A 72,089-nucleotide genomic window follows, 5' to 3' on the forward strand; every position below is an offset into this window, starting at 1 on the left:
TTCTCTTAGATACGGGTTTGCATCCCAGCTCAAGCATTTTCTAGCTTTGTGAATTTGAGTAAATTGCATAATCTCACTAAACCACAGTATTTTTATTAGTAAAAATAGAAATGCATAGAAACTTTCTCAAAGGTTATGGGTTGTCATGAGGATGAAATTTTGTCTTAGAAGAGTTTCTGTCATAGGAAGCCTCAACATGCCATGGCAGCTATTATTTGTATCATTATTTGCTGTCATTAAAGAATACAGAACAATATTAAAAGGAAAAGCAATAATTTAAAATCAGGACTAGCAAGAACACAAATAGACTGGGGGACATAAAATCTGAAGGATATGTAGATATGCAATACTAGAGTGGCAGCTTATGGGACTTTCCCACTAAGTTCATCCAGTCCTTCTTCATAGTGAAATGACTGGAGAGAATTGATGATTCTGGCGAGAGCGCACATGGCTTTTGGACAGCCTAAGTTTACCCTGGCTGTGTGCCCAGGTCTTGGATTAGAAAAAGGCCATGCTGATATAGCTTTTGTTTATTTATAAAATTTAACAAACATCTTTTGAATGCCTACTATAGGCAAAATCTGAAATGATGCCATGAATAAGTGCGTTAACATCTCTCAGTCTACTTGATCACTGAATAGACATCCTATTGGGCTTTATTTTGACATATTCTTGGCCTGTGGAAAACAAATACCCTATCCTTGTGTCACTATTGCTTTTCTTTTCTAGCATCGACTTTATCTTAAGCACAGGCCAGAGTAGAACTTTACGGCTTATCATTTCTGTAGAGTAACCACATAATTTCTGCATGTTCCTAACATCCTAGTCTTTTCCCCTCCACCATATGCCAACAATCACACCCCAACTCCAACCATCTGCCCTTAAAGTGCCTTTGGTTTATCGTGGGTTTCACCAGATATAACCAATATTTCCTATCAGAATTGTCCACTGATACCATAACTCATCTACTCACTATGAATGCGATTTTGCATATTTTCTAAGCCAGATGATTATAAATTCAATTATACAGTCTTTCAAACCTATTAAAGCCCAATGGTTCCACAATCATTTTAGTGGAGAACAGCATAGCTCTCCAACTGGCTGTTTTGCTGACAGCAACACAAATGCACTAGCTACTTGAAGAGTTCCTTCATGCTTATTCTTCTTCAGGGCTGGCAAAATCCAGATTCATCAAATTTAGTTCAACTTTGAGATTCTGCTTGACTCACTGGACACTTTGCTCTTTTTAAGAGCCTTTGGTTTATTGCCCAGGCTTTCTGAAGGATGTCTAGTAAACAGAGAGAAAAAGATGTGTGCATTTTAAGTATTGATTAGAAAACTGAAGAGTGAAGGTTACCCCCTCTTTATCTGGGGCCATGCTACTGTACTGAGGAACAGCCATGTACATGCTAATTCAGGGCCTCATTTCCTCTACTGAACTGGAAGATAAAAGGATAGTCTCAAGCTCAGTAGAACAAGGAAGTTAGACAAGGATCATTTAAAACATTGAAGGGTTATTTTCAGAGTAAGGCGACTGAATTAAGATTAAAGCTCCAGTCAGTTAGAAACTTCTGTAACATAACCAAACCCAGTGAGAGAGATACCAGGCAAACTCAAATGTGGTTTCAGTTTTATCTACATCTCCAGTTCAGTTATGTGTTTATTAGTTCATTGAACATACTTTAATCTGCACTGTTTACCAAATTAATTTCTATTAATTAGTAATTACCTTTTACATTGAAGTTGCAAATACGTATATTTTTCAAAGTCAAATAGTTCTGTAAAGTTAAAATAAAAATTATGATAATCCCATGTTGCTCAATCCCATCTATATTTCTGCTTTCAGGAAGCAACCACTTTTACCTCTTTAAAAATTTTCTTATTGGTAGTTAACTCCATATTTCCAAGTAATATAGATATTTCTTTATTTTTTTAGATAGCTATTTTCATTAAAAAATACTTTCACTGGTGTATAAGAATGCTTGTGATTTTTGCACATTAATTGTGTATCCTGAGACTTTGCTGAAGTTGCTTATCAGCTTAAGGAGATTTTGGGCTGAGACAATGGGGTTTTCTAAATATACAATCATGTCATCTGCAAACAGGGACAATTTGACTTCTTCTTTTCCTAACTGAATACCCTTGATTTCTTTCTCTTGCCTGATTGCCCTAGCCAGAACTTCCAACACTACGTTGAATAGGAGTGGTGAGAGAGGGCATCCTTGTCTTGTGCCAGTTTTCAAAGGGAATTTTTCCAGTTTTTGCCCATTCAGTATGATATTAGCTGTGGGTTTGTCATAAATAGCTCTTATTGTTTTGAGGTACGTTCCATCAATACCGAATTTATTGAGCGTTTTTAGCATGAAGGGCTGTTGAATTTTGTCAAAAGCCTTTTCTGCATCTATTGAGATAATCATGTGGTTCTTGTCTTTGGTTCTGTTTATATGCTGGATTACGTTTATTGATTTGCGAATGTTGAACCAGCCTTGCATCTGGAATCAACCCAAATGTCCATCTGTGACAGACTGGATTAAGAAAATGTGGCACATATACACCATGGAATACCATGCAGCCATAAAAAAGGATGAGTTTGCGTCCTTTGTAGGGACATGGATGCAGCTGGAAACCATCATTCTTAGCAAACTATCACAAGAACGGAAAACCAAACACCGCATGTTCTCACTCATAGGTGGGAAATGAACAATGAGATCACTTGGACTCGGGAAGGGAAACATCACACACCAGGGCCTATCATGGGGAGAGGGGAGGGGGGAGGGATTGCATTGGGAGTTATACCTGACATAAATGATGAATTGATGGGTGCTGACGAGATGATGGGTGCAGCACACCAACATGGCACAAGTATACATATGTAACAAACCTGCACGTTATGCACATGTACCCTAGAACTTAAAGTATAATAAAAAAAATAAAAAATAAATACTTTCAAATTTTGTTTAGATTTGGGAGTACATGCTAGGGTTTTTTACATGGTTCTATTAAGTGATGTTGAGGTTTGGGGTATGGATGATCCCATCACCCAGGTAGTGAGCACGTACCCAATTGGTAATTTTTCAGCCCATGTCTCCCTTTCTTCTTCCGTAGACTCCAGTGTCTATTATTTCTGTCTTCACGTTCATATGAACTCCGTGTTTAGCTCCCACTTATAAGATAGAACACGTGGCATTTGGTGTTCTGTTACTGTGTTAATTGGCTTAGGAAAATGACCTGCAGCTGCATCCATGTTGCTGTAAAGGACATGATTTCATTCTTCTTATGCCTGGGTAGTATTTCATGGAGTATATGGACCACATTTTCTTTATCCAGTCCACCATTGTTGGGCATCTAGGTTGATTGCATATCTTTGCTATTGTAATAGTACTGCAATGAACATATGAGTGTATGTGTCTTTTCTGTATATTTTTGTTTTCCTTTGGGTATATATTCAGTAATGGGATTGCTGGGTTTAATCGTAGTTCTGTTTCAGCTATTTTCCAAAATTTCCCTGTTGTAGCCAGCCTTCAAGATGACCCTCAAGAGTTCTCAATTACTGGTTCATGGCTTTGTATAGTACTCTCTCACATTAAATAGGTTCGAGTGACCCATGTTAACAATAAGATGTTGTGAAAATGCTGGTGTGTGACTTCTACAGGCCATACAACACATTGTATCTTCTACCTTGCTCCCACTTCACCCTGGAGGAAGCCAGCTTCAATGTGGTGAGGATGATCAAACAGCTCAATGGAGAGGTCTATGCAGTTGGGTCCATGTATGCTGCTTTCCTGCCAGAAGCACTCAGTTGCCAGTTGTGTGGATGAGCCATCCTGGAAGTTAATTCTCCAGCCCCATTTATGCTGCATGCATAGTAATAGGTTGTAATATATATATATATATTTTATAAAATTTCTCAAATATTTTGGTAATACGTATTTTGGCATTTTATAATTATATATCTATTATATAAATATGTAATATATATAATATATAAATATGTAATGATATATATTTATACCCTAAAATATATAATATGAATTACACAGAGCACTCAAAATTTAAAAATATGCTTTTGTGTTAATGCTCAAGGCTCTTGTAAGGCAGGTCAAGGCAGTTGAACTTGGCCCTGTGGACAATGGAGAGCCAGTAGAGAGTTATATGTAGATCAGTTAAATGATTCAGCTTGTTTTATAGGAAGGTAGCTGAAAGCAGTGTGGATAATGGATAAGAGAGTCACTAGAGTGAGAAATATCAGCTAGAAGGTGATTATTCTAACTCTAGAAAAAGATAATGGCATTAACTTTAAGCAGTCACAATAATAATGATGATGATAAAAAGAGTAGATTGGCAAAACAGTTCAGAGATAAAAATACACATGTTTTCCAGAGTTATTGATTGTATGAAACAAGGTGAGAAAGTGAGGACAAAAGGATGATTTGGGCCTTTGTCTTAGGGAGACCGAATACAATAATAGTTTTTTATTTATATGCCACATCACAGTTTATGAGTCCTTTCACATATACTGAACTTTGTTGTTTCAGCAATCTTGTGATGAATTAATATGTATTAAATTAAAAATATGGCTTACATAGTAATCTTGCAAAGATTCTCACCACTGCTAAATAACTTCTTTGTAAGATGCTGTGTGTTCTTTTCCCGGTCTTTTTTTTTTTTTTTTTTTTTTTTTTTTGAGACTGAGTCTCCCTCTGTCACCCAGGCTGGAGTGCAGTGGCGCCATCTTGGCTTATTGCAACCTCTGCCTTCCAGGTTCAAGCAATTCTCCTTCCTTGGCCTCCCAAGTAGCTGGGACTACGGGCACTACCACCATACCTGGCTAAGTTTTGTATTTTTAGTGGAGACGAGGTTTCACCACGTTGGTCAGGCTGGTCTTGAACTCCTGACGTCAAGTGATCCTCCCACCTCAGCTTCCCAAAGTATTGGGATTACAGGAGTGAGCCACCGTGCCCAATCAATTTTTTTTCATATAAAATAAAGGTTGACTTGTGTTCTCCGCTTCAAAGACACTTGGGCATACTTCTATTGTCTTTAGTTCTCTCCATGTTACTAGATAGATCGACTTTTCCAATAGCTGATGCAATGGGCATGTGTGTAGTAGATTGTGTCTCTGTGTCTCTGAAAGCAAAGTGATTTAGATAGTACTTCTCAAACCTTAATGTGCATATGAATCATCTGAGGTTCCTGATAAAATGAAGATTCAGATTTAGTGGGTCTTGGCTGGACCTGAAATTCTGCATTTCTAGCAAGTTTCCAGGTGATCTCAAGGGTACTAGTCCACAGAACATATTTCAATTAGAAAAGAATTAGACTAAAGTCAAATGCATATGTGGCACACACACACACACACACACACACACACACACACACACACACACACACACAAGTAGCTTTGCTTAAGCAGGTGTACCGTTCTGGAATGCTTACATGTGATTTCCATTTTAAAATAACAACCACTCAACCACTTTCTCACAGGTTTCAAGATGCTGCCAAATGTATATGCATTTCTTCTCAGTAATATAACTAAATTCCATTTCTGTCTCTGTTGGCAAGCAGGACCTAAAGGTTTCAAAACATGTCAATGGTCTTTTTCAAGAAGAATCCTCATAAAAAATCACCTCATTGTTAGTTGTTCATTAATAGTCCTCTTACTGACAACTTGGATGTATGCCTCTTAATTTTGTGAGTATTTTAAAATTAAAATTACTTCCAAAGCATTTCAAATACTTCTTCTGGCAATAATGTCTGCTTGGAAGCAGAATTCTTAACTCTCCTCCCACAGGTCTTTTCTTTTATGATTCCATAGCCTTGTGGGTTTCCTTAATAGTCCGAAATTCCACAATATAATCCATGTGTGCTGAAAGACATCTGAAATCATTGACATGCCTCAGGGTCTCTGGATTAAGCAACTATCAGCTCTGCCCTTGTGTAATTGGACTCAGAGGTGATCTCCTCTTTAGATGTATCTCAGAAATTCCTTCTCCTCCTCCATCCCACCACTTCCTGCACTTACAGGAAATCCATTTTTGGTTTTGACAAGTTTCTCAAGCATCACATTTTTATCCCTATGGAAATCTTTCAAGTCAAACCCCAAGAGGTAGACAATACCTCTTTGTATGTATGACAAAGGGTGTAGTCTTAAATATAACTTTTGATTCTTATGAGGTTCTAAGCAAGAACTCAGTCACCCTGGAGAATGAAAGGCTCATGACTGCTGTTCAGGTATTAAAAGTCCTTTAGTTCCTCAGATAGCTGGGAAGCTGTATGAGATATGTAGAGAGTAAAGGCTAATGTGTGCTGCCACTAATTTCTCAAAAAGCCCACAGATCTTAGAGCTGGATGGCCTACAGAGAGTTTCTCATCCAACCTCTGATTTGATTCAGGAGTCCTTAATAAAGCATATTTGAGATTCATTTAAGGTGCCATGAATACTTTCTGAAGTGGTGTGACCCTAGTTGGACAGCTCCACTTGTTAAGATCTGCAGCTGTGAACAACCACGTGAATTTCCTCTAGTTGCTCCAGTTTCATAATATCCTTGTTCACTTCCTGAGTATATATTATCTGTTTATGCCTTTTCAATTTTAGTGTTAATTCCTTGTTTAAAGCTCTCAATATTTCACCTACGGCTGTCCTAAAATGATTTCACTTTAGTTAGGAGTTGAATAGTCATCAAAATGTGTCAAAACTTGAACTTTGGTACATATTATTGTAAAGTCTGTATCTCACTGTAGTTTGAATTTTAGTGACACTTCTGGTATACCTCACTACCCTCTTAAAGAACTTGATGATGTCTGTTTCACCACAGAACGTGAATCTTTTCTCTCCCATTTTTAGGTGCACCAATGAAGAGTTAAACAGTATGCATTTGGCCACACATACTACTCGTGATCCAACTGGGAATATATCCTAGGAAACTTGGCTCCCTGTCCAGTGTGCCACATGACCATCATTTCTGATGACTGTAAATTCACATAGTATTTCTTCTGCTGAAACATGTGGGAGACAATCACATTAGCAAGCTGGAAAAAATCAGTGTAAGTTAAATAAGTTTCTAAACTGAAGAGTGTGTATTTTCCAGGATTCCTATTGCTACTGACTGTAAATGGTCCACATTTTGTTAATGAGATCATGAAGAATTTGGGGGAAGGTCCTTTCATTACAGAGCACCAATGTTCACATTTTTCTTTTTGCTTTGTCGGACACAGATTTTGCCCCTATGACATCCTCCTAACAAGGCACTTCTAATTGTTGGCAGCTGCTGCTGCTGTTAAAATTCTTCATGGCCTCTGTGTTGTGCCCTCTAATATGTTTCCTGAGAGGCTGAGCTATTCTCTGCTTAAAATTTCAGCTATATGTTTCTAAACCTGAAACAGATGTTATCTTGGCTGCTGTCATTTGCCATGAGCTTCTCTATTCACATTTTATACAAGGCAGGTAAAAAATTATACATTTTATATAAGGCAAGTAATTTCTGACTTCATTCTGTAGAGAAAGAAAAAAAGGAAGAGAATTAAAATGAGAGAGAAGAAGAAGAAATATATAGAGTACAGGAATGCAGCCACATGGAAGCAGAGAACACAGCCACTTGAGCATCTAGTATCCTAATATCGTATGCTATAGTTTGGTTACTACTGATTTGCCTGGCATCCCTCTCAAATCATATTTGTGGCCACCCAGATTAACTATGTTAGCTGATCTCTTGATTTAATATCAGCTTGTTCTTTTTAGCTCCCATGTCATTTACTGTCTTAAAAAAAATGTACTGCTTGTTACTCAACCGTCTGTGTTTTCATGAACCCACAGTCTTTTTTTTTTTTTTCTTTGTTTCTTCTTTTTTGTATGGGAACCAGGAACTAGAAAGCATAAAATGAGAGAAATTACTCACAGAAAAGGTGGAAGCCCAGAGAAAAAGGGGTTTGTCTTTTATGGCTTGTACTTTGTAAGCTGTGGGTGTGACTCAATTTCCTCACCACCCACATAAAAAGGTTGCCACCCAATCACTGTTTTTTTTCTACCCGAAACCCCTCCCCTTTGATTTTGGCTAAGAGAGACCCTTAGAAAGACTGCCCTTTCTGGACGTTGCAAACTGTGACATATAAAAGCTGTTAGCTGCTCCTGTAGCCAGCAGCATTCAAACTTTGCAGAGCTTTGCTCTCAGAGAGTTTGTAATAAGACACACTCCTCTTACAAGAGTTCATGCTACAACATAGCAAAGAACCTTAAATTTTTGGAAGAACCATATATTCATTTTGGCATTGTGCAGAGGTAAGCTATTTAGCTCAACAAGTTTATATTGCATGCATTGATTTTAAAGTAGCTCACATTTTTTTTAAAGAAATGAGATTGGAGTACTATGACTTTTTGTATGTGTTCTATCACTTGGTGTGTCTGTATGTCTGGCAGACATTTTCAGCACATTCTCTGTTGTTACCTGTGATTCATTTATTCTTCATTCTCAAGGTGAATTTCATTTCTGAAAATTTCCCACTGAAAATAAATATGTAGTAATGCATTTTGTGGTTCAGACATTTGGGACAAATGGTTCACATTCATTTTAGGGTTAGTGGTCATGCTGTTTATTTTTCTCTGCTGTGCAAAGTTCCTCTTAGGGGTCTGCCTCATGACACTACACAAAATGAATAGAGATTCTACTGTAGGTTATCTCCTAAGCTTGAGTTCAACATTTGTTTGGATTTTTGGAGAAAGTCAAATCAAGCAATGCTCCCAAATGATGACTTTGTAAATTCATACCCTCTAGCCCTATTTTTTTTTCATAGACCCTAACTCTACCTTTCTGCTTTAAAGCAAAGTAAACTCGGTGGCCTCTTCTTCTCCACCCCTCAAAATGATAGCAATCTCTGCCGTCAGCAGTGCACTCCTATTCTCCCTTCTCTGTGAAGCAAGTACCGTCGTCCTACTCAATTCCACTGACTCATCCCCGCCAACCAATAATTTCACTGATATTGAAGCAGCTCTGAAAGCACAACTAGATTCGGCGGATATTCCCAAAGCCAGGCGGAAGCGCTACATTTCGCAGAATGACATGATCGCCATTCTTGATTATCATAATCAAGTTCGGGGCAAAGTGTTCCCACCGGCAGCAAATATGGAATATATGGTAAGAAGAATTCTTTTTTTTTTCTTTTTTAAGTTCTGAGGGAGAAAGTTTTGTATTGTACATTAGCAGAATCTCAAACGACCACGAGTGTTTCTATGTCCGGGTATATGGACTTTGTACATATTTTAACCTAAGGTTCTTATGTGCCTAATAATGTTGTGTATTGTTGCATCATAGAATCAGAGAGACAGAGAGGTCCAGAGAGAGAGAGAGAGAGAGAGAGAGAGAGAGTCTACATAGACTTTCTTCTGTGAGTTCCATAGCTACTGGTGAATTGTATCTTATGTAAGAATCACAGATAAAAAGTGGGGTATGTTGACTGATCAAATTTGGAAGGTCCACTTAAAAGAAAAGTCACATGAACTTTTTCTGTGCTTTCTTTATCTCATAGTCATATTATCAGCTATAACATTTCTTGAAAATACTTCTTTAAATTATAGGTTTCATATTCATGATGTATTCTCTGGGTAGGTGTCTTTTCCCTTTCTTGGACAAAGCTCTTACTGACGCTAATCTATTTGTATTCTAGAGAACATGCTGACTTTTCTCTCCTTGTGATTTAATGCTTTGCCGTCCAGATAACAGTGAAGCCAGTTCACTTCCACACTGTTCCAACTTGCCGTGAACACATTCTTTGCTCTCTCTTAAAAATAGACAATGTTTAAATCATTTTACTTAAAAAGGAAAAAAAAAGTTAGTATTGAAAGGAAAAAGTCTTGTTAAAGCTTGTATTTGGCTTTGAATTTATGCAAGGTTATGATTTAAAGTCCAGCGTCTTACAAGAGTACAACTTGGAGCCTGTTTAAGGCAATGAAGACCATCAATATGGTATTTCCAAATTGGGATGAGGGGAGGGGGTACCACTAACAGTTTTATATGTGCTGAATTAAAATTTGGGATTTTTATCATATTCTAGATTTACTTGTTTTATATAAATACGTTTCATATTAAAAAGTTTGGCTAGTTGCAGATGCCAATGTCACAGGAAAACTAAAGACTTGCTAAATGATGTAAGAGAGTCATAGTTCATAGAATTACAATTTAGACTCCATAAAAATGCATTTTCCTAGAATTAATAAAGAAAGAGAAGATGTAATCAGTCCTGGTGTGATAGTATAGTCTCATAATTGAGAATATGGGCTATGTAATCTAAATGCTTGGGTTTGAATCCTAGTCCTGAAGTATATGCTGAATGAACTCATTACCACACTGTTTCATTTTCATCATCTCTAATATGAAGATAAAGGTGGTATCTGCCACATAGCGTTGTTGTGATAAGTGTATGAGTTGGGGAGTAATCAGACCAGAGCCTGTCACTAACTCGATGTTCAACAAACACTAGTTTTGATGGTTTCTTTGAACTTCTTGTAAAAGGTGCCCAGTGAAAACTCATTCGAGATCTAAAGACAAAAAGTTACCCGTTCAGAAGAGATGTTTTTAGAAGGTGATGTAAATATGTAAAAAGTAGAGGAACAAATACGTTTTTAAAATCACTAAAATGATGAAATAAATATGCCTAAGATACCATGCAAGCTCAGAAAGGTGTAATATCCCAACTATGAGTTTAGAGAATTTGTAGCAATCACATGACTCTAAAGTGAGAACCAAGACTACCCAGCCAGCTTTGAAGGCAAGCTCATCTGGGTTCAAATCCTAACTCTGCTGCTTACTTTGTGGTCTTGCACAAGTTATTTAATGTGTCTAACACCCAATTTATTTATCTGTAAAATGAGAATAACAGTACATGTAATAACCAATCAAAGAATGCAATTCACTATTTTTATCATATTGAGGTCAGAGGGTTCACCATGAGGAAAGGCATAGTTAGGTAAACACAGTATAAGTAGGTTGAAAAAAGCCACATTTTTTTCTAGCTCAATTTTCCCTCACTTATCAAGAATTAATTCATTCCACATGCATTTATTTAATTGCTTCCGTATGCCAATGACTTGACTAATTGTTTCCATAGATGATCTCATCTGATAGTTCACATTCTCCATGTGAGGTTAACATTGTGATCTTCATTTTACAAATGAAATCACTAAGACCCAGAGATGCTAACGACTAGGCCAAGGTGGTAAGGATAATGAATGGCACTGCTGGAATTAGAATTTAGGTCTGTGTACTTTCAAAGCCCATGCTTCTATTGGGGAGCATCTTCTCATTTGCTGCATTGAGGAAATGCCCCATGGTGGGAACCCTGAAGATGTCAAGGTATCTTTCTTTCCTTCTTTAAAATGCCAGATGAAGTCCTATAATATTCATACTCTATTTATTATTCCATTCTTCTTATTATTTATTTTGTAAGAACTAGTTCCAATGCTGATTACATAGTAGATGCTTTGTAAATCCTCATTAATTCGGTAAGAGTGATGAGAACAGTAAGTGCTAGAAATTAAAATAGGGTTTGTTTCAAATACTCATGTAAATACTGTGCCTACATTTCATTCACACCTGTATTTGTTAATTTAATGTTTATTAAATATTTAATATTCGTTGAGCATTGACTATATGTTAGGCTACATAATTGGGGATACATTCATGAGTAAAATAGACATCTTTGGCTCCCTGGGGGGTGGGGGGAAATCAGACAATAAGCCAGGTAAATAAATAAGTTACATAGGATGTAAGATGATGAGGTTATGAAGAAAAATAAAGTGGTTTGTGGTGAGGGTTTGATTTTTAATAAGTGGTCAAGGAGGAGCTCACTGAAAGGGCCTGGAGGCAGGCGAGGGAGTGAGCCACTCTCAAAGATGAGGGAAGAGAGACAGAGTGAGGAGTCTTGGACAAAGGCCTGGAGGTGGGAGAACATCCATCAGTTCAGTTAGGAAAATGTGCTTAATTGAGTGAAATCATAAGTTAGAAGGACTCTTTGAGTAAATTGATCACTGGAAAGAGTTCATCTAAATCCCCCATGAAGACCCAAAGGAACTTGGAGGGAAGTACAGTATAGTAGGTAGCTTGGAGATTGAAGCAGGGACTGTAAGTGACTTGAATTCTCTAGGCTAGATAGAAAATGCAGATCTTAGTTTGACACTATTTCCTTTAGTTATACTTGTTCAACATTGATTTGGATTGTGAGCATGTGAAAGATAGTAGAGTTCCTAACCTGTTCTATGTACCTCAGAAACTTAGGACACCCCTCACTTGATATTTCACAAATATATGTGCTCTGATCACCAGCCATGTGTTGGCAAATTCTCCTCAGTGAGTGATATCACCCGAGGGAACTTAATAAAAGATGGTCTTTGGCTCAGGGCTTTGAATTGCACCAGCCTGGTTTGTAATTCCTTTCACCTACAACTCTTTGAACCTTTTGCCACTCCATTTTCTCTCCCTCTAAAGTCTCTTCCTTAGTTTATTCCTTTATTTATAATACTACCCTTCAAGCTTTTGATGTCAGAATGCTTCTAATATCCATGACCATAGATGATTTCTCCTAGTTTTGAGCTGGGGTAGCCCTTCCTGTCTACTTTCATCATGTCTTGCTCTCATGAAGTGACTTACCGTTACTTTGTGTATTTCTTGCAAACTTTAATTTTGAGCTTTCTGGGTGCTGTGTCTATATTTATTCATTTTTGTATCTGTGTTTTCTTGGGCAATTTATTGTGTATAGAAAGTGATCAACCATTATCTGTTGAATTTAGTTGAAATCCTTGTGAATTGTTATATGTTTATAATTAGCATCAATTTTGATATTATAAATGCTTTAATAGAGTTTTTCTCATCACTTATAATATATTTGATTCCACACCTGAATTAAAAACTTTTTCTTAAATTCTAAAAACAAAACATATAGATAGAACTTAAAATTTGCAAGTAAAACTTTTTAACTCTTGGCTTCTGTTCTACAATTAGTTTATTGACTAATTTCCAGAGCTCCTTGGACACCAGCTGTTTTTTATTCTTCCTGAGGGTAGCTTAAACCATGACTCTAAACCGCAAACCACACTAGTTTCTTAGAATAAGAATTATCTCCAAAAGAATAAAATTGCAAGACCCACACGTAGAGTAAAATTTGTAGGATGTTCTCTGAATTCAAGTCAATTGAATAAATTAATTTGAAAAACTTTGAGGTCCCTCCATGAGAGAAAGAGATCCAAAGAAAACCAAAATTTTTGTCTTTAGAGTCTAAACAATGCGATAAAAACAAAACAAATGGAAAAAAAAATCCACTAAGGATATAATTCAGTATAATATACTGCTGTATAAGACTGATGAAATAAAAGAGGTACAGACAAATACTATGGAGGAGTTGAAGAAGGGAGCGATAATCTCTAGTTGGCAGATCATGAAAGGCTCCTTGGAGGAGGGGCATGTGAAATAGATGCCCAGGAAGGGTCAGGGTTGGCTGATACAGCAGGCAAAGCAATGCATGAACAAAATCTCCAGCAGAGAAAAACCATGACACTTGAGCTGTATTTTTGAGAAGTTTGAGAAAAGGTTGAAGATTCCTTACTCCAAAGGCAATTAGGAAGACTGTGAAGGTTTTAGAGAAGGATTAGGGATGCATTTTAGAAAGATGATCCTGGCAGTTGATGGAGCTGATATTGGCAGTGAAAGTGACCAGAGAGGTGATGACTCCTGAGTAAGCAATGCCAATCCTTCAGCCAAAGGTAAGGAAGAACCACACAGCTGCACCAACATAAAGCGGCAGACATATGTGACTTACCATTACTTTGTGTATTTCTTGCAAACTTTAATTTTGAGCTTTCCGGGTGCTGTGTCTATATTTATTCATTTTTGAATAATATGAACATAAAGAGACAACTCCCTGAAGTGTCATGGGTGAGATGGCAGCCTTCACAGATGGTATGGAGTGGTGGAAAGGCAGATGAGGGGCAATGTGAATATAATGATGGAAATGAACTGATCACTTTAAAACTGAAAAAAAAAATACGTAATGTAATTTTAAGAAGCCAAAATAACTATATTGATAATACAGTATCTATTTTATTTATTTGGTGCCCACAAATATTATTTGCAGAGCTATAGATATAAGGTTTCCTACAGTGTTTTGGAAAAAAGAAAAATACTGGATACCAAATCAGAGCAGGTAGTAAAGTTACAGAAAGCATGACTTAAATGAATGAATGGAGAACATATTAATCCATGTTTGAAAAGAGTCCGTGAACTATTTGCCTAGGATGATAATTTATGACTCGGGAATAAAGAAAAATGCTGATTTTGTTTATTTGGGCTTCATGTGGAAGAGAATGTGGATAAGGTAAACTACTTTTTGTTTTTCTTTCTTCAGTAGTTGAACACTTGTAGTGTCTATCTTTATATATACATGTATATATCTATTTTTTAACAAAGCCATATACTGTCCCACATGGCACACTTCCTGTCATTTGGGAAGGATAACTCAATTTTCTTGCTGTAAACATGAGAATTTTAATGCGTATAATGTAAACTTCTCCAATGCATGCTTTCATGACCACTAGAAGGCCTCCTGAGAGCCTCTGCCAGCAGGCAATGTACTGAGAACAATTGCTGGCAGGAGGCATTTCTCCAGCACATTCAGAACTCTGCATTCCTGCTCTCCTGGATGCAAAACCTTTTCAATGTCTTGGCTTCAGAAAGAGACTGGGCACATTTTGTAGGAATTTTCTTCCAAGGTGCATGTTGCTTAGTATCACTTGGATATGCCTGAAGAAGGTAGTAGTAACCTTAAAGGTTCTTTCCTTTTGTTCTGCTCTCTCCATAGGGAGCCAGCTGCTGAAGGTAAGAACATTTTGTTTGTCACCATTTTCAATATAGACTCTAAAACATGCAAATGTAAAAGTAGTAACAGGATGTGATTTGAAACCTCAGCATCAGGAGGCAGGCAGAAAAGTTGTGAATCACATAGGTGGTGACTGTCCTTCCCAATATTGGACCCAGTTTTTTGGTGGAAAATGATATTTGACCAAATGCAACAGTGTAGAAAAATAATTTTACTGTGTTTCTCCTGAATGTTTATAGAGCCTAGCATCATGTCGGCTCCACAGAGAATATGCAGTAACTACTCAGTAACTATTTGTGGAACAATTAAATGAGGTCCTTTAAGTTTTTCTTGTTAGAGTGTAACTGTGGTGCTCTGGGGGGCAAGAGTTGTACAACATTCAATCACTCACTCCATAATTTTTACTCATGTGTCTGGCACTGTGTGCTGAAGGAGTCAGTGGGGAGCAAAGGGACTCTCTTTGGGAGGAAGTACTGTGAACAGACAAGTCAGGTGCAAGGCAGCATGCTAAATGCTGAACTAGGATAGATACAGGTTGCTTTGGAATCCCATGGGAAGACCTAGTTCAGATGTGGAGTGGGAGTAAGAAGGTAGGGAAGGCTTCCAGAAGGAATGATTTTAAATAGGAAATATACAAAATTAAATAAAGTTATACAGGCGTGAGTTAAGGAAAGAGGGATCTGTAGTGGGTATAGGAGGATGTTCTAAGAGGGTACGTAGTACACTGGAGACATGGATAAAAATTCAGTGAGGCTTGGATTAGTGTAGAGAAGAAAGACTGATGTTTGATGAGGTTGAGGAAGGCACACAGAAATTTGTTTGAATTTCATTTTAAGATCCAGGGTAATCATTGAAGGTTTTAAGCAGGGAAGTTATATAATCAAAGAAGTGAAGAAAAGATGCAGTCAAGAGGCTGTTAGGATAGTCTAGGTAGCCTCCGCTACATTTAAGGCAATAAGGATATTTAAAAAAAACATAAATTAGAGCCGCAAAATATGTAAGGTACAAGTCCATAGGAGTAAGTGGTTTACATGATGAAATAGAATGAGGATTTATATGATGAGGTAGCCAAGGAGGACGCCTCCATTTTTTGACAAAGACAATTAAGTTCCTCTGAGTTAGAGAACACAAAATAAAGAGCAGAATTCTGGAAGCCATTAGTGGCTGCAGGTTTATTACCCAGGATACACACCTTTGGAGGTTGAAAAAAGTAGCTAGTGTGGGGGAAGAAGCATTCTGCTACTAAAGAATTTTGGATGGGTATATCCTTTGGTAGTCAAAATGAATCACTTTGTATAATAGAGGTTGGGTAGTGTCATGGAGACAGCATAGATGCATTATTTTATACCTGGGAATCTACTCAACAAATATGCAAGAAAATACCCCTTCTGTTTTTTAAATGGTGTCATGAATTTAGTATTTATGAAAACCGTTTACCCTTAAATAGCTATGAACTTGAGGTATTTGCTTCTCTATAAGAATTTCTGAAAAATACTATGAAGTGGGCACAGAAGATATAAACTAACAGTTTAAAATGGTCAAGAAAGATGTTTGGCATAAAATGCAACCTAGACTGAGGCTTGGAGGGATGGGATTTGAATTCTTCCAGTCTATGTTATCCATAGCATCTGAAATCAGGTGCCAATCATTTTTCTTGACACACATATGGAAGAATGCCCAACAAGTTGTGTTTTTAGACTAAACTTTTCATAAAATCTCTTAAAATTTCACATCACATACTCCAAACTGAAGTAGTCCAAAAATGTTACTTAAGGACACAATATTGTTTTCTAGTAAAAAGTGCATCGAATTCACTTTTCATAATTTAGTTAACTATGAACATTCTATCAAATCTGTCTCTCTGCATTCCAGAGAGATCATGTTTTCAGCAGGCCGTAGGTAGGCGGAAAGGCATTTGAATCCTTCTGACCACTTAAGTGGGCAATGGCAAGATATGAGGTTTGCAAGATTATCACAGGAGAGCTCAACAATCTAGAAATTAGTTATTAAAATATAATATTGAGTTGGTGAAAACAAACACATGTATAAATCTCCTGTCTTATAATTTTAATATTAAATGATAGCTGGTGAGTATTATATTTCCCTGGAGAGTGGGATGATTGTTAGACTCTATCAACAGTGGTGTTAAAATTTAAAGATAAAACATATATTAAAGAAGGATCTAAGGAGGTGAATTAATGTGTTTTAAAACATCTAAAATGTTCTCTAATTTTCAGCTTCTTTTACCTGTAAGCAAGCTCCTTAGAATCTCCTTACAATTCTGTTTCTGATTATTTAGTTGCTTCAGGGTTTATCCATTTTCACTTTAGCTGATTGGCTGCTTAGTTGAGATTAATTCTTAATGTCTCTTAAACTTCAGACTGCCAGATAATGTGATCAAAAGTGCACCTCACTGCTTTTCATTTTAGGTGACCGACTCTACCACCATTCCCAAATCTCCAACAATAATAATAGCTACCATTAAATATACCTTTGCCCTGCTAGAGCTATGCTAAATACGCTTCAGTCACTGTCTCACCTAACCCTCTCAAGTCTTGCGAGACGAGAAAATTTTCCTCCTTTGGAGATAGAGAATCTTAAGTTTGGAGAGCATAAGTAACTTCCCCAAGGTCATAGAGCAAGTAAGTAAAAATGTTAAGAACACAATTCTATCTGACAAGCGCATGCTTTCAATCAGGGGTCTCCCCAATTCCCAGGCTGCAGACCAGTGCCCATCTGTGGCCTGTTAAGAACTGGGCTACACAGCAGCAGATGAGTGAGCATTGCTGCCTGAGCTCCACCTCCTGTCAGATCAGTAGCAGGATTAGATTTTCATAGGAGTGCCAACCCTATTGTGAACTGTGCATGAGAAGGATCCAGGTTGTGTACTTCTTATCAGAATCTAATGCTCTAAAGCCTGATGATCTGAGATGGAGCTGTTTCTTCCCAAGATCATCCTTCCCCGCATTCCTCTCTGGAAGAATTTTCTTCCACAAAATTGGTCCCTTGTGCCAAAAACATTGGGGAGCACTGCTTTAAATAGCAATATAAAGTACCTGTTCCTCTTCCCATGTTCATCTCTCCTGTTTCTGAGCCCTTTGGATAGAGAATTTCTCTATAGGCATTTCAGTCTGAGGGCATTGCTGAATATTAGGAAGAATTTCTTCTTGTGGAATCAAATATTTCTCTTTGTACTATATATACCCTTGGAAATCTCACAGGCCAGAAAATCTCACAGGCCAGAGCATACAGTCTCAGAATGGATATTAAGAACTGGGCTACACAGCAGTTCTCAGGGAAGAGAACCTCTATGTCATAGATTCTTGACTCAGTGGATCCTGTCACCAAACCCCTTCTTAGCCTCAAGACCCTTTGTATTAAACACCTACACACACAATCCTTTCCATTCAGATGTTGCCAATATAAGCTGTCAGGGGAGGCTACACAAAGACAATGGATTTCTGAAGATCCTGGAAAAGGTAAGAAGTTTATAATTAAGGAAATGGAAAGTCAAGGCACTCCCCACCTGCCTCTTACTCTACATATGCACAAATGAATAGTGACAGTGAGATCATCTTGGGACCTGGAAGCCATGCAGCCCTGAGCAAGGAATTCCCATCACGGGTTGCACTTTCTGGTTGGGTTACAACATGTATGTTCTTCTGACTGTGAGATGTCTAGAATTTATGTGACAAATTACTCTCCAATTGCTCTACTTTTGTGGAGGTATCCTAAAGCTAACTTGGTAGACTCAGTGGGCACGTTCTCCTGATGATTCACATTCTTATGAACTAAGTTGCTTGTAGGTCAAATAAATGTGTGTTTTAAATGCAGATGATGTTATTATAATGGAAAGGGATTCATTGTTTCTCATCTTTGTTTCATTTATATTCACTGCTGCTGTAAACTCATCCAGTCTTACTGAGTGAAATACCACTTACATGCTGATGATATTTCAAATTGTATTTAGAGACCTCTCAGTTGAATTTCAGACTAATTTATTCACCTATGTACTTTTCCAAAATTGAGCTCCAGATATTCAGTGATGGTGGTGATCAGTGGTTATAGTCCAGATATCCAGTATTTTGAAGGTAGGGTCAACAAGATTTGCTCACTGAGGCCGGGCGCGGTGGCTCAAGCCTGTAATCCCAGCACTTTGGGAGGCCCAGACGGGCGGATCACGAGGTCAGGAGATCGAGACCATCTTGGCTAACCTGGTGAAACCCGTCTCTACTAAAAAATACAAAAAAAAAAAAAAAAAAAAAAAAAAAACTAGCCGGGCAAAGTGGCGGGCGCCTGTAGTCCCAGCTATTCGGGAGGCTGAGGCAGAAGAATGGCGTAAACCCGGGAGGCAGAGCTTGCAGTGAGCTGACAGGCGGCCACTGCACTCCAGCCTGGGCGACAGAGCGAGACTTTGTCTCAAAAAAAAAAAAAAAAAGATTTGCTCGCTGAGCAGATATAGACTAAAAAAATAGAGTAGATGACTAGATTTTTGGCCTGAGCAATAAAGAACAGCAACTAGTAAACTTTTTCTGTAAAGGGCCTGATAGTAAATATGTTCAGCTTTGCAGGTCTTATGGTTTATGTTGCAACTACCCAACTCTGCCTCTGTAGCAGGAAAACATCATAGACAACATGTCACAGGCAGTGGAGGTGATGTGACCTGTCCATCATAATTAGCTGATTCCCGGACTAGAGAAAGGGCATTGTCATTCACGGATACCAGGAAGACAGCAGGAATAGTTGGTTTGGAGGGATGGGGGTAAGGTTATGAATACTTGGAGTTCAATTTTGGAAAAGTAGGTAGTTGAATAAATTAGTCTGAAATTCAACTGAGAGTCTAGAAATATAATTTGGAATAATACCAGCAGCATATAATTGGTGCTTCAATCCATGAGACTGGATGAGTTTATCTGGGCAGTGAATATAAATGAAACAAGATTGGAAAAGAAAAGAGAAGTGGATATGGGGACTTGGGCTGAGCCCTGGGAACTTTCCAGCACACAGAGGTTGTGGAGATAAGGAGGAATCAGCAAAGGGATAGAGAAGAAGCAGCCAGAGAAAAAAAGACAAGTGTAGAGTCATGAAACCAAGGGATGAAAGTGTGTCCAGAAAGAGAAAGTGGTCAGGCATGCCAAAAGCTGCTGATAGACCAAGGAAGGTGATGACCAGGAGATGACCTTTGATGACCTTGAAGACAGCTGCTTGGGTGGAGTGGGGATAGGGTGGAAAATCTACCTTGGGTGGGCTCAAGAGAGAATGGGGAAAGCAAAACTGGAAATTCCCAGTGAAGACAACTCTCTCAAGGAATTTTGTTGTAAAAGAAAGGAGAAGAATGGCATAGCAGTTGGAATAGGAAAAGGGTTCAAGAGAGGATTTTTACAATTATCTATGTGCTTTTAAGATATTTATGTTACTGGCAATGATTCAGTTCAGAGCCCCTAAAAATAGTGCAACTTGCATCATCTCTTTATAGATAAAGAAATTTACATGAAAGATAATACTCATCTTATTTAAGGAAAGAATTCATTATCTTTTTTCAAACATTACAAAAATCGTTTGGATCTCACCTTTATATTTTTTGATATACATAATATAGTGTCATGATTTGTAGTTATTTTTGAGGTTGAAGGGCATGCTTTTTTTTTTTTTTTTTTTTTTTTTTTTTTTTGAGACGGAGTCTCGCTCTGTCGCCCTGGCTGGAGTGCAGTGCAGTGGCCGGATCTCAGCTCACTGCAAGCTCCGCCTCCCGGGTTTACGCCATTCTCCTGCCTCAGCCTCCCGAGTAGCTGGGACTACAGGCTCCCACCACCTCGCCCGGCTAGTTTTTTTTGTATTTTTTTAGTAGAGACGGGGTTTCACCATGTTAGCCAGGATGGTCTCAGTCTCCTGACCTCGTGATCCGCCCGTCTGGGCCTCCCAAAGTGCTGGGATTACAGGCTTGAGCTACCGCGCCCGGCCGGGAATGCTTTTTAAATCAAATTTCTTTAATCCTCTTCTACTCTTACAAAGAACTATTTTAATATCATCTAATTAATCTAATCACCACTCTCAAATTCTCCTATGAAAGCCCTTTCTCATCCTCTGCGCCACCCTCCCCTTCCCTGGCCTAACAAGGCTCAGTACTGCCCTCCTGTCTGGTTTAACACAAGTTCTTGTGTATTCAGCTGTCAGCTTCCCTTATTGGCCATTTCACAAGCATTTCTATCTAATGAGGATAAATCCACTAATTTTAAAACAGAACCGTAATCATGCCAATGAAGTGTTTTTAAGCCTTTGGCTGCCCTAAAGGAGAATAATTATGGCATCACTTAATTTTTAATGGCTTTTTTTCCCCACTTCTATAGGTTAGCACTTTTTTCTCAATCTAAGAAAAAGATCAAATAGCCCTAGCTAAATTATTTTAAAAATAAAAACTTGTCTATGTAAGATGTTTTTGCTTTTTATATTATATATGCGAAATGACACATAAACATCCAAGAAAAAATAAATGTCTATAGGACATGCCATACTATCTCCAATGCCATTGATATAGCATCCAGAAAATAACTATATATCTGTTCCCCAAAATTCAAAGTCTGATATTTTTATTTTTAGCATTTTGTGTATTTGAAAATGGTTTCCATGTGTAGAATAGACTTCTCAAAGGTCACTTTAATTTTCAAAATTAATATTCTTGTTTTTTCCTTAACATTTTAACTTTATAATTTTTTGTTCTTTTCGTAAGTATAGCAAGTTTTGACAATCACATTTATTTAATGTTTGTTACCACTTGCAAATTAAATTTCTTAAACTGCATGTACAGGTTTAATAGATTTGATTTTCTTTTTTAGTATTTCAATATATTTACTGATAGTAATACTTTCCATATAGTTAAGTAAGTTATATAATTCTAAGAAATGTAGTGATTCAATTCATCTAAATTTTGCAAAACTGTAGAAAAAATTAACAGATTTTCTTACCATTTTCAATGTAAAATCATAAATTCAAGTATTTATATGCATATATATTTAAATTGAAAATGTAAGACTAACATGTTACTGTAATAGGGCATTTTTGTGACCATTACATGTATTAGTAATATCAAATAAGATCAGATTCCTTACCCTAAAAACCCATTCTTTTTAATGTTTTTTAAAACGTAATTTCAACTTTCATATTTTAGGGGGTATATGGGCAGATTTGTTACCTGGGTATATTTCATGATGCTGAGGTTTGGAGTAAATTGATCCCATCACACAGGTAGTGAGCATAAGACCCAACAGTTTTTCTACTGTTCCCACCTTCCTCCCACCCCTCTCAAGTAGTCCCCAGTGTCTATTTTTTGCATCTTTGTGTCTATGTGTACTCAATGTTTAGCTCCCACTTATAAGTGAGAATGGGCCTTATTTGGATTTTTACCTTAAATTTTATCATTTTAAACATCTCTACATTTAATTTTTATATTTGGAGTTAAAGGATCTTACCCAACTAAAAAGGAAAAGAAGTCATCTCCATCAGGTTTAGGAATAGAGTCCCAAGTAATTTTGGCGGTTGCCTTCCATTTCTTATTGCATTTATTAGCCAGAGATAGTGGCTGGGATTTAGGACAACATCTTCAGATGTCAGTGGGCTTCATGGTCCTGGCTGCCACTATGTTGAGGATCCCAAAACCTAGAAAAACAATTGATAAGACAGCCTCATATCTGGTTTGGATCAGTATCATCAAATTTTTCTGTCTACTAATGGAAGTCAGCAACCTTTGCCCATGCAGCAACATTTTTTACTCAATTTTGTATACAGCTCAAGTTATAAAGATCTCTGAACTTGATGAGAATCTTGCATTCCTTTCATATTCCTTCTATCTCTTGGCATCACTACTCTTTTAGATAAATGACTTCAGTGTGAATTCTGGATATGTGTCATGTCTTAGTTTGACTATGTGGTTTCAACTTCTTGTGCTTCTCAGACAAGGTACTGTGTCTACCTCAAGCTCTCTAATTTTATTTATAAGCACAATAGCTTATGGTGAATATTTTAGTCCAAAGCTAAATCAACCAATGTATGAGCTGACCAACTGAATGTCTCTTAATAAAAAAGAATGGAAGAAAACTGTTTGGAAGCAATAAAGCATCCTACAAGCATATGCATATTCTGACACCATTATGAACCATTTTAATTTTATGAATTAAAATTTATCTGATTTATCTAATTTAATCATAATATATAACTCCTAGCGGGTCTTGTAAATATTTTTGCATATTTACGCATAATATTCTTAATTTTGCCTCATTTTTAAGTTGAAATATTTGAAGTGTTTACAAGCAAATTATCTGTGAAAATACCTTATCTATTTAGAGGGATAAGAACTAAGACGTCAGAATGTTGAATCTTGTTTAATAAGAGCTCCGTATATATTAGGTGTTTAGTTTTTTCAAGAATAGATAACAATATGTTGCATATTTACTAGGCATTTCGTAGAAATAAGTACACACCTGTGCCCTTCTTTCTTCCACTGATACATCTGTAGAGTATATTAAAATCATTTTAAATAAATGCTGCAGACACTCAGAGAAATTTGTCAGATAGGTTGCCTATTAAGCATCTGGAAATTAATAAAATGAAATGTCTAAATAATTTACATCTTCATTTTCTGAACTTTCATAAGTTGTTAAATGTTTCCCATAATTACAATGGCAACATTCATTACAACTTGAAGCTTCCAGATAGGAAAGAATTAATGATAGGTTCTTACAGACCCCACTTTTTTGTTGAAAATTTATATATTTTTTGTTTCTTAATTTTTAAAATTTTTTATTGACACATAATTGATAGAAATATTTTAGGGTACATATGATAATTTAATACATTCATATAATGTGTAAAGATCAAATCAGTGTAATTGGGATAACCATCACCTTAAATTTGTGTCTTTTCTTTATGCTAGAAACATTTGAATAACTCTCTTCTATTTACTTTGAAATATACACTAGATTATTGTAAACTATAGTCTACTTATCTATCAAGCACTGGGTCTTATATTTTCTATCAAACTCTATATTTGTACCCATTAATCAACTTCTCTTCATGTGGTTTTGATAGTTATTAAATAAAGTTATCATTGCTTGTCAGTTTCAAACTTAATTATTAATATTAATAATAAAACTCATATTAATAAATTTAAATAACTGGAGACTAAGGGGATAAATCACTTACCGATCTTTCCCTGGGAATTGTAACCAGTGGAGAAAGACAGAGAAAGTAAATGTAGGTCTCAGTTTTACCAGAGGATACGATGTAATTCCCAAATTTTAGAGCTCACTGCTTAAGCCAGATCTTCCCTCTCTCTCGAGTAGATGTGAGTTCTGCCTGGAGACAGAGAGGCAACAAAGAGCATGGGGCCCTCTGACTTCCCCCGCAGTGAGCATCAGAGGGTAGGTCAGTCTTGTCTCCAAGTGGGAGTCTGACAGTACCTGCCAGACTTTCCAGAATCTTCCTTTAGGGACATGGAGACAGGTAGAAACCCTCCCAGTTTCCTAAAAGCAAACGCAGTGAGAGAAAGCAATTATCCCTTCTTCCCTGTAACTACCTTCTCCGATATATAATATTTGTACATAGAAATATCTAAAACCACGGACGTCAGTGAACACATTTTCTTCATATCAAAATTCCCTATAATAGTTAACAAAGGATGGTCTTGTAAGATATTTTTCAGGCATGAACTTTTTAGTTTATCTTTTTGACATACTCAATATTTAGCTTTTAAATATATGAATGAGTATAAAGATAGGATTACATATGGTAAATTACTTTTAAAATTGTTAAATGCCTTAATTTTTTATTACTTATTTTTTATTGTACATATTTAAGGTACACAATGTGATGGCTTAATATACATAGAGGGAGTGAGATAAGGAAAAAGAAATGTCTTGAATATTTTTAGTTATTTTGAAAGTAATCTAGATTTGCTTTCTCCATGATATGGAAAACACTAGAACTGAGGAAGTCCCAGGCCAATAGAACATAGATCTTCCTGGCTCTGACGCTAGGGCTACTCAAGTGTATCGAAATTACAAAAAGTTAAAGATGAAAGGGACCCTGGAGATGACCTCATTCAATCTCATTTTACAGATGAGTTAACTGGGAGATCATAATTGACATGGCCTTAGTCGCAGATGACCTTAGCAGTGGAATTAGGGTTAGAGCACAGGATCCTTGATTAGTCACTGATCCAGGTCAGCACTACGTGTGCATGGTGTGCTAGTATTTCAGCGTAGGATTATAAGGAAGTGATTTTAGCAGTTATAGATCTGAGTGTGCACTCTAGTCCGATATGTACAGAATGGATACATGTACTTTTTCCCAAGTAACTACAATTTGTTAATGACCTTTTAGGGGACATAATTTGTTGAAGCTACTCCATCTGAAATGCCTTTATAAATTAATTGTAGTGCTTTGTATTGTGGTGAACTGCAATCAATATTTTATGAATCCATATTTTGTTAATATTTGGTCAGAAGAAAAAATATTTGATAAATCAATTTTCAACCAAATGAAATGTTTTTTAAAGTTCATTTCAGCCCCAGAGTGCTATAACTTTTATATGAACTCTGTGAGTGAGTTTATTTTATGCCATCCTAGGTCAATATGTGTAAGATGACTTTGCTTTTCCTAATTTAAAACTATTTCTGAGTAACTAACAAATGTCTTTTGAAAGTAGGCCTCCTGAGGTAACAGGGTCTCTTGAGGAGTTCATCTTTTATTTTTCTTATTTTGTTTAAAATCACTAAATTGGTTTTTTTCAATTAAATATATTGTTATATTAAATAAATCTATGCAATCCATTATCCTTGAGGGAAATGAAGCCTTTTCAGTGATATGGTCAAGCATTCCCATGAGTTTGCTTGAAAGCTTGTAACTTACAGTGACTGCATAGCTACTAATCCTTGCTTAGCTGAACACAATCTGATGGAAGAAAAGTAGGACAAAAAGATCAATAGGACATTTACATACCTCCTCATATAAGCTCCATGTAAATATAAGTGATTATAAAACTGTTGCTTCCTTCTTCACACAAGGTCTCAATTTCTAAAATATCCTGCTAACCACTGTCTATTCACAATGTGAACACTATTTTTCCAGGTATAATAATATATAAATATTATAAATAGTTTAGGAAATAATGCCATGACATTGAACTATGAAACCAATTTTAAAATAATTATTCTCAACAGGTAAATACATCACTAAATTATGTTAAAAGAGAAAAATTTTAAACTTCTTTTTCTATAATATGTATAGAATTATAAATATTCTCTATTCTGTATTTTTGTACCTTATGACTTGCCGGAAAATAGATTACTATTTCAGAGCTGATTTATTACTGGCAGGTCCACAAATGCTCGACTTGGTTTCGTCTTGTGACTATGGAAATGAGTATGCCAATCCATATGGTAACTAATATGAATGTATGCTAAATCCATGGCTCATTCAAATTTTGTCCTACAATAGTTTTCAATTAAAGAAAATTTACCATACATCACTAACATCCTTATTAACTTAGCTTCCTCTATAAAGGAAAGCAACAGTTGCTATTTTTCTTAATTCATTTAATTGAACCATGAAGTACCATGTTTTTATAACACTATGTAGCAGTGTTACTTGTATTAGTTTGTTTCTAGTTTACGCCAACAAAAATGTAAATTCTCATAGTATTATTGTTATTACCACTAATGATTCAAATTATATTATGTATGTAGACTCTATGGGATTTATTATATCATAATAGAGTATGACCTTAAAAGTTGCAATATAAAATTAGACATTGTTAATTTTGGTAAAATCAGTTTGAATAAATTGGATCATCTTTGTTTCTTAAAATATATTAATATAATGGCTCCCGATGGCTGTGAAAATTATCTCTAGGAAAACCAATGGACTTTGTTGGATTCAAACTTCAGTAGTCAAGATGAGCTGTCCCCAAGTTACAACTAGTTACGGTATTTTTGTTAACCTTTTCTTTACTAAAACTGATGTATGAATGTTGGATCTAGATGACACTGAAAAGGTAGTAATTTTTTGTAGTATAACCATATTGCATTAAAGAACTTTGAATAACAGTGGCCTGAATTTGCTTTATTTTAGTTATAGCAGTCTCAGGAATCAGAATTAAAAGAACTCTAGGAGGCCTGGAGCGGTGGCTCATGCCTGTAATCCCCACACTTTGGGAGGCTGAGGCAGGCTGATCACTTGAGGTCAGGAGTTCCAGACCAGCCTGACCAACTTGGTGAAGCCCTGTCTCTACTAAAAATCACAAAAATTAGCTGGGTGTGGTAGCGCGCACCTGTAATCCCAGCAATTTGGGAGGTGGAGGTGGGTGGATCACTTGAGGCTAGGAGTTCAAGACTGGCTTGGCCAACATGGTGAAACCCCATCACTAAGAAAAATACAAAAATTAGCTGGGCGTGGTGGTGTGCGCCTGTAATCCTAGCTACTCAGGAGACTGAGACAGGAGAATTGCTTGAGCCCAGAAGGCAGAGGTTTCAGTGAGCCAAGTTTGCACCATTGCGCTCCACTCCAGCCCAGGGAAAAAAAAAAAAAGAAAAGAAAAGAAAAGAAAAAAGAAAAAACACTCTAGGAAATAGTAACATGATTTATTTCATCTTACTTTTTGTTTATTATTAGCAAATCCCGTAATGCTGAAGATTTTTTGCCTCTACAGGTTTGGGATGAAAATCTTGCGAAATCGGCAGAGGCTTGGGCCGCTACTTGCATTTGGGACCATGGACCTTCTTACTTACTGAGATTTTTGGGCCAAAATCTATCTGTACGCACTGGAAGGTAGGAAGTAGTTTCACTGATGCAGTTCATCCATATGGCTTTATTAATTATGGACTCTAGGAGGGAATTACATCAGTTTCAAATAATATCAACAAATACCTATTGAATGCTCACTATGCTTGGTCTATCAATATTTTAGATGTCATCCAGAATTATTTAATTGGGTTAAAGGGCCAGTTCCCCTTTTCACCCTTGGAACACCTTCCCTTAGCCTGGATTTTTCTTTGAGCTCACAGAATCTTAGAAAGGGTTAAGCCTGTGCTGTATCTTGCCCCCTCCATCTCAGGAAAAAGCCCCATGACTGTGCAGAGGCTGTGTGTGTGTATGTGTGTGCATATGCACATGCATGAAACTTTCCCATAGTTGCATATACCTGCATATACATAAATGTATACAATAAAAATGCATGCATTTACATATATTTATACACACATATACATGCAGGTATATGCAGCTATGGGAAAAGCTATTCCAATTTGCTAGGATAATTTTTCTACCACTGTGCAATGTCATTATCCAACATTTTGAAGACCCATCTCCCCCAAATAAGGAAAATCAACTGTGCTATTATTAAAACTAAGGGAATTCAAACTGAAGTGAAAAAAATGCACTGGGTTCTAATATTGTGACTACTTTTATACATCTAATTCTGAATTGCTTATAAAATTCTGATGGAGGAAGTTTTCGACATGGATTAAATAAGACATTGATGATTCCTGAAATTATTTGCATTTTCTTTGTGGAATGACCAGACACATGTTTAGACAAATACAGAATCACTTACTCCAGCCCTGGCCATTTCCATGCTTGGCCCTACTTGGAGGAATAGGGGGCCTGACTAGGTGGTGATGGTGATTGTGAGGGGTGGATGTGCTCTTGGATCATCATCAATAATCTGCAAAAAGAATAATCAATTTACAGTGTAACATGAGTCCCTTATATATTACCACTGCTGCACTCTGATTTCTTTATTTTCTTGATATGCAGATATCGCTCTATTCTCCAGTTGGTCAAGCCATGGTATGATGAAGTGAAAGATTATGCTTTTCCATATCCCCAGGATTGCAACCCCAGATGTCCTATGAGATGTTTTGGTCCCATGTGCACACATTATACGCAGGTTATTTCAATGACCTTGTTAATTTTTGAGTCATACTTTTAAAATATGCTAACACTATTTTGGTGGACATGCATTGTCTTAGCTCTGATGTCTGTAACAGCATATTGGTTTATTTTCACAGATGGTTTGGGCCACTTCCAATCGGATAGGATGTGCAATTCATACTTGCCAAAACATGAATGTTTGGGGATCTGTCTGGCGACGTGCAGTTTACTTGGTATGCAACTATGCCCCAAAGTAAGTACCAGGTTGGATTCTGTTTCCTGAATCCTTTAAAGATGGTAAATATCCCTAGGCTGATAGGTATCTGTGACAGGTAAGTGAGTAAGACTTAGCTATAATGGCCTCTAATCTTCAAATCCACCATCCTTCCAATATTTCTGAAAAAAAGATTAGCTGAAAGATTACTTTTCACAAAGATGGGGATTCTAGTCTAAAATTGTAGGCAAAGCAATTTGAAATGCTGGGGCTCGCTAAATTCTCCTCACCATAGGTTTTAATTATGGCAATTGTAAAATAAAACACTGTACCACACAAGCTTTTAATAACTATATAAAATAAATGAAGAATCTTCCATGATATTCTCATCTATCAGTACAAAAATTGTTGGCTTACCTTTTTAGCAAAGCATTGGAAGTCAATTCCTTCTTCCTTCTCTTATTTTTTATATTTAAAAAATTCATAATTTAATCCTAGGGCACACATAAAATGGATTATGGAAATTTATCAAACATTATAAGATATAGCCATATTCATGAACATTCTTTATGAGGATAAACATTTATCAGCATTTGGTAAAATGCCTCTTGATTACAATAGCTCTTCAGATGATAAAATGTTCCAATATTTATACACAATTCTGTTCCCATTTGGAATAAATACCAAAATGTGCAAAGGATTTATGACATTGCTAGTGTCTTCCAAAGTAAGTCTCAAACAAAGATTTTCTCCAGCTATTCCAGCATGGGGAGGGAATGAGAAAATGTTTCACAAATAACTGCATTACTCATTTATATGGTAGTATGCCAGTGGCAGTGTTTTTACAAAGTCAGAAAAATAGTGATTCTCCCTATGTTCCCCTCTTCATAATTATTAGAATAGGAAGATTCGGAAAGTAGACTGTGTCTGCATTATTAAAAAAGCATTAAAATTGTACATTTGTATGAAAGTTTTAGTTTTACACATTGCCTTTTCCTGTGAAACCTTTACCCCTTTCTCCCTGACATACATAAGCCAATTGGTACTCAAATAGTCTAAGAGATTTTTGTTTCATTTATGTAACTATTCATTTTTTGCCCATAGTTATAATTTTCTAATGTTATCGGTGAGATATATTATTGCTTTATAGGTCCAAGAGATTAAGATATTACATTAACATGCTACATTTCAGTTGTAATAAAGAACAATTTTTCTGAAAACTAAGTAATAAAGAAGGTTTTCAAATCCTGATTGGTAGCTGAATAATTCTTCGAAACCTAATATGAAATTATGTCAAGTCTAACTGTTATTCAGTGGGAAAAAGAGAGAGGGAGAGAGAGAAAGAGAGAGAGAGAGAGAGAAGGAGGAATGGAAGGAGGCAAAGAGATAAGTAAAAGAGCGAGAGAAAGAGAAAGAATTTAGTTAGAATAGCATAAAATAAAAGAATGAATAGTATAAGTGTATAAATTGGCTGATTCACTGTTTTAAATATAATTGCCCTCTATTCAATAAAATCTGACATTTATGTAAAACTTTATCATATAAAATATGTAATAATTTTACTTATAATACAATTTTATTTCCAAGTTTCTGTTTCTAAAAATATGTGCTCCAAAAATGTGTGAAAAACAAATCGACAAAAAGATGAAATTAAGATAGCATTGGCTTGGCCCATATGCTTTTATAGATTTTGGTAAATGCATAGAGGGAGGGCCGGGTGCAATGGCTCACTCCTATAATCCCAGCACTTTGGGAGGCCGAGGTGGGTGATCACCTGAGGTCAGGAGTTCGAGACCAGTCTGACCAACATGGTGAAATCCTTTCTCTACTAAAAATACAAAATTAGCTTGGTGTGGTGGTGTGTGTCTGTAATCCCAGTTACTCAGGAGGCTGAGGCAGGAGAATTGCTTGAGCCTGGGTGGTGGAGGTTGCAGTGAACTGAGATTGCACCATTGCACTCTAACCTGGGCAACAAGAGCAAAACGCTGTCTCAAAAAACAAAACAAAACAAACAAACAAACAAAAAAATAGAGGGAAATAAGATTGTGAATGGTACAGGATTAGAATAAGAGAGTGAGCTACACTCATAAGATAATGGGTTCCCCTTGAACCTTTTTGAGCAAGCCTGTGATGGCATCAAAAGTAGGCATGAGGAAGCTTATCCTTAGAGCATAGTGTAGAATACATTTAATAGAGGTGGGCAGTCTTAAAATCCCATCTCATTTTGTAATATGAATAAAAGTTTTTCATTTTAAAGGTAGATTTTCCTGTATAAATTTTTTATAGATAAAAGTCTGAATTTTTAACTGACTGGTTGATCAAGATATTTTCATGTCTTACAGACTTTATGAGTCACTGCTGGGTCTTAGTTGGGTCTTCAGGAAGATGAGGACCACCTGTTTTATGTTTTAGCCTCTTACCTATTGTTGTCTTATCTTCAACCCTGACTTTTTACCACCGATAAACAAATTTTCTCCCAACCATTCAATTGTCTTCACATTGCTGTCTATATTGCTATTTCTTAGTATTCTAGTTACTTATTACCACGCTACTGAAAACACATTTATTAACTTTTCCTTTATAATTAAAAGAGCAAAATAACAGTATGACATCACGGCTGTTTTTAACACTGTAAAGTGGAGATTTTGGTTTATTGTTATGATAATGGTCATCAACACAGTGAAGGGAAAAATATTGATAACACAAAGTAATTCAACTAAATAGGCTCAGTATTATCAAAAATCTAATAGCACTAATTTAAAACAATTAGTAGCTATGAATTTGCATATGAAATAAAACTTTTGAAATCGCTTTTAATTGTTCCTGAGAGACATTATTCTCTTAATATGAGAATAATGGTATATTGGTTTATACCATTATACCATATATGAAGTTTTTCACATCTCATTTTATGAAGATTGGGAATCTAAAATACTTTACAGCTTTAGAAGCAAATCTCCTTTTGTTTATGATTATATATATTTTGTGTATATGATAACTTGTTACTCATTCCATTACTTTTAAGTCTCCCAAAAAATACTAGCTTGTTTTTTAAATCATTCTTGGATGAGCATTAGTATGAGTTCAAAAGGAGTAAATTTAAGGGAATATGGCCTGAGTATGTGCTCCAGAAATTTGCTGTAGAAGGAGAGCGATAAGAGTGGAATGAGCCTGGTGTCCCAGGACTCTGTGTCATCAGGCATTGCAGGGAGTAACTTCTTATCTGTAAATTAACATATCATCAACAATACTCAGATTATATTTTAAAAGCAAGATATACAGAATAAGTTACTATTGAAATAAGAAATGATTATAACTTTCAGTGACTTTCTAAAGCAACTTCTCAAACAGATCATCACATGTTAATACATATGAACATATGGCTTAAGGACAATCTACTTTTAAAAAAGGGATGGGTTGCATTAAGGCTATCTTTTTTCTTTTCCCTTCTAGAGGCAACTGGATTGGAGAAGCACCATATAAAGTAGGGGTACCATGTTCATCTTGTCCTCCAAGTTATGGGGGATCTTGTACTGACAATCTGTGTTTTCCAGGAGTTACGTCAAACTACCTGTACTGGTTTAAATAAGCTTACTTTATCCTCCACGAAATATAATGATTTCTGGGAACATGGGCATGTGTGTATATATATATATATTGAATTTTGCACATATTATACATATTTTGTGCTAATCTTGTTTTCCTTTTAGTATTCCTTTGTATAAATTAGTATTTGTCTAGCATGTTTGTTTAATCCTTTGAGATATCTGAAACATCAATTTCTATTTTCTGACCTCTAAGCCTAAATTAAGATATTGTATATGTAATGATGACATAGTTGATGCATCCAATCCTAAAATTTACATTCCAAAGGAATTATATCATTATGTTCCTAAGGAATAAGTATATATTTGACCTGTAAGTGTGTGTATGTATACATATACATATATATGTATGGATTTATATATGCACACAAACATATAATATGTGATGTTACACGTAGACAGTAATATGATTCAGTAGTCAACTTGACGGAAATTTTTAAAAAACTATTTTCAGATATACATGAGGTGATGGGACTTCTTTAGCACCCATTTCTATAATATCCACAAAATGTTAATTTGTAAAATAGCACTTAGTGATATCTGGAAATAATAATTTAATTAAGTAACCATGAATTTCATTCTGGAGATATATTTTCTTATTTGAGTCTGCCAAAGGATAATGCCAACGTATATCTTATGTAAGTTCTCAAATCATGCCTTCCTCTTAGTCTCATTTTATTGAATCAGTCATCATGAGTTGAGCGTTTACTACAAGCAAGGCACTCTGCTGGTTATGTTCTGATAATGCAGAGATAATTAGACATGGTTCCTGCCCTCAAGAAGCTCACAAAATATTCAGGAAATAATGCTGACTGGTGATTTTGCTATAAAATTATTTTTAAAGGAAGCAGACACAGCAGTATTTACCTGTAGGTGGAGCAAGTAATAAGCCATACAGTACAATATATACATAAGGCTTCTCCTTCTCATGGAAATTTAGTTACGGTGCTTGGAATGAGAAGGGGAAGGGAAGAATTAACAAATGCCAGGATTTCTGGAGCAGATCCTAGAGCTGTGACTTTGGAAAAGAGAAAGTAAGACCGTCAGAAAACTAATGAAGTTTAAGAGAAATAAAATTCAGGGGACAGGTATGAAAAGTGTAATTGCACCTAACTACCAGATGGAGAGCTTCAGAATGGGCTATCCTTAGGGTCTAGTACATCTTGAGGCCTGTCAGCAGGAGGTGAAGGATTTCAGAAAGAGATGTGGAGGTGCTGAGGCCACCTCTATCTCTTTGTTGTTTAGCCTGTCATTGAATCAATCTATGTATCTTCTTGGGTCTTTGAGTATTGTACAAAAGATCCTTCGTGCACACCACACACAGTCATGATTTTGTTAAAGTAGCCTTCTTCAGATGCTTTTCTAAGGGCTAGTTACCAACTTTATTTTTGTGTTTCTGTAGAAGAAACATTTTCAGTTCTTCGCTGAGTCTGATTATGGAAATCCATTCAAAGTCACTATGAAAATTTTCCTCATGCAATTTGGAAATGCAGCATTTTCCTATCATGAAATCTCTTTCAGAGAGGAGAATACAACATATTGGTCCAGACATTTAACATATTGCACTTCAAGTACGTGTGTGTGTGTTTCATTCAGGTTGTGCAATGCTTCCATAGAATTACAGAACAATTAAATATGGTTAGTTCTAGAGTGCAAATAACAGAAGGAAGCTACTTGTTTAAAATTCCACACACATTTGCAGTTTCTTAGGTTGGATACTTTGAAAGATAACAGATCGTTAAATCCATTCAATGGTGAAGAAATACACCATCTGGAGATTGAGTCTACTTCTTAACGAATAACTGGCCCAATTATTCTTATAAATTGAATATGGTGACCAAATGCTTTGATATCATACCACTCTGCCTTTGTGGGCACATATGTAGACGCTACTAAAAATAAATATTTTTGAGATTAAAATGGAGAATAGAAGTAATTACATTATTTAGGTCTTAATCCAACTTTTTTCTAATATATCTAGACAATTGTAGGGGAAGCTCATTCATTGGATATTTGCTTGATTTTATCTAGAAAGTTTTTCCTTCTTCGATTTTGCTATATTCATTCTACAGAAACAGCAATAAGTACTATTAAACAGAAGATGGCTACACTAAGTTCCAGTTTTGTTGCTGAATTGCTTCTGTGAGTTCACTTTTCAGTTCTAAGGAAGAATAATATTTGCTACATATTTCACAGGAGTTCTTATGAAAGTAAATTTACCAGATTAATAAAAATTCATGAATATTAAAATTTTCATTGATATTATGAAACATTTATTTGAGATTAAATTAAATTTTTCACGAGCCACTCTTTGGCAGGAACTCTGTTTAATTCTTTGTATTTATCCCAGCTTCTTAAATGGTGGCTGTAACATAATAAATGTTTAATAAATGCTTATATGAATGGATTTTTAGAATTAACTAAAAAGCCAAGAATGGCAACAATTTACAGAAATCCCATCTTTCCATGCTTAAGACAAAAATGTCTTAAATACAAAGTTTTGATTGTATCAAAAATCCAGAGAAATCATCAAATATATCAGATTAAGACTAGCGTCTACACACTTAGGCAACAGTCCTTTCCAAACCATGACAAGAACTACAAGTTTATTTATAATTTAACAACTCAGCTGAAAATATAACGGGTATATTTGTTATTCTAACTCTATTTTTTAAAGTTAATAATATAAAGTGGCCATGTAAAATATTTTATTTTCCAGGCTAAAGCAAATGAAAGTTTGCTAGTATCAACACAGCCTGCCATATTTTTCACAGCATGCAACAATGGTGCTAAGATAACTATTTCTCACTGTAATTGCCAAAGGCAGAAAGGGTCTGGCTATAAGCTATTTCATAAGAGCAGCTTTAAATTGTCAGTATTAAGGTTTTCATGTGGAAAGGTATCATTAAAAAAAAAAGTAATTGGCATACATATTTCATAGCATTGATCCTCCCTATGGTGTTGATTTTTTTATATGACCAGTAGAAAAATTTTAATATTCTTACAATACAGGTTTTGGGGCTTCCATATCATCAAGAGGCTGAAAAATTATAATTTTATAATGAAACTGATGGATTTCATTATAGAATTATCTGTGAGTTGTGTAGGCACCGTCTTAATGTTTCTGGTTATGATAGATAAGTTTGCTCAAAAAATGTGGATGAAGTCATTATTGTTCTTATTGTTTTTGCTTCTGTTCAGTTGTCTAAGCATCATCCTTTCTGTGGCCCATCACCCAACAGAGTTGCCCTACAAATTTCATTTGGCAGCGCCATAACATTCATTTGAAAAGTTCATGGAAACATTCATTTGAAAGTTCCGTGCAACTTTAGCACAGAGTTGACCAAACACTAGGGCAAGTTCAATTTACACAGAATATTTGAGTTGAAACAATAGGTATTTTTCTCATAATATGCACTTGTGTGAAACCAACTTATCTACATAATGAAATCGAATACATATTTAAGCCAGTTTACTTGTTCTGTGTTGATGCCGTGCTTGTGAAATACATGCACAAGCTAAACATAATTTGAATGGGACTATGAAGGAAAAATAATGCTTAGATTTTGGTGTAGGTTCTTCCTGTGTAGCCATATACCCAGGCTCTGCAGTATCAAACGATGCCAATCTTGACATAGATGGAAGCCCTTACCTACCAAAGTGATTAGAGAGACTAAAGTTACATTTGTCTTAATGTCTAACATTATCTTTGCTTTTATGTTTCATAAAAATTTGTCATTATTTGTGTTGGTGAAACATATAATCACGTCCAATCATTTGAACACATGCAAAACAATTTTTAAGATGATGTTATTGTTTAAATTTGACTTATGGGAGATTAGTAAAAAACTTAGACGGTTTAACACTTCCCTGATTAATGGTGCTGAAAACACATTACAATTACCACATATCCTTGCTATCAGTTTTGAAGTTTCTTAGCAATTAAAGTTTTTTATTCAGTGTGAACTCTCAGTGTCTATTCTGGTGCTAAATATATGGTGCTAAATGAATTGTTAGTGTTGATGGCTTTAGTAATGCTCCTTTTATGCATTGTTAAAAGTGTTATCCATTGGATTCCTGATTCAGAAATACTAATAAAATCCTTTGTTAAATTAATCTTTACCAAAAATAGGCAAGTTAACTCTGTTGTTTTAATTCAACAGTCCAAAATTATTTAGATGTTACAGAATGTAAATATATTTCTTTGGGAGTTATTGATTTTCTTTTTAAAATCTTTTTATAGCTTGGAAATGTCCAAAGTCACGTATCACCTCAACTGGTTAGATTGTCTGCAACTAATAATGTTGTAGGCACTGGCGCCCTCTGGTGGTTATGAGGACAAATTCTTAATGGCTACTTGACTTACAGCAAAAGCCATTTCTGTTCCATAAAAATTTGTTGCGCGATATTAGAATTCTCATATATTTCCTAAATCTGACAGCACCTAAAAATGTTTGATAATATTAACATGTATCTAAGAGGAAAGGAGAGTTAATATATTCTGGCACCCACTTTCCTAATTAATAATGTCTTCCATGATTTTCCAGGTCTGAGGCACTTATTAAAGTGCTCTTTTTTCTTTTTTTTTCTGAATTAGGTATTGCTAAAATATATTTTTAAATTTAGTTAGCTTTATAAATACAATTAGAATTACATTTAATTAACAGAATTATAATTGTCTCACTTTCAGAAGTGATCATTTATTTTTATTTAGCATAGTTCATAAGATAAAAAACATATAGAAAAATAATCAATTTCATATATAAAAGGATTATTTCCCCACCTTTAATTATTGGCCTATAATTTGACAATGTTATTTGGTCATATTATTGAACTGATGTATTATTCCATTCAAAGTTTTCTAGATTGAAAAATGTATGTAAAAGCTTAGGATTATATCATCTGTAATTAATATGGATAATACTTTCCTGTAAACCTTCAGTTTAGGTACATAATTGGGTGTATCTCTTTTGTGATCTGGGTGTAATCTCTTTTGTAATCTGTTTCGACAGATTTCTGAAATTATGTTAGCATCATCAAGTAAGATTTACCTTGAAGCACTTTCCAAATTGATATTTCCAAACTTATTTTAAAGCAGTAGAACCTTTTTTATGAACCAAATCCCATGCAAAACTCCAACTTGTAGCATACATAAAATGGACTTACTTATTCCCCGTACCTTCTCCAGTGTCTAGGAATATTCTTCTCTGAGCCCTAGGATTTATTCTACTACACAGAGCAACATTAATCTAAATGCTTTAGCTCCCTCTTTTTTCTCTAAGAACAATAAGCTAATGAAAAAAAAAATTTGAGGACCTAAATTATTCCAACCATTGTTTGAAATACTCAGTTCAGTTTGTACATGTTAGCAGCCTTTTAGTTTGGAGGAGAATTAAATACTGTGCTAAACTGGTGCTTGGATACATACTGCAGCATCTTATGTTTTATTTGACAAACAGAATTTTGGTACCATAATATTTTGAGAATTAGAGATGATTGTGATGCATATATAAACACTATTTTTTAAAAATATCTAAATATGTCTCACATATTTATATAATCCTCAAATATACTGTATCATTTTAGATATTTTTTTAAACAGATTAATTTGGAGTTGTATTCATTACCTAATGCTGTGGCAAAAACGGTGCCTCTGATGTTGTGATATAGTGTTGTGAGTGTGTACATATATAAAACCTGTGTAAACCTCTGTCCTTATGAACCATAACAAATGTAGCTTTTTAAACTCCATCGTATTACTTTTCTTTCAATAAAAGAATATAATTAATTGTGTTGTTTTTGAAGTATATCTAATTGTTTTCTTTATTTTCATAATTTTAAAGTAGATTAGACACTAGATGAACTGGCCTGTTGGATGGACCATCTACCAGTTTTGATGAGAGATAATTCACTTTTCTAAAGCAACAATGATTGTATCTTTAATGCATCACTGAACACCAACTTTTCTATTTTTCTTTCTTCCTTCCCTTTCCTATTTTCTTCCCTTCTTTTGCCACTAAATCCCCCAAAATATTTTGAGGTATCATTATAAAAGATATTTCCATGGAGGGAGAGGAAAAGAACATCAAGAAGTCCTGACTCAGGAAAACTGCAGCAGTTGACCATGAATATTTTTTTGTTCCTTCCTAGAGAGGGCTTCTAAGCCTTTCTAAGGGAGAGGCACCATCTCAGGCCACCAATCTGCCCAAGGCTGGAGACTCGCAGGGTGGCTCTTTCTTGTAGAGGGGTAACTCCTTCATCTCTAATGAGATGGTTGATCTCACAGGCCAGCTGAGAAAGACCAGAATCTAGAACTTCATTTTAATTTTTCCTTACCATTGAGAGAGCCTCACAAACTGAAGCCTTTTCAAAGAGCATCTCCCCCCAACCCTGTAGCTCTCTCTCAGCTTCTCTTTCTCTTGCTAGTTGTCCTTGCTCACTTCACTTCCTCCTATTTGAAGCCTCTGGTTTTCCACTCACAATTTTGCGAAGTTCTGTCATCTCTAGAGGAGGTGGGGTTCCATTCACTGATGGGTGTGTGTGTATGTGCATGCATGCATGTGTAGGTGTGTGAGGTGTGTGTGCCACAATTTCTAGCCCCACAGAGGCCTGACTGATGCTAGCAAAATCTCATCCTTCTATTCTTGGATAGCTCTGAAGGTGAAGAAATGGGGCGGGGGATGATGACCCCATTCAGTCTTACCCACTGGTGAGCACTAATTAGCCTACACTCTCATGAGAGGCAATGCCCCCTGACAAGGCAGACACTGGCTTTCCCACATACAGCATTACTGTGCTCTTATGAGCAACACCTATTCCTGCTGTCATTTGACTCTGCCCTAGGTCCTTCTGAGACAGCAACCTTGGCACTGTGGTCCCACGGAGCACTGACTCTCTCCTGGGCCGTGCTTACATTTTGCAGGAGTGATTGGTCCTACCTGGTTCTGTCTTAGCAAAATGGAGAGGTGGCACATATCCTCAGTTGAATATGTGTGACCCAAACTTTCGCCTTTGATGAAGGACAAGTGAAGTCCTGGCATGTTTCCTTCATTGATAGTCTAATAATTGAAGGGAACATACCAGCTTATGAAGGAACACATGGATTTTACCAAACTTAAGGGCAGACAGAAATTCATTCTGTGACTTTCTACATAATACATTGAACAATGTAGTTAATTATTTCAAAAATGATTTTTACTGAAAATATGCACATGAAAATGGTATAACTATACTTCATTCTAAAAGCGAAAAGGTATGTGAAAATTCTACAGGCTCTAGAATCCATCAGTATGCTGCAAAATTGTGTATGCATTTATGCTTTAACTCAGCAATTGCTCTTCTACACATCCATTCCAGAGATACACTGGCAAAATATGAAATGATATGTGTGTAATGTGATTCATTATAGCATGATTTGTAACGATTTGTAATAGTGTTAGCAAAACATCCATTCTAGACAGGGAGAGGTTGACAAGAGACACAAAGTAAGACATGGAATATGTCAGAGGGTAATCAACACTATGGAGAAAACATAAGGCAGGATGAGGCAGAGGAAGAACAGGGAAGGAGGATGCTTAATTTTACCTAAGGAGTCAGGAAAGCCCTAATGAAAGTAACACTTCAGCAAAGATATGAAAGATTTGCTGGAGATAGATAGCCATGTGGCAATTACACCTGGGCATCTACCATGTGGATTTCTGGGGAAGAAGTTTCCAGGCAGTGGAAGATGGAGGGCAAAGGCCTTGTGGCAGGACCTTGCCTATCTGGTCCTCAGGTATGCAGCAGAGGGGGAGAATAAAACAGTATTAAAAAGGGGGGCCCGGTGCAGTGGCTCACGCCTGTAATTCCAGCACTTTGGCAGGCCAAGTTGGGTGGATCACCTGAGGTCCAGAGTTCGAGACCACCCTGGTCAACATGGTGAAACCCTGTCTCTACTAAAAATACAAGAAATTAGCCAGACGTGGTGGTGGGTGCCTGTAATCTCGGCTACTTGGGAGACTAAGGCAGGAGAATTGCTTGAACTCTGGAGGCGGAGGTTGCAATGAGCCGAGATCGCGCCATTGCATGCCAGCCCTGGTGACAGAGTCAAACTCCGTCTCAAAAACAAAAACAAGTAAAAAATAAAAAAATAAAAATAAAAAAAGAAGAAAAAAGAAAAGAGGCCAGAGATTTCTTAAAGGATGCAAAATTATGACTAGGTAATAGGAATAAGTTTTATGTTCTATACCACCATAGGATTACCATGGTTAACTCCTTTCAGGAGGAGGGAGGGATTGCATTGGGGAGTTATACATGATATAAATGATGAATTGATGGGTGCTGACGAGTTGGTGGGTGCAGCACACCAACATGGCATAAGTATACATATGTAACAAACCTGCACGTTATGCACATGTACCCTAGAACTTAAAGTATAAAAAAAAAAATATATATATAGAGTTTCAAATAACTACAAGGAAGACATTGAATATTGCCAACACAAAAACTGATGTTTGAGATCATTACCCTGATCTGATCACAATATATTACATGTATCAAAAAACCTCACTGTGTGCCCCCCAAAATGTACATTTATGTGTCAAATTAAAAAAAAAAGAAAATGAGGACAGGGAGGTCACAAAATACTGTGTGGACTCGATTATTGTAAGGACTTTGACTTTTATTCTGAGTGAAACAGAAAGTCATTGAGAGTTTTATGCAGAAAAGTGCCATGATTTGACACATTTCAGAAGGATCACTATTTTCACCATGCTTAAAATAGACTGTAAAGAGGCAGAGAGGTCACCTTCATTAGGATCTTGCTCTGTCAATCATCTTTTCTTTCTCTGGTAGATTTACTCTTCTTCCAAGCCCAGAAGAGCATACACAAAACAGCCACTGTCTTATCCACTGTTTAGTCCCTGACCACTCAGACTCATGAATGTGCCTCACATAGTCATTAACTTCATTTTTTGATCAGATTATTAGATTTTTCCTATAGAGTTGTTTGAGCTCCTTATATATTCCGGTTATTGATCCCTTGTCGAATGGGTAGTTAAAAATATTTTCTCTCATTCTTCAGGTTATCCCAATTGCCTGCTTAATCCCTGGCCTCTTGCAATTCATTCATTCTACAAACATTTTTTAGTATGTTTCACATGTTAGGTACTGTTTAAAATAAAAATCAGGCATGTGTATACCTGCCAGAAACTTATGTTGTGGTGGTAGGTGGCAGAAATACAGAAAATCACTAAGTGTATAATAAAATGTCCAGTGGAGATCATTGCTACGAAGAAAAATGAAACGGGAGGACAGAGAGGATGACGGGCCCATGGGTACCTGAGCTGGTCAAGAAGGGTCTCGCTGAAGAGGTAAAATTTGAGTGATGTCCACTCTTCCTCAAATGCAACTGTGCCTTGAAAGAATTGTATGATTTCACTGAAAATAACTAGAACTTTTATTGTCTTTCTTCATTGTTTCTGTTGAATTTAAGGCAGTTTTCATTTGATTTTTCTTGAAATTCTTCTTCAGTTCTGTACTATCCTAGTTGACCTCTATTATCTCTGGGACTTTGAGTGGTTTAATGAGGAATCCATATCCCTGAGGACAAGCCTGACATGTCACTCTGAGGTTCAAATACTTTTCTTTGCTTCTTTCTCCTTATAGAATAAATGCAAACAGCCTTTATTTTCATTTAACTGCCCTCATGCTGAGGCCAGAATTTATATTTACAGCTTATTGCTGCTATGCTTCACATTTTTTTCTAAGGATAAACTAATACCTGGTATCACTTATATCCTCTTCCATACTTCCTAACATCTCTGCTGAGTCTCATACAGTTTACATTGCCTGGGCATGCGCAGGATAGCACAAATCTATCATGGCTTTAATTTTACCTCTTCTGGGGGTCTTTGATTTCCCCATTTATAAGCATACTTTCCTTTGAACCCGAACAGCACTTGAATGATATCTCTATTCTTGCATTTACCTTCTAGTTTCCCTTACTGCATAATCATAAACATCCTGAAAATATCTGTAGTGCACAACAAGGTCTGTGCTAGGGTCATCTTTGTATTACAAACTATTAGCACAGAATAGCCATTCACCATTGAAAGAATTGATTCTTTTGTTCAGGACTGTGGTCAAGCTGCCATATTATTTCTGCCATAGTCATATACCTGCAGGTACATGAGTGACTAACAGATGCCACTCTTGTAGCTATCTGCAGTGGCCTACTTCTGTTGTAAACTTATGGGAACTTAGAGTAGTTACATCATAGGAATATTAAATATATTTTTTCCATTAGTCATATTAAATATAGAGAAATAGACAATGTTTGTCAAAGAAACGTCTGTCAAATGCAGAGAATATGTGAATGATTTTTAGTTTTCCAATCTTTGACAAACTAATGTAATTCATACTTCAAGTGGACCAGTGAGTGTGTGGTGATGTTTTCAAAGACATTTGAGAATAAAGTTGAAGAGAAACACTGACTAAAGAAGAGTAAGAAACAGATACAAGGGTTGTACATTTTTCCAAAAATGGTTCAAGGCTCTTCTTTAATTAAAAGTATTTTCGGGCTGGGTGGGGTGGTTAATGCCTGTAATTTTAGCACTTTGGGAGGCCAAGATGGATGGATCACCTGAGGTCAGAAGTTTGAGACCAGCCTGACCAACATGGTGAAACCCCATCTCTACTACAAATACAAAAGATTAGCCGGGTGTGGTGGCATATGCCTGTAATCCCAGCTATTCGGGAGGCTGAGGCAGGAGATTTGCTTGAACCCGGAAGGCGGAGGTTGCTGTGAGCTGAGATGGCGCCATTGCACTCCAGCCTGGATGACAGAGCAAGACGCCGTCTCAGAAAAACAACAAAACAAAACAAAACAACAATAAAAAAGTATTTTCAAAGATCATGTCTACTTAGTATAAATTTAAACATCAATTACAATAGAATAGCTGATCCCCTTGTTAAGTAAATATTTATAGCAAAAAATAACTTTATAATTCAAATAATTCTTAATACCCTCCAGTAAATAAATATTTTTTAGGGCATTTCAAAGCACCTATTCTATTTCCTAGTTTGTTTTTTTTTTTTTTTTCTTAACAAGCACAATCCACAAACAAAACATTAAATAAAAAGTATAATGGTATCACCTTCTATATGTTTCATATGCATGCATATTTTTACATATTAAAAAACAGTCCACATTATTTGCATTCTACTCATTTCACAGTGGAAAACCTAGCTAGCTACATTCTAGAATGAAATGTACTGTAATGCAATTTTTTTTTTTTGAGATAGTGTCTCCCTCTGTCACATAGGCTGGAGTGCAGTGGCATGATCTTGACTCACTGCAACCTCCGCCTCGTGAGTTCAAGCGAATCTCGTGCCTCAGCCTCCCAAGTAGTTGCTATTACAGACTTGCACCACAACATCCGGCTATTTTTTGTATTTTTAGTAGAGACTGGGGTTTCACCATGTTGGTCGGGCTGGTCTCGAACTCCTGACCTCTGTTGATCCGTCAACCTCAGCCTCCCAAAGTGCTGGGATTACAGGCGTGAGCCACTACGTCTGGCCTATAATGCAATATTAAATGAGAATATCAAGTATACCTTAGGAAGACCTGGGGTTTGTGGGTAGGTATGGACTCTTAGACTTTCTGACTGAGATGATCTCTGAAACAAATCCTCTCTTCCTATTCCTGTTCTCCATAATCGTGAGATTTTTTTTCCCAAATTGATGTAAGACATTTGGCAATATACTTAAAGTTTTAAAACTCTAATCACAACATATTAAAAGAAAACTGCACCTGAGCACATCATATTACTAAAAATCAAAGACAATGAAATGTTTTAAAGCAGCTGAAACAAATGACAATAGTTATTAATGGTGCAAGAAGAAGACCAAAGGGTGATTTTCAGTAGAAACTTTGAATGATGGAAGGTAAAAGAATAACATCCTTAAAGTATTAAATGCAGAAAATCTCCAAACTGAAATTCCAAACCTGTAGACCTTATCATTCAAAAATAAAAATGAAATAACATATTTGCAGATTGAAAGAAAAAAGTTGAGAGAATTATTGCCTGAATACACTAATGGGTGTTCTTCAGACACAAGGAAGATGATACTAGATGAAAAAAGTAAACTATAAGAATAAATAAATAATGCCAGAAAGGTGAATACAAAGGGAATATAAATGAGTATTAACTGTTTAAAATGAGAACAATAATGATGTCTTATGGGGTTTATAGTGTGTATACAATAATACATATGACAACAATAATACAAAGTGGGGAGGAAAATAGAGTGTCTTGCATTGATTAGGAAATGGTAGTTGTATTAATTTAAGTAGTAAGTTAAGAAACCATATAATCTCTATAACAATTATTGAAGGAATAATAGAAGAATGTAAAAATAAAAATCTAATAGAGCAGGAAAATGAGAAAAATGGATTACTCAAAAGAAGTCAAAAAGAAAGAATTAGGAAGCAAAGATGAGACACAGAGAACCAATGGCTGGATTTTACAATTCAAGTTGTATATCAGTAATTACATTAAATAGTTATTTTATCTTGATTTTATGGAAAAATACAAAAATTACAAAATTTTAGGCAACAAGCCATGTATTTTCAATGTAAAGATATGGCAGAACTAAAAGAAAAAATGTAGAATTCAACAATCATCAGGGGAGGTTGGAGCACTTGTCTCAATAATTGACAGAATCAGCAGTCAAAAAAATCCAAGAGAGACCTAGAAGATCGGACCCACCTATATGACTTATTTGTACATATAGAAGACTTTATCCAACAACTGCTTAACAATGTTCAATATATGTGTCAATGGATCACTTATCAAATTGGACCCTATAATAGGCCAGAAAGCAAGACTAAGCAAATTTCAAAAGATTACAATCACACAGATTCTGTATTCTTTATATATATATATAATGTATATATGAACAGCTTATTATGCATTTTATTACCAAAATATATTTATTCCAGAAATTTGAAAAAAATTTGAAACCAATAAATCCAAAACCAATTTGAAGTTGGTTTGCCATCCAGAAGTCAATTAACATAATTCTAATCATTATCACAATAAAGACAAAAATTCATATATCATTTAAATAGAAGTAGAAAGATAATTTGATAAAATTAATGAACTATCATAAAACAATAACAAAAACCTCTCATTGTTTGGAAAAGTAACCCTCCTTAATCTGATAAAAGATATTAACAAATGTCTTACTGCTACCATCATATTTAATCTGGTTAAATATTGAACAATTTTCTATGGAAGCCAAGAATGAAACAACTATATGTATTATCCTCACTTTTATTCAACATTGTACTGAAGTCTTATCCAGTGTAACATGGCAAAGAAAAAAATATATATATATAAAGAGAGGAAAGGGAATATTAGAGTTACACTATTAATGCAAGACATGATTGTGCACATATAAAATCTAGAAGAATATCCAAATAATTAGAATTAATAAGTATGTTTGACAAGGTCATTGTAAGTAAATGTAAGTTTTACTTTCTGCTTATCAGCAACAAAAGCTAACATTAAATTAAATTTAAAAATATTTATAATAATGCCAAAATACCAAATACTTAGTTATAAATTTAATAAAATAGGTGTAAGACTTTTACTCTGAAATTTTAAAAAGCAATTGAAATGTATAAATCATTTTTAAACATTGAAAAATTCAGTATTTTTAAGATGCCAGTGCCCTACTAGTTGATCTGTAAATTCAATGTAGTCCCCACTAAAGTTCCTCTGTGTATGTGTGTGTGTGTGTGTCTGTGTGTGTAAATTGACCAACTGAATATGAAATTTACAGGAAAATGCAAAGACCTAGAATAGCCAAAAGTCTTGAACTGAACAAACAAAATTGAAAGTACTTTACCAGATCTCAGGACTAATTTTACAATTAGAGTAGGTAAGTCAGTGTAGTATTGGCATAAGAATACTCAAATTCAAACAGAGTGACCAGAAACAAACTCATATGTATATGTGTGCTTGTGTGTGTGTGTCTGTGTTTCCTGATTTATGACATAAGTACTACTGCAATTCACTGGGGAAAGGTTGATATTTTCTATAAATTCTTCCTTATAATTTGACTATCTATTTGAAAACAAACAAAGCAATAATATTAAGCCTTACCTCACACCATACACATAAATTAATTTGATTTACAGAACTGTAAGCAAAAATTAAACATCAGGTTTCTGTAAGAAAACCTAAGAAAATATCTTCATAACTTTGGGAGAGACAAACACTCCTTAAACAGGACACAATAAACATTTACTCAAAAAATAGATTTATTAATATAAATGAATTTTATTAAAATTAAGACCTTTGCCTATCAAAAGATGGCATCAAGAGAATAAAAAGGTAAAGTATAAGCCAGGAGAAATAACTTATAGTGCACTTCCAAAAAAGTATTTATACCAGAATTGTTGAATAAATCAAAAAGGAAAAGATATTAGAATTCTAAAAAATCTGACAAAAAATTTAAATTTTTATCTTCCAAGATTTAACTGGTTTTTACTCAAAATTGCTTGGTTATTATTTATAGTATCTTATTCTATTTATATTTTTATTAGGCTTCTTTTAATTTTTTGAATAAATGAAAGGTAGTTATTTTATAGTCTGCATTTGCTAATTCTAATATCTGCATTAGTTGCAGGTTTGTTTTAGTTGTGATTTTTTTACATAAAGCCCTCCCTTGCTTACACACAAACAACACACACACACCAGGAACTTTACCTGTAGATTATTTGAGGCCTAGGCTGAAGCTGAGTTTCTCTAAGACGGCTTTGCTTCAGTTACCACTTTAAATTAAGTTCCTGGATTCAGATTTTTCAGACTGCCAAGATAGAGTGGATTCAGACTGAAACGTTGATCATGTAAGGGCTAGCTTGTGGTTATAAAGTCTCAAGGACGATTTTATTATCTTACCACTTACTGCCAAGATCAAGTCAGCTAAGATTTCCTGCTGTTCATTTCTGTGTGCTGGGTTTATTTCTCATCTGCTGTTATACTGCTGGGGTCCAGATATACCTGAAGTCTCCTATGAGAATATCCAGTTGCTTTCCCTTTTATTAAATTGTTCTGCAGATTCCTTCATTTTTTATCAGTCCAGTGATGCGCTAAAGCAAGTAAGTATTTTATACAGAATTTTAATGATTTTAAGTATGAGGGTTTCTGAAGATATTTATTTTATTACTTGGCTAGAAGCAAGGTTGCATCTTTGCACTAACTTTAAATCTAAATAGGGTTTGGATGAATAGTTGTGTAATACGAGGAAGGGATCTTCAGCTAGATCTTCGTCTAGTAAGTAAGCCAGAATTTGAACCCATGTAAATAAATTCTAGAATATGTTCTTAACCAATACTAAATTTCTTCACCTGATGACTAGTGAACTAATGAAATTTGATAAATGTTGAATAATGACATTGCCCTTAGTTAAATATTGAATAATTAGTTGAAAATACTGCATAGAGATATAGTAAAACTCAAGTGAATGTAGTTGGAGTAAAGAAAATTAAGGAATCTTGTCTTAGGTGAACTCTCCATATGTTGCTATGTTTACTCATAATTACATGAGGAGAAATGATCTGGTTTTGGATCTAACATTTGACACTAAATCATCAAACACTTTTGCATTAATGTTTTTGATTCTTCCTTGAAGGTAGGAGTTTTGCTATAAATAATTTAATTTTTGATGTACTCTTAAAAATTTTTAAGTAAGTTTTTTTTACAGTTTTTTAATTCTTCCAAATCAGAATAAAGGTTTCATTTTTGCTATTTTAATTTTGTAAAAAAAGTATTAAACCACTAGAGTTTTCCCGCCTTCTCCATTGAAAGATTGGTAGGTTATTTTCCTACTTAAATTATTCTCTTTTAGAGATTTTATCAAATTTATAACAGTCTTGTTAAACAGAGATTTCCTTCCTCAAGTTTAAAAGAGTCTTTGTTTCAGTAATTCCAGTTTTCATTGATAGATGGTTGATAAAGACTCCAATATATATTTTAAATATAACAATGAAAGTCCATTTGCTTTTATGTACAGCTAAAATACCTCTGGCACCTACCATATGTCACACACACACACACACACACACACACAAAACTTGCTTTTAGTTGTCTCAGATAACTTTTTTGATTCTAGAATTTTGTGCAGATAGGAATAGTTTTCTAATTCACAATTTTAGATGCTGAAGTTAACTAAATTCCAATACGAATTTAAAAAATAGAAGTAATAGAAGTAATAGGTGATTTAAGTACAATGCAGTAAGATGTAAATGGGTATAGGTTTTTGAATAAATGCTATTTTGTTACTCCAGAAGACGAATTGGATGTTCAGAGTTGAGCGAAGGGCAGACTGAGAGTTGGGGAACATGAAATAGAAGTCAAAGAATACGCAAGGTAACGTTTTTATAACAGCAAACACAAGCTAATGTTAACTTTTGCTTTGTCAAGTAGGTTCACTTTTTCTTTAGAATACTTGTGTTGTTGTTTTGTCACAAGATGGAGTTTGTCTACTGGTTATCTAAGGTTCACAAGTAGTTACAGAAAGCGGCCTAATTTGAGATTTGCCTTGCAAGCACTGGATTTTGTATTGATGAATCATTCAGCAGAAACTTGGATAGAAGAAGTGATTTGAGAAACAATGTAAGGAGATAACACGAAATACCTTTATTGCTATCATTTCGTGTTATAAAACATTAACTTATTTTTTAAAAGTGAATTAAATCTTCAGTACACTTCCACTTAAGGCTTTCACGTCAACGAAAAGGAAAAAAAATAATTTCAAAGAAATTTTCATGGAATCCTGAGAGAACTTTAGAAAAAAAATAAATATTTCTGGTAAAAAAAACATATGTTACCAAGACATTATTATTGCTATGGGAAGAAGAGCCTATGAAACTAGAACAGTAATACACACTTGATTCAATATGAGCAATAAGTAGGAAAGGCTGTCTTTTCTGTTCTAATTTGTAGTGTTTTGTCCTTTTCACCATATTTGCTAAATGGGAAACAATAGGGCACTTTTGGGCATGGACTATGAATGGACAAATTCCACACTGATATTTCCCCTAAAATGTAAGTATGTTCATTAGTAAGACCATGTTAGCCCCTGGAAGGGATCCTCTTGAGTCAAGCTCAGCTCAGTTTAGAAACCGGCCATGCCTACGATTAGTTTCAGTCCTTATTTTTTAATGTGATTATTCTTGCATCACAGCCAAAGGAACCCAGAATTAGTTGACAGGCTTTTTACTTAAAATGGTTGTCTTTAAAGCAATTTCCCCAGTTAATTTGTTTTGCTGCCATCAGTTAAACTGAGGTTAAAAGAAGAAATATCTCCAATAAACTACTGCCAATCAAGCACAATTATCCACTGCTATGGCAGCAATTCTAGGCCATAAAAGAACTTCCAATGCTTCTTGAAATCAAAATATGAGAGGATGAAATTATTTTCCATTCAGTCATTATTATCTTCTTTGGATAAAATGTTTCAATTTCACCAGATTCCTGAGATCTGTTTCTTTTTAGTATTTTGTTCAAAAGTTGACCCCCCACCCCACCCGGATGGTGTCATTTCCCAGAACAAATAAGCATTCCCAGTAACCACGGCCGGCAGTTGGGCTGGTTCTTGGGCAGTAGTCTCAGTGCCTGCTTGTACACAATAATTTTTCAAAAGGTGGGAAACCAATTTCTGGCTTAGAGAGAACTTAGGGAAAAGAAAACAAACAAACAAACGAAAAAACTAAACACAGCTTACCTTCTCTTTGACCTATTTATAACGTATCTGTGCATTCAGCAAATAAGTCCATTAATACTTTGAGCCCTTAATAAACAAGGGAAGCCCACCCAGCTTCACTGCACATATGCTTATGGGCTCACCTGATTTTAATATAACTAGCCCCCTTTCTGAACTCTCTCCACCACATTGAATGGAAAACTGGATGACTTCTTCACTCTAAAGTTCAACTAGCTCTTTGTGTCTTTTAAGGAGCCACTTACTTTATTGAAACAGTGATTGGAAAAGTCTTTCAGTGCCTAAAAGATTTGCTCTGTTTCAGAGTTTAAACAAGAGGTGGAGGCTTTGCTAAGGCACTGAGGGGAGTATGGCTGTAATAAACCCATTCTCTCATTCTCATTTGGGGTTGGCCTCAGTGTTGGCGCAGTCTTTCTAAGGAGTATATGAGTTTTTCACACACTACAGATAATACCCTTGTCTTCATATTCTGTCTTTTTGCACACATGAGTATATCAGGGACATTTTTATGGAGGCTACTGCAGTCTCAGCTCATAACAATACAAAAAAAAAAAAAAAAAAACCTTCTTTGGGTGTTGTGGAAGAATAAGAGAGTCAGCGATGTTTTTCCAGTGGAGTCTGCCACTCTGACCTTCGTAACAGGTGGGAAAAGTTTTCTTTTATACTTTGCCCTTCTTCCACAGAGGTTCAACACCACTGGCAGGACAAGGTGATGAAAGAATGAACTGAAGGTTTCTGGAAAGTGAGTTTGTGTGAGTGAAGACAAAGGAATATGAGCCATTGTGATGTCCTGGCAATCTCTCATGCTTGAGTCTTTTGCTGTTCTATGTTCCCAATATTTTGGCATGAATTCATTCAGGAATGTCTAACTGGCAGGACATGTTGTATACACGGATTGTTTTGGTTTATTTTTGGCTACAGTATTTATGATACTTACTTCTCCTCCTATTTGTAAGAATTCAGCTTGAAGAAAGACAGTCAATGAGGCTTGTCTGAGGAGTTGGCCACAGAGAATCCCATATTCTAGACCAGTTTCTGCCACATGGTGGACTGCAAAATAGGCCTGTGGATTGGACAGCCTCTTTTTTGTTGCTCTATAGTACCAACTGCTCTTTCAGTCTTTAAGTCCCATAACTCTCAGACAGTGTCACTTAAGACTTAGGCTAACAGTAAAGGTCTGGGGCCTTCTACTTAAGCAAGAAGACAACAAGAGAACTTAGATCAGTGCTAGGTGAACTTCCATAGCACTACATGATATCTTTTGGATCTGTGTCCCCACCAAATCTCCATCAAATTGTAATCCCCAGTGTTGGAGGTGGGGCCTGGCAAGAGGTGATTAACTCATGGGAGCGGATTTCTCATGAATACTTTAGGATTCTCCCTCTTGGTACTGTCCCTGTGATAGTGAGTTCTCATGAGATCTGTTCGTTTAAAAGTGTGTGGCACCTTCCCCTTCTCTCTCTCCTGCTTCTGTTCCTGCCAGCTAAGAAGCCTGACCCCCCTTCACCTTCTGCCATGATTATAAATTTCCTTAGGCCTCCCTGGAAGCCAAGCAGATGCCAGCACCATGCTTCCTGCACAGCCTGCAGAACTGTGAGCCAATTAAACCTCTTTTCTTTATAAATTACCCTGTTTCAGGTAATTCTTTATACCAATGTGAGAATGGACTAATGCACAACTGGTGTCAAATTTTCCTCTAATTTGGTCTTGAGGTCTCTCTCTCTGGAGAGTGACTATAATTCTAGCCCTGACCTGATGGCTCCAGGGGAGGTTGTCATGGATGTTTACAGAATGCCTTTCATGGGATGCTTCTTTATCCTGGTGGATGGCCTAATACCTAAGTGTCTAACTTCTGATCAGGTGTTTCTCTTACAGGAAACTTGTTTATACTAGCAGGTGCCCTCGAAGCTCTTGGCTGGCCTGTGTTCAGTTTATTCCAACAAAAATAGCCACTCTCTAGGAGGGCCCTGAGCAGGAGGAGAGTTGTGCTCAAGTGTGCCCATCAGGTGAGATGCAAAGAAGGCCACACAACAAAACACACGAAATAACACAAATGGTGTATTACTTAACAGATTCAGAGAGAAGATGGTAGCACACTTTGCAGGGCCAATGTGAAGGGGAGAACGGGGACACTCGGCTCAACCAGCGGGTGAGAAGCAAGTGAGAGAGACAGAAGGACTGTAGTGCAAGACCTTCACTGGGGTCCAGGGCATTGCCCAAGCAGATTACCTGCAGGGAGTTCTAATTAGTTGACCTACAGCAAGCAGGCACAAGTTTTGTGGATCACTGTGACCTGTCTGAATAATCCATGTAAGGTGTGGGGATCAGTGGGGTGAGTCAAGAGAATTGTACCCATCTGTCCTTAGGGAGGTGGTTTTACTGGGAGGTGGTTGTCTAAGGCAGATATCTGGATTGATCCTATTGAAAACTGGGAGGAGTTGAAGAACTGGAAACTGTGTTCAAAAGTGACTAAGCTCTACTTTTGTTATGAGAAAGTACAACTCTTATTCAAAATTACAAGAATTCATTCCAACCAGTCACTCTAGGACCTTGGTATTCTAGCCCCCCAGTACTTGAGTTTGCCTTTTCTGCTGGCTTTTCCTTTTTGTCCTTAGGTCTCCATTCACCAGGCTCCTAATCGGTTCTTCTAGTCCTTCCACTGAATGAAGTTCCACCTCTGAACTCCAGTCATCTTGTGACTTTGTATACGTTATCATGGAAAATCTCCTGTGAAACTACACATGTACAGTTCAACTTGAAACTTTAAGGTTGATTGACTGCATTTTTTTGGCTCAAGCCACCACTGCTGAATAAATGAGATTCTAGGTACCAGAATGTGAAATGCCTAACAGTTCCTGTGTACGCATGTGTTTTTCTCTTTCAATTGATATCCTGACTTTAGACCAACTTCAGACTTGCATCTGTTGGACAAATAACCCTGATGCTCTCGTTTTCTTTATCCTCAGTCCTGGAGAGGGGTGAGGAAGGGAGGAGAGTAGGTAGGAGAGAGGCTTTTGTGAACTTTTAGCTTACCCCCTCCTAAATCCTTCTGCTCCATCCCAGTACTGTCCAAGCAAGCTTCATACTGGCTTTCTAAAACCTCCAGAACATAGAAGAGGCAGAATAGCATAATGGTATTCACTCTGGAGCCAAAGGTCTTGATTGACTCTGACTCTGAGACTTCGAAAATTATTTATTCTCATTCTGTGCAAAAAGGTTCTTAGTAAAAATCCTGCTGATAAAACTGTTGGAAGCCTGGAAGAACAGTCTTCTCTTTCATCTTGAACAACCCACTAAAACACATTTTTAATCTTTTCATTGTAAATATTTCATTTGTGTTCAGTGATCTCAGATTTTCCATATTCTGATCAAAATTATCAAATTCTTCAATGGTAGGCAATTCTACTCCTATATCATATATTTAGATATTTTTAAAATTATTATGTATTCCTATAATAATAATGGTATTTATCATTCTAACTTTTTATTCTGCTTTTTACAATACCTGACAGGTAGGTATTCAATGACTACCGATTAACTGATTACATATAAGCATAAATTAATTAACTAGTTAATCCACTCTGGATTCACTAATTCTGTAGTCAATGTGAAATCTCAATCTAATGATCAAATTATATCTCAACCTATCTCAGTCTAAAGATGTTGATCATGGTTTCTGTCCCTAAAACTTCCAAATCTGCCTGGAAGCATTGGTGACCCCTAATGAGCCTCTTTTTAAATTATAGAAGTAAGAAACTGCACAGGTTTCAGGACAAATTATCCACCAACCACAAAGAATGGAAATAAAGAGAAAATCAGATTTGAGTTGTAATGCTTCTGATTGAAAAATCAGTAACAGAGGAAAGCTTAGTGTTTTATAGGAGCACAGATGTGCATTAAATTTTGTATAGCCATGCTATCAGAGAAGCAGAGGTAGGTCATGAAATGAACTGCAAATGGTAAGAGTTTTGCCAAAGGGAAGCGCATTCCAGGCAAAAGAAATAGCAAGTATAAATAATGAATTTGTAAAATTTACAGAATTAATCTCCTAACCAGTGATACAATTCTTCTTAGACTTTGTAAACTTTTGTAGAATGCTTTGTTAAAATTTCTTAAAGTTATATTTCATTCACTAGCATTAAAAAAGTACTTTTATTAATTAATTAATCTATGTCACTTCTTCAATAATAAGAGTAGATATTTTCTCCTAGAAATATTGCCAGTATCCTGCTGAGTTTAGCCACCTGTCACCCACTTTCTCCCCATGTTCAATCACACATGCCTGTAAAATGTCTAACTGTGATTTTGCCCTAATGAGAGGAAATCCATAGAAAGTTTACTCAAATGAACTTTAAACAACTATGGGAGATAATTAGGTACAGGTCTATTTTCACAGGCTTTGTGAATCATACTGGAAACGAGAAGGAGTGAAAGGGCCAAGAATCAATTTTGGAACTTCTTGGTATTTGAGGTCTAGGATTGGGGTGCGATTGGGAGTCAGGACCAGAGTGTATACTGGACTTGGGAACTCTGGGGTGTCAGAGGTCAGGTGGCATTTCATTTGCACCCAGCATCCATGTTCCCTGGGGTCAGGTGAGTTGGGGTTCACTGTCAGACTCTCAGAGCACCAAAAGTAAGACTTTTGAACACTTTAAATTCCACTAGAGAGTAAATATATATATGTATTTTATATATGTTTATAGATAATATATGATATATAACTAAATGATGTATTACATAATATATTTACTTTCTACATATATTACCTATAATATATAAACACATATATTACATATAATATATAAAAACTACAAACATATATTGCATTATATATTGTGTGCGTATATATATGTATTACTAAATACAACTTAAATGCAACTTTAAATACAACTGAAATACTGAAATACTTATTTGTGATTGTGGTCTACAGTTTTACCATTAATGGAAAGGAAAAGTTTGAGTATAAGACACTTATGTTTTCTCCATTCCAGTCTTATCTTTGAAAATCTCCATATTATTAAAGACACAAAATTATTATCTGAACAGAGACTACAGCAGGGTAGTGATCATGTGTGTGTGATGGCGACCAGCCTCACGCCTTCTCCTGCTTTATTGTTCTGCCACATGACAAATGATATTATCCTGTTTGATTCTAGTTTCCCTCCCTTTCTAGAATAAAGTTCCATGAATTTTTTAAAATTTTCTTTCTTTCTTTTTTTTTTTTTTTTTTTTTTTTTTGTTCACTGCTGCATTCCCACTTCCTAGAATAGTGCCTGGCATATGTTAAGTCCCTGATAAGGTTTATGGAATTAATAATGAATATATATTAATAGTATGTGTGGCTGGGCATGGTGGCTAGTGCCTGTAATCTCAGCACTTTAGGAGGCTGAGGTGGCAGATCATGAGGTCAAGAGATCGAGACCATCCTGGCCAAAATGGTGATACCCTGTCTCTAGTAAAAATACAAAAATTAGCTGGGTGGTGTGTGTCTGTTGTCCCAGCTACTTGGGATGCTGAGGCAAGAGAATCTCTTGAACCTGGGAGGCAGAAGTTGCAGTGAGCCGAGATTGTGCAACTGCACTCAAGCCTGGTGACAGAGTGAGACTCTATCTCAAAATAAATAAGTAAATAAATTAATAAATAGTGTGTGTGTGTGTGTGTGTGCATGTGTGTGTGAGAGAGAGAGTGTGTATGTATATGTGTTAAAAAGTTGATGGAAGCTCATTACAAAAATCACCAAGGTTATATATGTCCTTGTCTCCAGGTTCTACCCCTCCCTTTCACAGCACTGAGCCCTCAAAAAAGGCTGACAGGGGAACAAATTGCTTGTAATTATTTGAAATATAAGAGAACCTGCAACATGATGATAGACAAACTCAGATACACAGTTTATGATATACATTACAGTTCCATTTTGTTTCTTATTAAAGTTGATGGACTAAGAGTGAAAGACTATCAGAGCCTAAAAGAAAAAAGAGGAGGAAGGAAGAGGAGGAGAAGAAAAGGAAGAGGATAAGAGAGGAAAGGAGAGGAGAGGAGAGGAGAGGAGAGGAGAGGAGAGTGGCAAGAACTTTCACACAGACTAGAGAGGCGGCTGATGGGCCGACAGTCAGTTTGGTAGGTTATTGCAATTTGTGCAAATAGATTATTTGATGACATTGGTAATAAACAAGACAGCTTTAAGTTCAGGATCAAACAGCTGTTGGATCTTACCAAGAAAACTGGAGATACAGGTGCAGGTACTTCTCCATGCCCCAGTTTACCTTGGGTGTCCTTACTCATGCAACACCAGCCAATAGCCTCATTAGGCTGTGTACACTGCAAGGATGATTTCTTTTGTATGTATTCCCTATATGCAACATTCCTCAAAAACATGTCTGTATTTTCTCACCATGCTGTATTTTGTTTTTTTTCCTGGGGGAATTCCCTCCCTTTGTGCTCAGCTTGTGCTCTTCTGAGTTCCCAGAACCAGCTTCCCTTTTCCTTTGTTCGAGTTAATAACTGCCTGACTTCCCATGAGCTAACTTTCTATTTCTACCTCTTGCACAAAGCCTTGCTTTTGCCCACCAGTTTGCAGAGCCTTCAGCCTTCCTCTTGGTCTCCTGTGGCACCACAGTGTGTTCCTCTCAGTTCATCATTTACCGGTAGTCTGCTCTACAACATCCCGGTCAGGATTTATGGGTCTCCTCAGCTAGATTGCAAGTTTCTGAATGGCAGGGATAAATGAAGTTCCCTATCTTGTATTAAAATGATTCCTATAACACATCAAATAATTTGTTGTATCCTCAACATATATTTGATGAATAAAGGAGTGAGTGAGGGAAGATCAGTTCTGAGCACCATCCGAGAGAAAATCTACCACTTCAAGATTATGCTTTGCTTTCTGGTATTAACGCTTCAAATGGTGATGTCAAAGGTTGGGGTGTGCTACGGTTTAAACGTATTCCCTCCAAAGTTTATGTTGAAAGCTAATACCCATTGTGGGGGTAATAAGAGGTGGGGCGTTTGGGGGAATTGATACGTTGTGACGGTTCCACTTTCATGAATAGATTAATGCCTTACAAAAGCGCTGAAGGCATCCAGCTTTGGCTCTTTTTGCCCTTCTCCTCTTCATCATATGAGGACATAGCATTAGTCCCCTTTTCTTTGTTCTTTCATTCTTTGGCAATGTGAGGATGTGGCAAGACGTCCCTCACCAGATGCAAAACCTGCCAGTGTCTTGATCTTGGACTTCCCAGCCTTCAGAACTGTAAGATAATAAATTTCTATTATTTGTAAATTACCCAGTCTCAGATATTTGTTATAGCAGCACAAATGAACTAAAACAGGGTGTATATGCTGGAGTTGGGGGAGGAGGTGTGATAGCACCCTCTTCCCTGGTGAGAGCACCAGAAGGAACAAGGAATGGAGTTACTGTACTCTTGTAAGGCCTGGTGCAGCAGCAGCAGAGGAGTAGAATATGGTCCTAACTGTCTTGACAAAAGTAGTCACTACAACACCTCTTCCGCAGAGGGAACGCAAGAGCAACCTCAAAAGAGAAATAGATAGAGGGGAGAAGAAACTAGAGAATTTAGGAACAAGTGTGTGGGAGCTTGAGCCAAATACCCGCACTAAAGTCTGGATGTTTAACTCCTCCAATTCCAGTAGGTATTGGGAAAAGTAAAGTTATTTACAAGTGGCTGGTCTTTAGTAACCAAAGTGGTTTACTATCTGATAATTAATAGTTAATATTTATTGAGCACTTACTGTGTGCTTGGTTCAGCTTAAGGCTCTTAAATATATTATATATATACAGGTAACATTATATAATTTTGCTCATTTTCAAGATAAGGAAACTGAGGTACAGAGAAATTAAGTTACTTACTTAAGGTTAAATAACTGGTAACTAGCAGAGGCAGCATGTGAACCCAAGTCAGAACAGAAAATCTATTACTCTGAATGTAGATTTAAAATGTGCTAGAAAGCTAACTCTGGAAAACACAGTGACAAATAAATGGCAATTAGATGGTAATCTACTTCTCCTCTCAGTTTTTCAGTCCTGCTCTACAAGATTTCATGATTAATGCCAAACTATAAACTTTAGGGATAGGCAAAACTATTGGCAGTTAGAATTCTGCAAATAGCCTGACTTTTCTTTTTTTTTTTATGTTTTGGGTTTGGCAAAACCTCCTAATTCATTTTGCCAAGCCATTTGCTCCTTAATGTTTAAATCCCAGTGTATTTCAATGGAAATATAATATGTATGTTCTGATTCATTTACACTTAAGTCATCAAAACTTCATTTGGTAAGAGTTACCTTACAGGCAAAGCCCTTTTCTCTGAGGAAGACATGTTTCCCTGACATCCAACAAGCAACCAACGGACCAGGCTCAAGATCTCTTCTAACATTTAGTAAAGAAAGCTAAAGTGAATTCTAAAACTGGAAAGCAAATCAACTACTGGGTTAATTTGCAGTGGCCACATCACTGGGAAAACCGCAAATGTACCATGGCCTTGTTTGAACCTGTGACCTATGGTGTATTCTACTGATGCTTAAGTAAGAATAGAAACAGTGTTAAAAAGAAGTATAGCCTGGGCGCGGTGGCTCACGCCTGTAATCCCAGCACTTCGGGAGGCCAAGGCAGGTGGATTACCTGAGGTCAGGAATTGGAGACCATCCTGGCCAACATGGTGTAACCCCATCTCTACTAAAAATACAAAAATTACCCAGGCGTGGTGGCAGGTACCTGTAGTCCCAGCTACTTGGGAGGCTGAGGCAGGAGAATCACTTGAATCTGGGAGGCAGAGGTTGCAGTGAGCGGGGATCGTGCCACTGCACTCCACCCTGGGCAACAAGAACAAAACTCTGTCTCAAAAAAAAAAAAAAAAAAGAAGGAAGTATATAAAAAGAAGCATTTTCATACAAAAGATTTGTGTTCAAATCTACCTGAAATGTAATCAGTTGTAAGGTAACTTAACTGTCCAAAATCAGACCCTTCCCCAAAACAATCAAATTAATAGTTAAGTAAATGTTTTAAAAAATTGCCTTAAAATGTACAGAGAAAAAAATGCATTCTTTTCACACTTAGAGACTCAAAAACAATGTCAGATTCTAAAATTCAAAGTACTTTGGTTTATCCAAATAGTTGTCTAAGAATGACAACGGACATATTTTTCCTATTTTGTCTCAAATGAATACACAGGTATCTATTTTAATCCTATTAGGATATTAATCTTAAAAAAATCAGTTGAGGTGAGCTCACTCCTGTTTATAAGACATCATTATAATCGGAGTAAGAAAACTTAAAGAAGCATTAAATGACCAGATATTTTCATTTTCATTTGAAAATTCAGACATGGGGAAGCATTTATTTTTTAGAATGTAATTGTACAAAAGGAACACATGTCATTTATTACATATATCTTTCAGTAAAGGTAAAAAAAATATGTCTGAGATTAATGACATGCAGGTTCCTAACCTAAGTTTCTGAGAGTTAGAGATGGCCCCAGAAGAAGATTTCAGCCCCACGCTCTGCTGTCTCACGGCTCCTCGGGGGTTTCAGTGGATAGTAAAGGACCACATCTCCTCTCAATTCTGCAAACCTTCCTGGAGTGGCTTCATCATCCAACATCACCACCCTTGGGGTTGGCCTGAATTGGCACAGAATCTAGCATTCCCTTTCCAAGGAGCCCAATGCCTGCCAGTCCTCAGCCACTGTTCTCATTTTCCTGTCCTCCAGTGCAGGGTTATTGTACAGTCCGGGTGGTGGTGAGGACAGCTAACTTTGACTATCATGGATTTTTTTAAAAAAATTATTTTTGTCTTTGGCTCAGTTAGAAATTTGAGAAACAAGAATTCAGTTCTGTTATCTGTGCTCTGCTGTCATCCCTTCACTGAGGCTGTGAAAGTGTAGCTGCTGCAATGAGGAGAAGCTGAGGTGTAGCTGGAATGCTAACAGGAGAAGCATGACTTCTCAACTTTATCCCATCGCTTTGATTATTGTTGTTATTATTTTGTGTCCCATCAAATGTAAGGTCTATGAAAACAGGGGCTTTACTTGCTTCCATTGTTTCTGAAACTGCCTGACATAAAAAGGACTCAATATAGTTGAAAAAAAGATTGGCCGGGCGCGGTGGCTCAAGCCTGTAATCCCCAGCACTTTGGGAGGCCGAGACGGGCGGATCACGAGGTCAGGAGATCGAGACCATCCTGGCTAACACGGTGAAACCCCGTCTCTACTAAAAATACAAAAAAAAAAAAAAAACTAGCCGGGCGAGGTGGCGGGCGCCTGTAGTCCCAGCTACTCGGGAGGCTGAGGCAGGAGAATGGCGTAAACCCGGGAGGCGGAGCTTGCAGTGAGCTGAGATCTGGCCACTGCACTCCAGTCCGGGCGACAGAGCGAGACTCCGCCTCAAAAAAATAAATAAATAAATAAATACAGAGTTGGTCAATACCTAATCATGCACACTGACTTTTCAGTTTTCTATTTTCTTTAGGTCAAAAATAAGTTACTAATTAAATAATTCATGCCTTAGCTTATCCATGCTGCTATGACAAAATACCATAAACTAGGTGATTTAAATAAATAAATCTATTTCTCACAGTTCCAGAGGGTGGGAAAGCAAAGATCGAGGTACCAGCAGATTCAGTGCCTGGTGAGCACCCACTTCGTGGTTCATAGATGGTACCTTCTCGCTGTGTCCTTACATGGTGGAAGGGGCAAGGAGTCTCTCTCTCAGGCCTCTTTTGAAAGGACACTGATCCCATTCACAAAGACTCTACTCCCATGACGCAATTACCCAAAGGCCCTACCTTCTAATACCATCATTTTGGGATTTAGAATTTCAACATATGAATTTTGTGGGGAACACAAACATTCAAACTATTCCAAGTTGTATATTACTTTTTATGTCCTTGGGGGTTGCCTCCTTTACTTCCCCCTCTACATGAATAGACTTTATCTTTTAGATTAATTTTAGGTTTAGATTAGTAAAAAGCACAAAGAGTTACCATGTACCTCCTCATTCCACACAGTTTTGCTTATGCTGGAGTACGGTGGCTCACTCTTGGCTCACTGGAGCCTCCATTTCCCAGGCTCAGGTGATTCTCCCACTTCAGACTCCCAAGCAGCCAGGACTACAGGTGTACATCATCATGTCTGCTAATCTTTTGTATTTTTGTAGAGATGGGATTTCATCATGCTGCCCAGGCTGATCTCTAGCTCCTGAGCTCAAGCCATCCACCCTCCTCAGCCTCCCAAATTGCTGGATTACAGGGGTGAGCCAATATGCCTGACTAGTTTCCCCTATTATTAACACCTTGCATTACTGTGGTACATTTATTACAGTCGATGAGTCAATATAAATTATTATTATCTAAATTCCATCATTTACATTGGAGATCCCTCATTGTGATGTATATTCTATGGGTTTTGACAAACGTAAAATGACATGTATCTACTATTACAAAAACAGACAGAGTAGTTTCACTGCCTGAAAAATCCTTTGTGCTCCACCTCATTATCCCTCCCTCACTCCAGCCCCTGACAACCACTCATCTTTCTAGTGTCTTCACAGATTTTCTTTTTCCAGAGTGTCGTGTAGTTAAGATCATACAGTATGTTTGCTTCCAAGTTTTAGCAATTATGAATAAAACTGCTATAAACATGCATGTGCAGGTTTTTATGTGAACGTATGTTTTCAACTCGAATACCTAGCAGTGCAGTGACTAGGTCATATGGCAAGAGTTTATTTCATTTTGTGAGTAACTGCCAAAATGCCTTCCCAAGTGCCTCCTTTACTGTATAATGGTTACTTATTATTTAAATGCCTTCTAATTCACTTTTAGGATAGTAATTAGAAAATGTTAACTTTCATGTCTCACTCTTTTTTTCTTTGTGAATTGCATAATTATGTGTGTCATAGTGTGTCTCACAATGGAAATGATGCACTCACAGCCTCCATGCCCTCCATCTTCCCTCTCCTCTTTCCTCTTTCCCTGCACCTCAGCTGGAAAATTAACAAGCATTTTAAATTTATTGCTAATAATTAGGGAGAAGCATTAGAAAAGTATAAGTGAAACTGTTTCATAGTTGATTACTTGTCTATTTAATAGCTGTTTACTTTATTTTATGGTTGCAGAACATATTATAATTATTAAACTATTAACATTTCGTTGAGCCTGAAAAAGCAATTGTGCTTATTCAACATTTATTCAGTAGCTACTTATTGATTTCCTACAATGTATCACATATTACATATTTGTTCATCCTCTGATTAATGAGATTAAATGTTAGATTTTTGTAGGACCCTTTGTTATGCCCCCTGCAAAGCAAAACTACTGATTATCGTAAATAGGGATATAGGCTATTTTACTAGCTCAAAATGTAGTGTTTTATATGTGCCTCTAAGCATAGATAACATTCTAGTCTTTAATTAGCATAGGAACATTTCTTTTGTGGGTTACATTCATTTCTCATATGGAATACCATGTAGCCTTTTTCAGTGGCATTCAATTATGTGCTGTGCAAAACTGAGGATTTTCTTTGGGAAACTTCCTCCACTCTTGCTCTGTTGTTTTTCTTCCTCTGGTCACTCCTCTGTGACTTGTGTTGGCCTCTCTTCCTCTGCCTGCTTTTTAAATATTGCGTTTCCCATATTTCCTGTCTCAGTACTTCTATTCTCTCTCAAGACAATCTTACCCATTCCTCCAAATGTTGTTACACATTATAGAATCACTAAGTTTTGTTTTTAACCTGTAGTTTCTCCCTCTTTCTCATTCTTTATACTGCAATTACAACTGCTTCTGAACATGTATCTCTGGAGTTCCTGCAAATAGCACATATTTAATTGGTCTAAAGCTTAACTCATCACCTTCCTCTAAATATATTAGAAAATATTCACTAGTATGGATGTACATATTTTAACTTATTGATGGGCATTTCAGTTGTTTCCCATTTTTGTTACTAAAAAAATTCTTAAAGGAATGTTGAAATGTACAATGTGCATTTATTTACAGGTTTGATTTATAGAAGTAACATTATTAAGTCGAAGGTGTTTACATTTAAAAGTTTAATGGGAAAAAGCATAAAAAAGCCCATGTGGGATCCTCCAGGGTGATGAGGAGGTAACATGCCACCCCACTCCAACTAAAAGAAAAAAAGAGAAAAATTAATAAGTATCACTTAATTCATCTCCAACCTACCTCCATACTCTGGACAAAATATTTTTATGGTTGTATGGTATATTTGACTAGAGAAAAATAATATTTTATTATAGATTTAGCTTCTATTTTTCATCTTGTGGATAGTTTTTTACATTTATTTAAAATAACTTTAAATATTTACCCTTTTTCCTATTTGGTTGTTAGTTGTTGCTTTCACATTTGCATAACCTTTTTGATCATTACATATATTAACTCTTTGAAACCTTTAAAAATACCTTTTTCACAGTATTTCATTTATATTTTGCAATTCATTTTGGCTTTTTTCATATAGTGTTTGTTAAATTTTTATGAAATAAGATTTATTTTACTCTACTTTAATAGCTTTGGTATCAGTGTTGTACTGGATTTATGAAAGAATGTGAAAGTTTTCTTATTTTTCAATATTCTGACATAGTGTAAATAATATGAGAGTTACCTATTTTTAAAACCTTGGTAGGAATTATATATCTTGCTCTTAGGGTCTGTTATTTTTAGAGGAAGTAGGTTTTTAAATACTTTGTCTATATTTGTTGGTATCTTTACATTTTCTAGCTCTTTCTGCACAGTTTTGGAAAAAACCTTTCACCTTAATTCACACTTCCAAATATAATTGCATACTTTTTTGAACCAAACAATATCTTATATTTCTTTTCATTCTTAAGCATTTGCATTTCCTCACTGATTATCATTTGGATTCTGTGAATTTGTGATGTCTTTATCTGTTTAAATTAACTATATTTTTAATTTTTTGACATTTTCAAAAGATCTGCTCTTGGAACTACTATATATTTAAAGCTATTAAAATTCATTAATTCTTTTTTTTTTTTTTTTTTTTTTTTTTTTTTTTTTTTTTTTTTTGAGATGGGTCTCATCCTGTCACCCAGGCTGGAGTGAGGTGGGGGATCATGTTTCAGAGCAGCCTGACCTCCTGGGCTCAAGTATTCCTCCCACTTCAATCTCTTGAGTAGCTGAAATTACAGGAACATGCCACCACAACAGGCCAATTTTTCTATTACTATTATTATTATTATTATTATTATTATTTTGTAGAGATGGGATTTTACCATCTTGCCCAGGCTGGTCTTGAATTCTTCTATGCTTTTGGTTGATTTTGTTATTTTTATCAATCTTTATTTAAAATTATATTTATCTTTTTTTTTTTTTTTTTTTTGAGACGGAGTCTCGCTCTGTCGCCCAGGACTGGAGTGCAGTGGCCGGATCTCAGCTCACTGCAAGCTCCGCCTCCCGGGTTCACGCCATTCTCCTGCCTCAGCCTCCCGAGTAGCTGGGACTACAGGCGCCGCCACCTCGCCCGGCTAGTTTTTTGTATTTTTAGTAGAGACGGGGTTTCACCGTGTTAGCCAGGATGGTCTCGATCTCCTGACCTCGTGATCCGCCCGTCTCGGCCTCCCAAAGTGCTGGGGATTACAGGCTTGAGCCACCGCGCCCGGCCTATATTTATCTTTTATACTTGTTTTATTAATGTAAATGAGTAAAGCTATTTATTTCCTCTGATTTTTCTGTATCTATTAGATTTTAACAGATAGGGTTTCCATTGTCAAATTCCATATATTTCTCACTTTATTCCCACATTGACATGGTATTTAAGAAAGTATTTTATTTAAAATTTCCAGGTGAAAAGTTATGTATTGGCTATTTTAACTCATTTTGGTATTGATTCCTACTTATTGTTTTATGGTCAGAAGAATATTTACACCATTTCTACTCTTAAAAATAATGACCATGTTCTAGGCTGGGTGTGGTGGCTCAAGCCTGGAATCTCAGCACTTTGGGAGGCCAAGGCAGGTCGATCACCTGAGGTCAGGAGTTTGAGACCAGCCTGACCAACACGGTGAAATTCTGTCTCTACAGAAAATACAAAAAAAAATTAGCTGGGTGTGGTCGCACAAGCCTGTAATCCCAACTACTCAGGAGGCTGAGGAAGGACAATCGCTTGAACCCGGGAGGCTGAGGAAGGACAATCGCTTGAACCCGGGAGGTGGAGGTTGCGGTGAGCCGAGATTGTGTCATTGAACTCCAGCCTGAGTGACAGAGCAAGACTCCATCTCCAAAAAAATAAATAAACAAATAAAAGACCATGTTCTTTATGACCAATTTTTAACAGTCTCTTTTTGTAACTTTTGAGTCAACTCTCAATTTTACCCCCAACGCCTTTTCCTTTCCTACACCAAGGGATGTGTGGGAGAATTACGATGTGTCCTGAAATAATGACAGTAGGGTATCTGATATGTGTGTCACCATTTGTTCTTTCTGACCTTCATCAAGGTAAAGATTTGTCCTCTAAGTCTTCACCATTAGCCTTGGTCTATTAGTTTTAGTGCATTTTGCTGGAATTTATAGTCTTCTCAAGGCCTCTACTTGCTTCACTCACATACACTTTCATCTTTCTCATAACCACTAAAGGATCTAATTGAAAGTGACTTGTTTAAATACCAAATGTTTTCACTTATAAGTGAGAGTTAAATGATAAGAACACATGGACACATAAAGGGGAACAGCAGACACTGGGGCCAATTGGAGGGTGGAGTATTGGAGGAGGGGAGGATCAGGTAACAAATAACTAATGGGTACTAGGCTTAATACCTGGATGACGAAATAATCTGTACAACAAACCCCCATGAAACAAGTTTACCTAAATAACAAACCTGCACATTTACCCCCAAACTTAAAATAAAAGTAAAAAAAGGAAGTGATTTGTATTGAAATTGGTTTACTCAACATATATACTGAGAGAGATGGTGAGGAGATATATACGACAAATAGAAATATAAATGCATAGGATGGATGGATAAGTAAATTAAAATAAGTATGGATCCATGTTAGCAATTAATGTTAATGCACTGATATTCAACATGGCCCTGGAGTCCCAGAGTAGCTACGTCTGTGGGAGGAATCTAGAATATGGGCCTACAGACTTCAGCTTAGATCAGCAAGTTGCAGAAAAAACACTGGGTAATTCTAAAACACTTTCAGCAAGGTGTGGAAATAGTTTTAAGGACCAGTTGAGGAGCAAAGCTTTCCCTGAGGAAAGGAGGATGAATAACATGTGGGTCTAAGACATAAGGATTATTGCAGGACTATGGACATTGGCAGCAGATTGGGATTGAGGCTACTGTGCAAGACAGGAAGGTACAAGCTGAGGCCAGCAGGGATGTATGAGTACCAGAGAACGAACACAGCTCTCTCAATGCCAGAACAATTCACAAACCACCCTGCCTACCTCTGCTTCCTCACTAACTATCCTTTTAACCAGGATCCTACCTCACTCCCTTGTCCTGGAAATAGGGGAAAGAGAAGAGGGAGCAGGAAAGAAATCCATGAGGAGTTCTGTGTTATATGCAGCTATCCAAAGGCCATTGGATATATATCCATTAGTATATATTTGCAGTTATCCAACGGACACTGAGCTCTAATAGGATCTGACTGAATTACATTGAAGTACCAAGGTTACATTTTCTGTTACAACTGGAACTGATGTCTTATGAACAAAGTGACTTTTCAGATATTGAGATATAAACAGAATTGCTTTTCACACATCTGACTTTCTGGCTGTTTAAAGTACACGCCCGTGTCACCCCTCTGGATGTGTGACCCACTTTGGAAAAATGCATGTTCTGTTGATTATTTCAAAAATCTGCAGCAATGGAATTACAGTAGTCCCTCCCTCCTTATCCACAAGGAATATGTTCCGAGACCCCCAGTGGTTGCCTGACACCATGGACAGTATTGAATTCTATATAAATATTATGTTTTTTTCTATACTCATCAACTTTGCTAAAGTTTAATTTATAAATTAGGCATATAACAGATTAAAAACAACAACCAATGATAAAACAGAAGAATTACAATAATATACTATCATAAACACTATGTGAATTGATCACTCTCTCTCTCTCTCACACTCTCTATCACTTAAAATATCCTATGGGCGGGCCGGGCGCAGTGGCTCAAGCCTATAATTCCAGCACTTTGGAAGGCCAAGGCGGGTGGATCACAAGGTCAGGAGATCGAGACCATCCTGGCTAACACCGTGAAACCCTGTCTCCACTAAAAATACAAAAAACTAGCGGTGCGTGGTGGCGGGCGCCTGTAGTCCCAGCTACTCGGGAGGCTGAGGCAGGAGAATGGCGTGAACCCCGGAGGTGGAGCTTGCAGTGAGCCGAGATCGTGCCACTGCACTCCAGCCTGGGAGACAGAGTGAGACTCAGTCTCAAAAAAAAAAAAAAATCCTATTGGCTGGGCGCGGTGGCTCATGCCTGTAATCCCAGCACTTTGGGAGGCTGAGGCAGGTGGATCACAAGGTCAGGAGTTCGAGACCAGCCTGGTCAACGTGATGAAAACCTGTCTCTATTAAAAAAATACAAAAATTAGCCAGGTGTGGTGGCATGCACCTGTAATCCCAGCTACTTGGGAGGCTAAGGCGGGAGAACTGCTTCAATCCGGGAGGCAGAGCTTGCAGTGAGCTGAGATTGTGCCACTGCATTCCAGCCTGGGTGACAGAGCAACAACAACAACAAAATCCTCTTGTACTGTACTCACCCATTTTCAGACTGAGGTTGACTGTGAGTATCTGAAACTGAGCAAAGTGAAGCCATGGACAAAGGGATGACAACTGTATCTCCTCCACTGTTTTCTAGTCTCAATTTTGTGGGTCAGCAATCTCTCAGCCTCTCTTGTTAGAAAGCTTGAAATTACACTAGAATATTCCCTCATTCCTCACATCCAATCTTCCATGAAGTTTTATCTCACAAATATTTTCCAAAAGTAACCTTTATCTAAGGTCTCTGTGACCCTCATCCTGTCTCAAAACTTTCTAACTGCTACTCACTATTCTGCCTTCCAAAACTTTTCTTCTCCCATCTGGTGCTAGGTATCTTTCCAAAAAAATAAATTTAATTTTCTTTCTCCTCTATTTGCAACCCAAGATTGCTTTTTCCTGACCACAGTGTAAAGTTCCAACAACTCACCATGATGTTGAAGGCCTGTCACCACCTGCCTGGTGACTGGTCTCCTCCATCAACACCCAAGGATCCCACACAGAAAACTTCTCATCATTCCTCATCTGCAAAACATATTAATATTTTCTGACAACAGGGCTGTCTGGCTGACGAATTCTACAAGGCAGATCATCTGCACTGTCTGCTCCATTTATTTAATAGCCAATGTGATCTGAAGTTTTGTAGATTTACTAAAATAAATTTTTATTTTTATCAGAGTAATATAGACATTTCATTAAAAAGACAAGCATTATTGAAAGGCTCCTATTAAAACAGACTACGAATAAGACAAACAGCGTCCTTTCAGTCCTGCTCCACAGAGGAAACCACTTTTAACTCTCTTCTCTGTTTATTGTTATTTATCTTCATTCTTAGAACAATGCTAGATAGTGACTGTGATGAAACCACTGCCTTTACCTGCATCATTGCAAAATAATAATCACAATATTTTTTATTCAATGATGATCCAATACTTTATTATAATATTAATGTTCAAATTAATGCTGGAAAATACATTATCACCTTTTACTTTTTGTGAAATTACTTGTTTTCTTTCGCTTTGTTTTTGATGTACTTAAAATTAATTTTTGGAAGTATTCCAAGATATTTGTCAATGTCCAGCAATACGTTTTTCAAATAATTGCATCCATTTGATAATCTATTATTTCCTTTTTTCTCCTCCTCTCCTCCTTCTCCTTCTTTTTGATTCCCTCCTCACTCATATCTCTATATGTCTGCACCACTTTGGGTTGCTGATTCCACATTAAGTGGCTCATAGCTCAGTCCTAGAAATTTCCTGAACTGTTCTCTAGCAAATCCCTGTATCCTCTGTTCCATTCCAAGGCTTCTTCCTTCTTGTATTACCACACATTTTGTTAAAACACTTACCCAAAGGTTTCCTACCAGTATGCAAAAGAAAGAACACTTTTTTGAGTTCCTGTGTATTTTAAAAAACATCTTCATTCTACTGTTATGTTTGCTCAATAGTTGTCTGCATAGGATTTTGGGTTGGAAAACATCTTCCTCAGATTTTTGATGGTATCATTTGTATTTTTTTTTTTTTTTTTAGCATTTGGCATAGCTGTTGAGAAGTTTTTCTGGAGGGATTAGGGCCCAATATTTATCCTCAATGTTTTGGAATTTCCTTATAATACACTTCAATACTGATCTTTTTTGTTGGACGTTTATTTGGTCTTCTTAATATGAAGACTCACGTTATTCAGTCCTAGGATATTTCCCAAGCGTATTTCTTTAGTATTTTAATCCATCTATTTTTGTGGTGGTGTTGATCTCTCATTCTTGAATCTCCATTTTTGTTGTTGGCCTTCTGTGTGAATCTTCCAATCTTCCCAAATGTATATTTCTCTATTATTTTCCTATTACTTTTATTTGTTCTTATTTCTGATATATTTTAAACTTTATATCCTGAGTTTTGTGGATTTATATTTATTACATATTGTATTATGTATTTCATAAATGTATACTTTTTTGCTCTTAGAAATACACACACACACACATATATATATATATTTTGTTGTTTTTGTTGTTGTTTGTTTGTTTTTAATGGGTGATTTCACTATGTTGCCTAGGCTGGCACTGAACTCCTGGACTCAAATGGTCCTCCTGCCCCAGCCTCCTGAGTAGCTGGGACTATGGGCCACACCACTGCACCATGCAGAAATTTATACACACACAAATAGTTTTTTCCTTATATATTTTTTCCTTTTATTGCATCCTGTTCTTGTTATATGGAGACATCCTCTCTTGTATTTCTGAGAATATTAATTATATTCTTTATAGTTTTTTTCTACTCTCTATTTTTTAATTTTGGTTCCCATTTCTCTGTTTTGGTTTTGTTTTGTTTTGCTGTTTTTTTAATCTGTCTCTCTCTCTTTCATGTTAGAGGCTTTCTTCAAACGTTGAGTAATTATTGGTGCTTGTTCAAATTTAAAGAGTAGGCACTAAAATGATGACAGGGAACTCTGTGTTGGGGTGGTGAGTTAGTAAGCTAAGTTTTTCATGGGGACCCGATGTCACACAGCTACTACGTGACTCAAAGTTATGATATATGTTAGACTACCAAACCAGTGTTCTCTTTTCACTTTACCTTGTTACATCTTAAAAATATTTCAATGAACATTTCTCCAATCAATCGCAATCTCAACTTTTTGGTGACGCGGTTGGTAATCAGGTCCAATGTAGAACCCAAATTTTGGGATCTTCCTCGTCCTCAACACTCCTGTGTCACTTTTGGTCAACTTCTCTGGGAACATCATCCACAGCCACTCAGTCTGTACCCTACACAGCTGCAAGTCTTACTATTCACACAGAAGACTCTGTGAAATAAGATGCACAACCAGAGTTTTGCAAGGTACAGCGTGCTCAACTGTACATGTACCTGTGTTTATATCTCTTCTTCACTGTGATCTTTTGTTTTACGTATCTGTGATCTCAGTTTAACCCCTTTTTTCTCTTATAAATTCAGCTAATCAGCCATGTCTTATGAATTATGGTATTACCCAGCATACATTGACTAGTGACTAGATTCACATTCACACTCAACATGGAAGTTTAGATGTTAGTAAAATAGAAACTAGCATTCAAAAACAAATCTGTAACAAGTTATTGGTGAAAAATCTACACCTGAAAAAGATTACTTTATGAAAGGCATAGAGCTTTTGTTTTTGTAGTTTTTTAGGTACCAGGTATTCTCCTCTCACACTGAAAATAGTAAAAATATTGACAAAGTTAATGATGATAATGATGATGGTGGTGGTGATTACTATGATTTTTAAGAGTTACGTGGTAGACATAATGCTAACATTTTCTGCCTTACTTTGCTATCTTTCACAGAATCCATAAAGTAGATAATTTTACAAGTAAAGAAAATGAAGCTTAGAAATTTAATAACTTGTGTTGAACCCCAGATTCAAACTCAGTTTAATGTGATTACAAAAGAATTGGTTTCACTTGTATTTCCTGCCATTCTGATGAGTTCATTATTCTGATGACTAGGACCACTCAAAGAGAAAAAGCAAATGCTTGTGGTGTTGAACCCCCTGGATAGGCTTTTGTGGAAATTTTAAAATTTGGGTTTTAAAAAATCTGCTTAGGGTAGGTTTGTAGATTTACTGAAAGTTTATCTAACATGTATTTGATAAATTAAAGAAAAAGAAACTTTTATTCCTGTGTTTTTCAGTGATGCCATTTGACCTCAAATACATTTGATCTAGAATATCAAAATGACCAATCTAGCCAATTCAGAAAAATTCAATGCCACTTACACTGGTCTTGACTTTTATTTTATAGTTCAATGTAGACAAAAGAATCTATTTCCTATTTCCATCAGAATATCCTTTTAATCTGTTAAAAATGAAAATGTGCATAGAGAAATGCATACTAAACAAATATAAATTTAAAATTGTTCCCCTGAATAAAGGCTTTGATCATAAGAATTAATTTAAAGTCTAATCAAAGATGTCATCTTTATAGAAAAATTCACAATATTTGCATAAAAT

The 72,089-nt window shown here is 36.3% G+C and overlaps 1 protein-coding gene across 2 annotated transcripts; it reads left to right on the top strand.

Annotated features, from left to right (window-relative positions):
• The first annotated feature begins 8,133 nt into the window (after positions 1-8,133).
• Positions 8,134-38,386, top strand: PI15 (peptidase inhibitor 15). Of its 2 annotated transcripts, none has more exons than XM_030937872.1 (6): positions 8,134-8,275; positions 8,788-9,128; positions 27,557-27,675; positions 28,663-28,795; positions 28,917-29,032; positions 32,447-38,386. In XM_030937872.1, exons 2-6 carry the CDS (start codon positions 8,856-8,858, stop codon positions 32,580-32,582), a joined length of 777 nt encoding a protein of 258 aa, XP_030793732.1. In that variant the 5' UTR covers positions 8,134-8,275; positions 8,788-8,855; the 3' UTR covers positions 32,583-38,386. The 2 variants fall into 2 exon arrangements, with proteins under 2 accessions (XP_030793732.1, XP_010386308.1); XM_010388006.2 differs by having other exon boundaries at positions 8,140-8,275; positions 8,816-9,128.
• Positions 38,387-72,089: the final 33,703 nt, after the last annotated feature.

The sequence above is a fragment of the Rhinopithecus roxellana genome, chromosome 9 (assembly GCF_007565055.1).
Source record: "Rhinopithecus roxellana isolate Shanxi Qingling chromosome 9, ASM756505v1, whole genome shotgun sequence".
NCBI lineage: Eukaryota > Metazoa > Chordata > Mammalia > Primates > Cercopithecidae > Rhinopithecus > Rhinopithecus roxellana.

What these genes read in the sequence shown, in the direction of transcription:
- PI15 (XM_030937872.1), top strand. Translation starts at nt 8,856, where the DNA reads ATGATAGCAATCTCTGCCGTCAGCAGTGCACTCCTATTCTCCCTTCTC. An exon ending in CTATCTGTACGCACTGGAAG is followed by an intron (nt 27,676 to 28,662) that starts GTAGGAAGTAGT and finishes CTTGATATGCAG; the next exon opens with ATATCGCTCTATTCTCCAGT. An exon ending in TGTGCACACATTATACGCAG is followed by an intron (nt 28,796 to 28,916) that starts GTTATTTCAATG and finishes TTATTTTCACAG; the next exon opens with ATGGTTTGGGCCACTTCCAA.